The sequence below is a fragment of the Miscanthus floridulus genome, chromosome 18 (genome assembly GCF_019320115.1).
Source record: "Miscanthus floridulus cultivar M001 chromosome 18, ASM1932011v1, whole genome shotgun sequence".
Classification (NCBI taxonomy): domain Eukaryota; kingdom Viridiplantae; phylum Streptophyta; class Magnoliopsida; order Poales; family Poaceae; genus Miscanthus; species Miscanthus floridulus.
In genome coordinates, this window is record NC_089597.1 from 66,122,773 (window position 1) to 66,194,861 (window position 72,089).

The 72,089-nt window shown below is 46.0% G+C and overlaps 2 protein-coding genes across 7 annotated transcripts; both read right to left on the minus strand.

The window, feature by feature from the left end:
- Positions 1-5,115: 5,115 nt before the first annotated feature.
- On the minus strand, positions 5,116-32,337 carry LOC136523113 (protein DETOXIFICATION 16-like). 5 transcript variants are annotated; one of them, XM_066516893.1, is made up of 9 exons: positions 9,441-9,564; positions 9,181-9,273; positions 6,834-7,378; positions 6,663-6,749; positions 6,496-6,552; positions 6,172-6,410; positions 5,918-6,036; positions 5,702-5,788; positions 5,116-5,405 (listed from the first exon to the last, which is right to left on the minus strand). In XM_066516893.1, the coding sequence occupies exons 3-9, from the start codon at positions 7,370-7,372 to the stop codon at positions 5,346-5,348; spliced, it is 1,188 nt and encodes a 395-aa protein (XP_066372990.1). In that variant the 5' UTR covers positions 7,373-7,378; positions 9,181-9,273; positions 9,441-9,564; the 3' UTR covers positions 5,116-5,345. The 5 variants fall into 5 exon arrangements, 4 of the variants coding, with proteins under 4 accessions (XP_066372990.1, XP_066372989.1, XP_066372988.1 ...); XR_010776102.1 differs by lacking the exon at positions 9,181-9,273 and having other exon boundaries at positions 5,702-5,813; positions 9,441-9,868; XM_066516892.1 differs by lacking the exons at positions 9,181-9,273; positions 9,441-9,564 and adding an exon at positions 32,020-32,337.
- A 16,136-nt stretch (positions 32,338-48,473) lies between these two features.
- On the minus strand, positions 48,474-56,756 carry LOC136523114 (protein DETOXIFICATION 16-like). 2 transcript variants are annotated; one of them, XR_010776103.1, is made up of 7 exons: positions 56,295-56,546; positions 50,573-51,117; positions 50,382-50,468; positions 50,221-50,277; positions 49,878-50,116; positions 49,413-49,753; positions 48,474-49,051 (listed from the first exon to the last, which is right to left on the minus strand). XR_010776103.1 is itself a non-coding variant. In XM_066516895.1 (6 exons), the coding sequence occupies exons 1-6, from the start codon at positions 56,541-56,543 to the stop codon at positions 49,611-49,613; spliced, it is 1,320 nt and encodes a 439-aa protein (XP_066372992.1). In that variant the 5' UTR covers positions 56,544-56,756; the 3' UTR covers positions 49,566-49,610. The 2 variants fall into 2 exon arrangements, 1 of the variants encoding a protein (XP_066372992.1); XM_066516895.1 differs by lacking the exon at positions 48,474-49,051 and having other exon boundaries at positions 49,566-49,753; positions 56,295-56,756.
- Between the last annotated feature and the right edge of the window lie 15,333 nt (positions 56,757-72,089).

A 72,089-nucleotide genomic window follows, 5' to 3' on the forward strand; every position in this document is an offset into this window, starting at 1 on the left:
TACGAAAGTAATACATTAGCCAATTACTCACAAGTGACTTTGAGACGTGGTGGTAAGGAAGCAACACATGAGGGCTGAGGTATTTAGTTGGAACCCTAGTGTATGTAAGTTTTATTTTGAGGTTAAAAACTTTTTCCTGACACATTTCCTTGGTGGTTCGAGTCCCCCAAGAAATTAAATATACTTGGCAGCTTTGAGTTTGAACCCTAGTGGCCGTTGGTTTCCTTCTAAGGTTAAATTTTTTTGACACATTTCTTTGGCGGTTTTAGGCCCTCAAGAAATTAGATATACTTGGCGTCTCACTAATTTTCATGACGCTTTATTACTTTTGCCATTGTCCAATTTACTTTGGCGGCTAAACCGCCAAGAAATTTATCCTTAGCACTAGACCGCCAAGGAAATTAAATTTCCCTCACTCTCTATACTTGGCGGCTTTGCTTGACGGTCGCCCCTTAAGAAATATTTTCTTGGTGGGTTTTATATTTTACTTGGCAGTTTTTGTCCTTTACGAAATTTCCATTTCAGTGTTGATAAGAACCCGCTAGGGTTTATGGATGATCTTTCGATGAGAGGCGTGAGACAACTCGATTTGGTGGATGGAGATGACGTTCACGGCCCGACTACAGCCTTCCAAGACTGCGCCTTAGCAACCGATACACCACCTCCAAAGGCCGTCACGATCTTGTGGAGCGCAACAACCAGCCACTAGGGCTCCCGTCCTGCAAGCAATCGAAGAACTAGCAAGAACAACGAAACAAGCGCTGAATTTGCAAGATGAAATTGAAAGCCTCAAACTGAATCTTATTATGAGTGGGGTTCCGAAGACAAGGAGACGGGCAGCCGGATCAGCACGCGCGCCTACAAGCAAGTAGCAAAGGCTAAACTTGATCTAAACAAAACCCAAGTGTTCTTGGTGGTGGCTAAGGGGTATATGACATGTGGAGGACGACCACAAGAGAGTTTGGGTCGTGCTCCAACCCTAGGACGCGTCCCTACTGGACTCTAAACGATACAAGCCCATTAGGCTAACTTAAGGTGGCGCAGCACCCTGGACAGAATAGACCTCTCGGTGATTTTTGGACTGTTGACGCCGCTTCTGAGCAGGTATGAGTGCGAGGTCAGATCCGTATGAAAGTAGACTTTATTAGCTTTCCAACAAGTCCAGAATCACCCCAATCCGACTCTGTATGTAACCGTGGCGACCGTCGCAAGTTGGAGGTATGCTGCAGTCCGAATCCAGCCTACGCGAGTCCTTTTCCCTTTCGGTCTTCTCCTTGATTCCCAATCAAAACAAGAGTGCACGTGTCTCCAAGATCTAAACAGGATAGATAAGAGCTCAAGAAGGAACTCACTTGATGATTAACTTTTCGAGCACGAGCACGAGCACGAGTAATAGGACCAGCAGGTGTCGGCGTGGACGGCGTGGATGTATGATCGGTGTTGATGTCCTCATCATCCTCCCTTTCTTGAATTTGAGTCGTCCTCGACTCAAGCTCATCTTCCTCACCCAAATAAGGCCCAACTTGATACATGGACCATCAGCCCAAAATAGGGTGATGCAGCACCAAAGGCAGAAAAGGTCCCGGTGTTGAAACGATGACTGCAGAAGCATCGGATAAGATATAGCCATGAGTCCAGATCCGTTGGAAAATAGACTTGATAAGCTTTCCAAAAAGTGCTAGAACGTCCCAATCGGTGCCCGTATGAAGTCGTGGTGACCGTCGCAATTTGGGACTATTTTGCAGTCCGAATTCAACTTCCAAAACGTGTTGGACTTAGACTCTTTCTGTCCTTGGAACCAAAGTGACGTGGTGGGCTAGTGGAGGACTTTAGAAATACTTGGATTTGGTCCCCAATCAACTTCATTAACCTTCCATGCTTTCCATATGCAATCAAACCTTCCCTTGATCCATGTAAGTAATTCTGGAAATGAGAATGAACACACATCATGGTGCAGCATCAATTCATCAAATGCATCAATGATAAGCCTCATATAGAATGGTTGCACCTTTGGTATAGAAGTGGTTGGCATGGTCATATTTGAGCCAATGATGTCCTCATCAACAACCATCCAAGGATGCTGCACCTTAGCAACCGATACACCACCTCCAACAGCCGTCGCGATCTTGTGGAACACGATCAACCAAACCACTAGGGTAATTCCTGCAAGCAATCGAGGAACAAGCAAGAACAAGTAGAACAAGCAACTCAATTGCAAATATGGAGATGAAAACCAATCTGAAATCACAAAGTTGGGGTTCTGAATCAAGTAGAACGGATGGTCTAGTCGACACACGCGTCTACAAGGAAGTAGCAATGGCTAAACTTTCAACAAAACAAAACCCAATCTGTTTGTGGCGGCTCTAATCCTTATTAATACCTAGGTGAACGATCAGGGGAGTGTTGGGGTCGTTCTCCAACCCTAGGACACGTCCCTAATGGACCCAACTTGATACATGGACCATCAGCCCAAAATAGGGTGATGCAGCACCAAAGGCAGAAAATGTCCCGGTGTTGAAACGATGACTGCAGAAGCATCGGATAAGATATAGCCATGAGTCCAGATCCGTTGGAAAATAGACTTGATAAGCTTTCTAAAAAGTGCTAGAACGTCCCAATCGGTGCCCGTATGAAGTCGTGGTGACCGTCGCAATTTGGGACTATTTTGCAGTCCGAATTCAACTTCCAAAACGTGTTGGACTTGGACTCTTTCTGTCCTTGGAACCAAAGTGACGTGGTGGCCTAGCGGAGGACTTTAGGAATACTTGGATTTGGTCCCCAATCAACTTCATTAACCTTCCATGCTTTCCATATGCAATCAAACCTTCCCTTGATCCATGTAAGTAATTCTGAAAATGAGAATGAACACACATCATGGTGCAGCATCAATTCATCAAATGCATCAATGATAAGCCTCATATAGAATGGTTGCACCTTTGGTATAGAAGTGGTTGGCATGGTCATATTTGAGCCAATGATGTCCTCATCAGTTGTAGTCAGGCTGTGAACGTCATCTCCATCCCCAAATCGAGTTATCCACCTTCTCTCATCGAAAGATCGGAAACAAACCCTAGCGGGTTCTTATCAAGTGTAGTGTGAAGACCAACCGCCGCCTCGACCGACTGGATCCTTCTCGGTCCCTACCGCCTTTGTTCCAAACCTAATCAACCGAATTTTGACTACCTGCTGCAATGAGGTGCTTGAGTGGGAGGTCCACGACAATGCTGGACCGCTCCGCTCACTGAGCTGAGCACGTCACATGATTGAGGCTTTGGCAGAGCCAATGAAATAAAAATTAGATTGAACTTAGGTTGTTTCTGCTTAAATCACATCCATGTGGACGGCCATGTCATATTCTAGGCATCCCTATGTCTACATTGGACCAGGATAAGATCACTTAAATACATTAGGGAGCTAAATCACATATTACTTTACACGGACCGACCAGGCAATTTACTCAAGATAAGAAAAGTATATGTATTGCATAAAACATCAATTGTATGCCCTCAATTGGCCGTGGCCTTTTATACTTATTAGATGGGTGGACTTATTCTGTTGGGGTTGAAACTCTTACAAAATCAGTGATAAAATTTATGTTGCTATAACTCAACCTATCATCGTGTAATTACGCTTTGGTTAAATTTCTTGTAATAGGTCGATTCCTCCCTTTTGTAAAGGTCTGTGCTTCAGTTAGCTCCTAGCTAACTTCTTGTACTTGGTTCAGTGCATTTTTTATTATAGTAGATATATGCCCGTGCATTGCATGGGCGATATAAATTTTGCCTATGCCTATAACGACGCACATGCTTATAGCTTTCACGAATCTTTAGGCCTAAACAATAACCAACATTGTTTTTTTTTAAAAAAAAACTAACGTTGTTAGTCACGCTTCATCAGAACTGGTACACCTACACTCGCGTCGTCCTCATCCTACACTGAGTTGATGAAAAGCTGATGAATCGCTTGATGATACAATAGAAAATAAGCACCAGAGCGGCAGAGCTGCTAGAAGCTCAGAGGAACAAGGACCTGCTGCTAAGCAACTGCGCTAGATGCACGAATAAATCGACTAAAATTAGAAGCAATACAGTCGAGGAACTAACTAGGGCCAACACTAAAAGAAATAGCACCAAAAGAATCTACTGCTGGTGGCGTACGTGATGAAATTTTTTATCCTGCTCGCCTGGCGTCTGTGTCTCCTTCGGTCGTTCCACTTTTCCCTTCTGCTGGCTGCTGCTCTTGTTATGTAGCGGATGGGCATCAAAATCCGGAACTGCTGCTGCTTGGCAACCTGCTCCTGCACGAGCTCGCCTGCTTCCTCGGCGCCTCCATCTCTTCCCTATCTCGTATTGCTTTAATTCTTGCTCTCTCCCGAGTCCTCCCTCCAGAGAGGAAACTTAGGTTCAGCTCGAAGTTGTTCCCACCGCCAGCGCCCAGTGATGCAACACCCGAGGTTGTTGCATGCTGCCATGGCTCCATCCTCCTCCCTGCTTATCAGCCGAGAAGTCCACCTTTCCCTTCATAGGGTCCATGAGGCAGGCAAGAACACCTCATCGGTGGCGTTCAAGAGGTCAAGAATTCCCGCTTCTCCATGGCTTCCCGGTAATGTCCCTATCCTCCTTCCGTGGCTCCTTCTCCCTTCAGGGAGGTGCAGATCTCTACGGAGCAGCGGTAGGTCCTTCCGACGAAGAGCCGCGCGTCTCTGGCGGAGCAGCGGCAAGTCCTTGCGGACGAAGCGTTGGACCTCGTATCTACGGAGAGAAGTTGGCTGATGAACGATCAGTTTCCTTGTCCAGCATGATTCGTGGATACATACAGGAAGGAAAAGTAAAGGAAGGGGAAGGGGAGGCGTGGTCTACGGGCTTCTTTTTGTGTCGCTTTCGCTGGGTTGGAGGGGGCGACGGGATCACGTAGGACACGGAATTTTACCGGGGAACGAGCGGAGCAATATGGAGGGGCGATGACCATGTGGTATTTACGTCAGGGTGGAACGTCGGGCGCGCACACCAAACTGTCGTTGGACGAAACCCATATGTATTTTTTAGATGGTATATAACAGATTTTGCTAGGGAGCTTTGCTGCACAGTTTTCGGTCAAAAAAACCCGTGCTAAAATACAACTCCAAATTCGGTTTTATAATATCAAACAAAGGATATATACAAGATGCTTCTTTGATGGATTGGCTGCTATAGGGACTAGTGGTTTGATACACTTCGGGTCTAGAGCATGGATATGTTCTTGTGATTCATTGTATGTTGCCATGAAAAACGAAGGTACATGCATCCGGCTTCAAAATTCTACATTACAACTGGTGTAGTTTCATAGCTTGTTTTTTACAAACCTCTTCAAGTTAAGCTATCTGAAGGAATGGAAGAACCGGACACTCTGTTCTTCGTCTTTGCTACCTGCGAATTCAAAGTTACAACCTTATATATATTATATAATTTCCAGGAGCACAGATTATAATGGCGAATGAGCTAGAACCATTATCCATACTATTGTTAAGAAGTAAAACAACATTTCCAGGTCTAGGCATTAGATTAGAGTTGTATACCAGATAGTAACTTCAGTTCTAATAAATATAGAAGCATGGAGTGTAGTACAAAAATTCGAAACGAACAAATTTTAGTATGCACGAACCAAAACGAATGGAAATGTTATCTGTAGAATTTAATATTATAACTGATCTTTGAACACATACCTCTTTATCCCAGTTGGTACACAAGGTGACGATCATGAGTAACAAGAGTTGTACTAAGAGCCCGCAGTTAATGCCCATCCAAAGACCCTACTTGGCAGCAATATGCAACAAACTGAAATCGATCAGTCAAAAACTTAAGGAATTTAAACTCGATCACTCTTGAGGATGCACAGTAAAATTTTGTGGATTCCAACATTCCAGGGAAAAGAAGAGCACCATGCCGCCGAGACTCAAGACGAAACCTAAGAGGTAAGCTGACGGGATGCCGACGATGTAATAGGCGCCAAGGTTAATACAAGCACCAATCTTCTGCCATCCACAGCCTCTAGCCACGCCTGCAATTGCATCAAAACATTATTCGAGAGTGTTTAATTTTCCCTGTTACAGTCCAATTGGAACTGAACAGTTTTCCATGTACTGTATGCAGAAATGCAGTGGCAAAAGTTTTGGTAATTAATCTCTACTGTTACCTGAAAGAACAGTCATGATTCCATCGAAGAATATGGTGACTGCGATGACCAGCATCATCCTGGCCACATAGCTCACCACCTCCTCCACATCGCTGTAGGCGTGGCCCCAGATGTAGCGCACGCAGACCAGGATGAGTCCCACCATCAGTCCTTCCGAGACGGCCAAAAGCAGGACAACACGCACCGCAAGCCGGGCAGCCTGGGGCCGCCCTGCGCCCAGCTCGTTGGAGACGCGAGTGCTGCAGGTTTAGCAATGCATGCATCAAGATGCGCACAGTCAATTGGCATGGCCCATATGCTTTGGTTCATCAGAAGGCTACGTACCTAATGGCGGAGCTAAGACCAAAGGGGATCATCCACACGAAGGCAGAAGTGTTGAGGCTGTAAATTAAAAGACGACCATGAACTGCAGGTTCAGTAAAGTGATATGGCATACAGCAGTAACCAAGAGGAACTGAGGAATAGGAGGACATTGTAACTTCAGTTTCAACCTGATGGATAGGACGGACGTCTCCAGATTGGGATTTGGAAGGAGGCCTGACAGGAGCACAACAAGCTCAAACGACCACATTTCCAAGCTGCAATCACATTTGCACCGTCAGTGCCATGTGTACAACACAAGAGTAGAAGCTGATCGATGCGAACATGTATCGATCGCGTACCAGACCATCAGAGCGGATGGGATCGCGAGCCTGAAGAAGCTCAGCGCATCGCGGAAGGCCTCCGTGGAGAAGCCGGTCCACGTCTCCTTGCACGCGCGGGAAACCCTCACGTACACGGCTAGCACGGCCACGTTCACCCAGTAGGAGATGGCGTTGCTCAGCGCGGCGCCCTTGCTGCCCATCCCTAGCGCGTACACCAGCAGCCAGCAGACGAACACGTGGCAAGCCGCGGCGGCGCCGGCGCTTGCCATCACTGGTTGCACGATGTTCTGCGTTTGCAGGAACCGGACGTGGCACTGCAGCAGGCCGTAGGCGAAGAGCGCCGGGATCATCCACCGGGCATAGGTGCCGGCCTCCGCAGCGATGTCCGCGTCCTGGCCGAACAGGAGAAGGATCTCGCCGGTGTAGAACCAGATGATGGCCAGTGGGACGCTGACCAGGGTGAGCAGCAGCATGGCGCGCTGCTTGTAGATGCCCAGGAGATTGTATCGCCTGCCTCCGTAGGCTTGGCCGCACAGGGTGTCCAAAGCGCTCGCCATGCCAAGCTGGTCAGGACAGGCAAAACTGTGTGGTGATCAACTTGGATCTAGTAGTACGTGAAAACCAAATTGATTTGTAGTTTTCCTTCAGTTTTGGTTGAACAAAAAACATGCCCCAACTTGAACACAATACACTAATTAAGTTGGGTACGCTACTGGAACATATGGAAGGTCATAGGTCGCCAAACACCCACCGCTCCTTCCATGATGTAGAAAAAGCCCTTGATCTGAAACGCTATTGCTTTGTGTGCTTGAGCAGATGTCATGTCTTAAAATTAATTTTCATAAAACATGTTGTAGTAGTAGTACTTTGCCGATGCCCAAAATGCATTAGGCCAATACAAGGAGCCATTTTGGCTGTAGATTGGGCCATTTTGCAATCATTTATTAGTATTTAGATATTCTCATTGAGAAATTAAGAAATAGTGATTGGAGTAGAGTGGACGCACGCTTTGAGAAGAGACTTAATAATTGGGAAGGTAAACATGTTTCTATGGAGGTCATGTGACACTAATAAATTAGAAGCATACCCTGCATGCACGTTGCTGCAGGTATTGCGGTTGATTTAGAATGAAACTAGACCATTTTGCAGTCTGATGATGCATGGGAGACCAGTTGGACCATTTTACCTTTGGTGGCCGGGCGATTCTTGTCTAAATGTAGGGACATTTTTAGAATGTGTAATAGACCTACAAACAAATGAAGTGGCTACCCAAGATAGCCACTCCATCCACTCCTTTAATTTTCTTTGGTTAGCCAAGGGTTCAAGTGCAAACAAGAGATAGGAGATATAGCCATCTCTTAGTCTTTTTCTTCACATGAGTGGGAGGACGTTGGGAGGTAGGCCAATTATAGGTGAATTCATGATTTCCTAATCCTTCAAAAATTCGTGTGGAATTCACCGCTCTTATCTGCTCTTAAATCCCTTGTTTTTCTCGTTTTGTGAAATTTTGTCATTTTCTTGGGTGATTTTTTTAATCTATGTTGGATCTAATTTCCTAGCCATTTCTTGAGTGGTTTTGGATACTTGGAACTTGGTCTCGTCATTGCTTGAAGCCTAGTTAAGCCTAGTTCTCATCTCCCAAGTTCCTCCCTTCGGAAACCCTCATTTCTAGCCTCTTTTTGATGAATTTCTCGAAGATATTTGTGTTGCGGTTTTTGAGATGTTCTTGTGGTGTAAGGTATCAACAATATTTGTGGCGCAATTTTTTGAGATGTTCTTGAATGGTTAATAGGGAGGCAAGCAAAATACAAAAAAAGCCCCACAAGTTCTAAACAAAATTGAAGCACATGTTTGCCTAATATTTCTTCTTTTTATGTTTTTTACGAGTAGTTATTTTATTTTATTTACTAGAGGGAACAGATACTTAACAATATGTTACTAAAAGACGGAGAGTCAGTACTCATCAGTAGGGTGGAATCATTGAGATAGCAACGGACTGATAATAGTATCGGCAATGGCACAAGATGGATTCAATATCAGACAGCAAACCGGAGGACCACTGCAGACAATGATCTCCACTAAAACAATAATTGCAGTCAATCGATGTCACCAGTCTAGAGTCAAACTAAATACGTACTCCCTCCATTCACCATTAGTTAGTTCTTTTCTTTTTCTTTTTTTTCTTTTTTTGTGAACACTACATTAGTTGGTTCATTCATTAATACGTGCTCCCTCTATTCACCATTAGTTAGTTCTGGGCTTGTGAACCAAAAAACGATGACTAAATAGATACCAAGAACTTCATGCGCATGATCTCAAAATCAATTCTGGGCGTATTAAAGGTCAGTTTGGATGGTATCCTCACCTTACCACAACGCACTTATGGCGCGCTAAAAACGCGGCGAACAAATCAGCCGCCAGTGATTTGGCGGAACTTGGCAGAAAAATCAACTGCAAACTGAAGGAAGAAACTCGGCAAGTTACGGACACAATGTAAACAGCTGCCCAAATATTTCTGGCTAGTTATGGCGCGGTTAGGAAACCATCTAAGTTAAAATAAAGCATTTCACTGGGGCATGGAAGTATACGTCACCCAGGTTATTAGTACGTAGATATGTACTTTACCAGCACGCTTAAGCCGGTGACGGTGGCGAAAGAGTTGGCCATGGAGGCGCCGGCGAGGGGGAGCTCGCCGAGGTGGCCCACGTACATGACGGAGACCATCTGGATCACGTTCTGCAGCAGCGCGCCGGCGATCAGCGGCCCCGCTAGCCATAGTTGCTTCTTCACCTCCTCGCACACCCCCAAGTTCTCCCCGGGTTGGACTACGGCGAGGAGAGATTCGTCGACGCCCGCCTTCATCATGGTTGAGCGCGCGGCTCCCTTTTGGATCTCTCGTCTTCTCTGTCTTTATTTACCTCTCAATCTCTGTTAACGTGTTCTGATTTGTGAGAGCGAGAATGAGAGCAGTATGTCACCGCGACACGCAACGAGCATCTTTGGAACTTAGCTGTTCTTTTCGTGTAAATATTCATTTAGACTTACCTTACAGTTTACACAGGTTTGCTGTTACAAATCCAAACTATTATTATTACTAGCAAATGTGCTCGTGCGTTATAATGGAACATATATCTTGTTGTGCAGTTTCCTAAGTAATTTTTGGCTCCGAGATTTATATAACGATCACATCATCTATTTCAATATGTATTGGATCCGATTTCATACTGCCATTGAACGCACAACGCATGTGTTTCTAACTTATATGAGCACGAGTAACGAGTCTATCAAATACAAATCAAGAAAAAATAGAGGCATTTTGAGAAAGAAAAAGACAGATAAAAGAATCCTTTTGTTCCTTAGGGCTTGTTTGGTTCCTTATCAAAACTTGCCACGACAAATGTTAGTTATGCTAAAGTTTTTTAGGTAGTTGTTTGGTTTACCGTCACAACTATATCGCGCTCCATTTTCTTAGTACCATGTCTCACATGTCATAAGCTCATCTTTGTGCCAAAATTTGCCACAATTGTGGTTTTTATTTTGCACGCCACACTTTCTGCGGTAAATACAGTTTGCCCAAGGTTAGACACAGTAAAATATGGCACCAACTAAATAGGCCCTTAATATTAGGCTAGCAAACATACTTGAAATTTACATCTTATGTCATTTATTCTAATACCGTTTGAAATTAGACTACGTACCTTAATTGAATTATACGATATTCTAACTTGTATGAGTATATATGTTATAAGTTCGAGTCATGAATATGACAATAAATCAATTAGAATTCTAATATCTAATTTATTATGTACTACTATTTTTAGTGAACAGATTAGGACTCTTAGGTATGAAACAAAGAAAAGACCAAATTAGACCAAGAAAACAAAACAAAAACAGACAACTGGAACCAATGGAACAACTGAAGAAGGAAAAAACAAAAGCGTACATAACACCAATCGGATGCAAAGCAAGGAAAAAAAAGGTACAGAGGAACACGAACTGGATCAGCAATCAGGCGAGACCGACTCGATCGGCAGGCGCAGAAAAAGAAAAGAAAAAAGAAACCGAGAAACATAATGTCGGGTTTCCTAAATCTGGGGTTCCTAATGGATCCGCTTTCCAGCAAAAAAGCTCGGCTCAGCAGATGACATTACGAACAACGCGCAACTCCTGGGTCGGCCTAGAAACCTAACGACATGCCGGAATAGCGATCAAGTCTCCGACCGGAAGGTCTGACCAAGGAGGGGACGACGCTTGCTTCCGACTCGACCCGTTTTTTCGACCGGGAATACACCGAACCTCTACATACGGCTCTTCTCCAACCGGCGCGGTCGAAGCCGATTGGGAAAGAATCAGGTAGAGCAGATAAGGCAAGGCGCTCAAGTCAACCGCAATACCGAGGTCTGTACCCTGCACACCTGTAGGACAGTACTGTTAGACCATGCCATAAGGGTACTTTACAACCTTTCAGACATGTCAGAACACGAACAATGTTGTGGGCGCCGATATTTGTCCTACAGTATGGTAGGCGCCGACATTTGCCATACCAAAAGAACACGATGGAGCCTACCACATGCATCTGGGCGTCAACAGTATTGTGGGCGCCGACAAACTATCTTGTACCCGATGGCGTGGGCAACAAGACTAAGACACACACGCTCTCTCTCTCTCTCTACTTGTAAAGTCGTCCCATTCGCCTATAAAAGGGGATGCGCTCTCTCCTAAAAAACGGATGATTGATTCCGACTCTCTCTGCTTGGCTCTAGAACTCTAAAGCCACACAGAGCTTATGTTTCAATACTTAGCGCACGGTGGAGCTCCCGTCACTCTTGGCCCTTCAGTCCAGAGTCCGACCGGACCTCTAACACCCTCATCTTATTCCCACTCGTTTGTAACCCCATAGCAAACTTCGAGCACCTGGGCTTAGGAATAAAGTCACCGACCGACTGAAACTGAATGTAGGGCACATTGCCTAAACCAGTATAAACCCTATGTCATTGAGTGCTAGCCACATCCGATCACAACGTACGGCAAAACTATAAATATTTACATGTTGATCACTTTTTGCACCAACAGTTGGCGTCGTCCGTGGGGAAGACGTCGTACGTTCATGCTTTTGGTCATCGGATGGCCCACCTTTCCACCATCTTCGTCATGACGGGCTCAAGCGATACAATTCACTTTGGCTCGCTGGAGTTGGGATGTGGGCTCATGCTTTTGGTCATTGGATGGCCCACCGTTGGGATGTGGGCTCCTCCCGTCTTTGAGCCGTCCTAGACCTTCCTCTTTGGAAGTCTGGACTTCGTCGCCGACCAGCTCAGTGTGCTTTGCCTTCGCAAGAAGGCACTTTTCCCAGCGCCCGTCGGAGGAGGAGCGCCCTCCGTCGGCTCCGGGCCACCCGGCGACCTCAACGATGGGACGTCTGCGCTTCGCTCCGAGCCCACGCTGGGCTCAAACCCCACTGTGAGTAACATATATATTATTCTTTACTCGCTATTTAATATCTTCCGCCGTCTCTCTTTAGGGACCCCGTTGTCCCCACCGTGATCGCCATGCGACCGGTTCCCCTACGGCCTTGCGTCCCCCGTGGACGCGTAGGCACAGGGGCTCTGAAAGATGCTAATGCCACCCCCTCTCACATCCGAATTTGTGGGGATGGCTGCTACGCTCCCGCCTCTTTCCACGGCCTCGTGGATGACAAGGTTGAAAGCGACAGCTCCAGCATCGGCGATGTCGTGGCACCTAGCCACCCTCTGTCCTAGGACTGCGCTATAGCAAATGCTCCGGGATAGCCATCGATGGTAGTAGAGTCTCTACAGACTCACACCCCTCTAGACCCTCGTGCGGAGGCCCTTGCTTGTGCGCAGGAGCACGGCGAAGAGCTACGACAAAGGTGGCAGAGCCAACTGCCACCTATGCCGGCACGCTCCGCGCAGCATGCTGTGCCAAGCACGCGTAACCCGACGAGCGGCGCCCAGGGTCGCGCCCGCTAGATCCAGCGCAACTTCATGGACGGAGGAAATGATCCCCCACAGTTCGCTCGGGCTGGTCAGAACATCGCCGCTGCGGCGATGCTTCTACGTGGCCTTCCCGAGCCTGTCGACCCCAAGGAGCAGGCAGTCCACCGAAACCTCCGGGCACTGGTGAAAACCGCCACCGTTCAACAGGCGGAGAGCTCCGCATCGCGACACCGGCTCACGGACTCTTTCCCCACCGGGGGAATGGGGGCGCACCAGTCGAATCACTTCATCCGCTCACCACTACAGTCGCCGGTCGTGGAATCGGAGGCCACAGCTGCACCATGGCCTGACCCAGTGCCCGCTCCACATTGACCACCTGTGTGTGAATGCCTCGGGCTGAACCAAGATGCTCGCAGCATCATCAATAATCGGCGTCAAGCCTAGCGTGATGATGACGTCCATCGAGCGGTGGTGAGAGCAGATGGCACGGGCCCCGGCCGGACCATCAAAGGGAGCAGGGGAATGCACTTCTAGGCATGGTCATCGACCGGACGACCGAAGTCCTAGCCCGGATGGCCCAGGACCACGGGCCTTTGGCCGTCGCATCCAAAAAGCGTTGTTCCCACAGGCTCGACCACCTACCAACATTGCCAAATGCACCAGGGAAACAAATCCTAGTATATGGCTCGAAGACTTCTGGCTCGCCTGCCTGAGCCAGAGGAGTGGATGATGACCACTTCATCATTCAATACCTCCCCATCTACATGGGGGAGCATGTTCGAGCATGGCTCGAATTCCTCCCACCTGACAGCATTCGTGACTGGGCGGATCTCAAGAGGATCTTCATCAGGAATTCCTAGGGGACGTAAGTCTACCCTAGGAATTCCTAGGACCTCAAGAGCTGCCAGTAGGAGCCCAATGAGTCCCTACGGGATTACATCTGTAGGTTCTCAAAATGATGCAGCTCCTTTCCTGATGTCGTTGACGCGGACGTCATCAGCGCGTTCCTCTCCGGGACACCCTACGAGTCCTTGATCCACAAGCTCGGCTGTCTGAAGCCCCGTACCACTCGTGACCTGCTCGATGTCGCCATGAACCACACCTCTGGTGAGGAGGTGGTCGGAGTGGTCTTTAGTGGAGGTCGGGACAAGTGCAAGGCCAATCGCAAGGACCAAGACGAGGGGTCCTCCACACAAAGGGGCAAAAAGAACAAGAGGGATCGGCGCCGACCGACCAACTCCGCTTTGGTCGCCATGGCCGATTGCGTGGGCAAGCAGCCTCAGCAGGGCCAGCCCGACCACTTCGACAAGCTCATGGAGAGTCCATGCACCAACCACGCCTACCCCATCAAGCACCTCTACAAGGACTACGAACTCCTCAAGCGCTTTCTACGACAGGTTGGCGGACCGAAAGAAGGAAAGGGCAAGGAGGCAATGGCCAAGAAAGGAGGCATGGTGGGCAAGGATGGGAACGGCTTTCCCGATCCTGAGGAATGCCTCATGATCTTCGGGGGATCTGATGCCATCTACTCCAAGCGCCAGCACAAAGTGCGCTACAGAGAGGCATGCATCACCGAAACGGTCGTCCCCTCCTTCCTTAGCTGGTCAGAATCTCCGATCACTTTTGATCAGAGGGACCATCCTTCCCATGTTGCCAAACTAGGTCGCTACCCGCTCATCGTCGACCCCATTGTCCGCAAGACGTGCCTCACCAAGGTGCTAATGGACGGAGGCAGCGGCCTCAACATCCTCTACGTCGACACCCTCGACGCCATGAGCATCCCCCAGTCAGAGCTCTGCCCAGTGAGCTCTCCCTTCCATGGCGTGATCTCGGGAACACAGGCATACCCGCTTCGAATAAAGATTAAATTGGTAGAATAGAATAAAGAAACACCTTGGGTTTGTATAACTAAAACATTTGTTGGAAAATAACGTCTTATTCGGCAACATGGATACGTAGACCAGCGTTAGAGCTATCTCGTTAGCTTGTGAGGCGTGATCGAATTTCTAAGCATTCCGGCTGTCGTTGAGTATTTACATCTATGCATTTACATCAATGCATATCATATAGGTACGATGATGGATCAAGGATCAATTGAAGGATGATTGGGAATCTGAAGATGGTGTAATGGTATTCTCTCCCGAAGATGATGCAATGGGCTTTCTATTCAGGATGATGGTGGATGATCTGACGATGCAGATACTAACTTTTTAATATATATCTTACCCAGGCAAGCCCCGGTGCATAACCCCTACTTTTCTACAGTTTAAATTATATTTGTGCATTAAGTTTTAAGGAGTTGAATGAAACCCACTTGCATATATATATATATATATATATATATATATCCCATGAGTCTTACTAGTATGACAGGATCGTGTAGAATGCAATGCTACAGACTCTGGTAGAAGTCAAGTGATTGCCTGTCACTCACGAGAGATAGGAAATATATTACCGCATTATTATCACTTGGAATATATAAAAATGGTGGAAAAGGAAAATGGTGACCGGGCAGGGATATGGTTTGGGTATTGGTGGGTGTAAGAGATATGGTTTGGGTATTGATGGGTGTAAGAGGTTGTGTCGCCGTGGACGCGGGACATTGCTTGGTTACACTGCTTTCCCTGTCCGTGTTGGTTAAGGACCGGTCGTTGCATAAGGCATCGTGGGCAAGTCATAGATTTATTATCCCGAGCACATACTTGTGTATGGTTGCTTGGAAGACTTGTTGCTCTCTTGTCGTGGGTTCCGGCTCTTTCCTGGACCGACTATCAGGGGTTTTGTTTTGGTGGAGGAGGTCCTTGCACCACACTGAGTCCGGGACTCAGAGGCGGGGGCTTCGAGTCCTAGTTTGGACAGGGACCTAGGACCCCAGGACAGGAGGGTGATGGGTTGGTCCTGCTTGTGCCTTGGGCACAAGCGGGGTGTGTGTTTTCGGGGTACCCAGCTGGGGGCATTGACTCGCGAATCGCCGGGCAATCCGGTATGGCTTGTTTTGTGTCTAGCACCGTAGTAAGAACTGAAAGATGAAAGATGGAATGGAAAAAGGAACTCTGATTGCTTACCACCTGCTTGAAAGTAGCACAGGTGCTTACATAGAATGGTTAGTTAATGAACCAATGCGACTATTAATAAAAATCGAATATAAGGACGCACTCTTAGTAATGCTTTCCTGCAAATGCAATAAACCCACAAGCCAGATAGCCTTGCATATCCTTGGAGTCTTTTCTTTCCTCCTATCGGGTAAGTCTTGCTGAGTACAATTGAGTACTCAGGGTTTTATTCCTCCTGTTGCAGGTGACAGGTAGAGGCTAGAGCTAACCCTTGTGTGTGGATACCTCCTGGTGGGCTCAGCGAGGATTCCTTTACGCTGCGATTGTAGTTTTTATTTACAACTCTCACCAAATGCTTTTATAAATGAAAGTTTCATAATCTATTGTCGTAGTTTATATATCAATACTTCATCATGTCATGTTAGATATTTATTTCCGCTGTAATTCGGATCACTTGTTTATATTCCGCTATTCAATTAAATTGTTTATAACTCTTATAATATGTTCATATTCCGCTATTATAAATGATAAATATTGTACTCTGATGTTACTATGCAAAGTGATGTAAGAAATGGTTAAGAATGATGTAAGCTTTATTCTCTCATTTGTGATCCTGATGGCAAAAATGTGGATTTTCGGGTTCTCCCCTGGGGTGTGCCCGACGGAACCGAGTAATTTAGTGTTCTCCCCTGAGTGCTTAATGTCTAATGGAAGACAAGCACTCCTGAAAGGCATTAGATTAGGCAGGTTCTGCCACAGGTGGTATCAGAGCGCAAATGAGGAAATAAGGCTTCGAAAACCTTTTCTAAAATAAAATTTGACAATAAATTCTTTTCAAAAGTTAGGATATTTGTATGCGAAGTTATATAAGTAGCCCTATTACTATGGTTATGTATCCCTGGATAGATGGCACTCTGCTGACTTAGGTAGGCTTAATCAATTTTTCTGCTAGGTACACTGACTCGAGCATAGTCCGATAGTATCGACTAGTTACTAGGGAGAGAACGATGTGCCAAAAATCTGAGAACAGGTTGCCCTATATGTTGGCAACAGTGAAAGGACGTATAGGACGTGCATTCATGCATATCCTGTTTGTGCATTGTAGTGCCGTATTGCTTGTAGATACGCCATCCATAGGTGTCACAGCGTGTACGTATTGTGCACGACTGACTTGTTCCGGTTCCTAGAGTTAGGTCTGCACTGTGGTTTCGTGTTTCGCGTTCACCGTGGTTCATGCCGATCATGACCCACGTCTCTCCGTACCCTTTTTCTACGCTCTTGTCGGACCCTTGCCCTGCACTCATACTAGTTAGTAATGGCATCGCACGTCGCTCGCCTCGAATGCACGGAATTTTATTGATTCATCGTAGTGATCCCGCGTGGGAACCCTGGTGGACCGCGCTATGACCACTGAATGCTCCACCTTTATAAGCAGAGCCTGACTTAGCTCTTGGTACCACCACTCGGCGCATTTTAGCTCGCTTAGCTTTTCCTTTGAGCCAGCTTTTTGCTCAGCCTTCCTCACCACCACCGCCAGGGATGGTAGGAACCTGGGTTAGTAGTTACTGCCTGAACATTGAGGGTTTTCACTGAATCCTACATGCCACCCTACAAAAGCTCAGAGTCAAAGATCATCCTGCGTATGAGGACTGTGAGTATGAGGAGCATGGCACCGAGCGGTGTGAGGTTACCGTCTACATCGGGAAGAGTGAAGAGTTCCCTAACCTCACTAGAAGCCTAGGAGTGTGACCGCAACCGGGTTTAGCTTCATCGACACCTACCAGGTTATGGCCCGCATAAAGCCTTGCGGTACCTTTGCCAGGTCTATGAAGAGCCCATTGCCCGTACCCCCATGAGGTTCTTTCCACCTTTGGACAAGAATCGAACGGGTATGGAGGGCTCGCATGGAGGCTTTGCAAGGGTGGGATGCGCAAGAAGATAGTCCAACTGTGGTGCACTTGACCACGTACCTGCTTGCTCTAGGATGAGCAGTATGACTAGGCAAGCCTTGGAGCTAAGGGCGTGTGCTTTGGCATGCGCCGAGGAAGCCGAGATCTTCAACCGGATGCTCCAGGTGCAGCTCGTCGAAGCGCATGCCAGTGAGGCTAGCTGCTGAGAGCCGAGAGACTGCCATGTCGGAAAGCTCTGAAGGAGGCTGAAGACTGGCATGTTCATCAGCTGCAGTGTGGCCTATCTTGTCACCGAGAGCCAAGCAGAGGACGCTGGCTGCTGAAGGGCAGGATGCCCCTGATCTTGGAAGGGATCCCTATCCACCCGCCTGAAAGAAGGAGAACCGGTGTTGCAGTGCCGCCAGCACCTCCACCGTCGGAAGTGTCAGAAGAAGAGCCCTTGATTTCTCTCACTCAGCCATTGCCACGAGAAGATGTAGATTAGTTGCATTGGGATGCTGTACCCATAGTAGTAGTGCTTTTTCGTCGCTGTCCTCCGGTATTGTACTCTTGCCGTTGTTGTCAGTCCGTAGTTGTTGAGCTCGTCCGACCATAGGTGAATGCTATGTCATGAATGGGATCCTGAATGCATGTACGTTGTACCCGTATAAGACCGTTGGAATACACATTTTATTTATTTGGCTGGGTTTATTGCGTTCATCTACCGTAAGTTTCATTAGACGTGCTTAAAGTTTTCAAGGGCGATGTTAAGTAGGTTACAAGAGAAGTTGCCATTCAGATATCAGCAAACCAGTCATGGTTGGATGACATTGGACACTGTATCGGCTAATTGTGGATGTCCCAGCAGAACACTTGAATCTCTGTAAAACAAATCCGCCGTTGGATTTGAATTCCTTGTCCCTTGTTGTGAAGGGAAACCTTGTTGTTTGAATCTTTCCTTGCAATACTCCCCTTATTCTGTAGGTCTATGACCCCACCGCCTTCATGGCATGTAAGTTGGTAGTAGTTGCCTGGTTAATAGCTTATGGTGCCAGCAACGACACCGAGGGCTCCCTGTGGAACAGCTGCCACATGGTGATGCTGCTCAGCACGCGCTGGTATCGAGGTTGTTGACCAAGTACCTGTACCAAGTTACACCGCCGCACCGTTTTGTTTCAAAATATATTCCTTGAAAATGTTCAGGTGTTCAAATAGGAAATCCACAACGGGTTGATGCAATAGTGTTCTCTCAAGGTAAGCAAGAGAAGGTAGTTTTGAAGAAAGTATGACATGGTCTCAGTCTATAGGAAAGACGAATGTGGTCGAGTAGTAAGGAAAGTTAGCATCGGGTAGTCGGGAGTGATTGTAAAAGTCTGAGTAGATGTCATGTCCCAAGCCCTGTGTTTAGTTGACCGTGCTAGGCATGCTGGGTTATTTCGCTGCGTGCCCTGCGAACGCTGTCTGTATTGGGCCCTTAGCTCCCTATTCTCATGTGGCCACGGCATCATGCCGCACTCGTCGTCTTTGTGCATTGTGCGTTTCTCCTTTTCCCAGCATCCAGTCGGCTCTCGACTCTCATGCCTCGTCCCCATACCAGACCCCCCCTTCCCCTTTCTCTTTTCTCTTGGAAGCATGATCGTCCGCACGCTTGCCTCGTCGAGCGGACCTCCCCCCTCTCCTCTCCTTTATTTCCCATCCACTCGCTTGTGCAGTGAGCGCACCATGGCCATGTTTATCTCCACAACATGAACCGTCTGTATATTCCATTCACTCTGCCTCCACTTCTGGTGTGTTGCGCCCCACCTCTGTTCGCTGCTATAAAATACCCTTGGTCCTTGCTCTTCTTCTTCATCCCCATTCCTCTAGAATTCGGAGTAGAGCTACGAGCTCCAGTAGTCAGCCGAGGAATTAGGTTTGTCAGTCAGAGATGTTGGTGTAATCTAAGGAGAAGAAAGGATCTTGTTCATCAAAAAAGTTCAAGTTCCCTTGGTTAGTTTGGTCTTAGGGTTCACAATGTTTGAGTTCTGGGAGTCTTATTTTTGGATCTGTTCGTGCTACGCCATGTTTTGGATAATCATTATCTTGTTGTTTCTCCATTGCCCTCGTCTATCTCGACTTCTAGATTAAGTCTCGGTTGTATTATGTTGCTCTTAACCATGTATCCCTAGATCCTTGTGTGGGTTAGTATTCGAAGTCGTGTAATCTTTCATGTAATCCCTGATCTACAAAATGTAATAGCGTTTTCCTCTTCTGGTTCTTGCTTCGAATCTTGGGATGAGATTCTTTTTAAGGGGGGGTTGGTTGTAACACCCTGATGTTACGATCTTATTTAGCACCGTGATTTAGGCCTAAGAAAATTTTTCGAAACGAGTTTCTTGGAATTTTTTTATTTTATTTAAAAGGTACTTGATGTGATAAACGAATCCCGTGTGACTTAGTTTTGTGGACTTAGATAAACACCCAAGTTATATTACTCAGTGCACAAAAATATTTAGGAATGTCGAACGACGATTCTAACGAACGGTTTATTCTGTTAGATTAAGCATGAAAAGCAACTTTTATAAATAAAATAAAATCCATTCATAAATAGAACAATATATATATACTCACGGGTTTATTTTGATAAGCAAGAACTGATGAGAGAGGGAGCGCAGCAGCTTCGTCTATGTTTCCTGGCATACAGCGTACTCGTTGCACGACAATTATTTACCGTCTCGTTCTCGTCGTGGCTCTGCTTTTCTCTGCATTGTAAAGCTTCCCATCCAATCGCATACGAACTGGTCCACTGCATTGGGTGTCTAAAAATGAGCATGTGGTTCGACCCCCCTGTCCACGTTGCGTCCTCTCATGTCCCTATACGCGCGCTGGTGCATGCACTGCCGGCCATGCTGCCCCGTCCCATCATGCCTCCATGTCGGTGCTCTGGCATGTGTACGACGTGTACCTCCTCGTGTTGCTTGCCCGTTCCTTCCTTTTCTACTGTCGTGGAGGAGACACCCCAGCTTCAGTCTACCCAGTTCAGCCTGCTGCTGTTGCTCTGACCTTGCTTGCCTTGCCTGGCTCAACTTGTCTCAGTCTGTCCTCGCATGTCTGTACTGTGTCTCTAGCCGAGCCAAGCACACGATTGACAGCATCCCAGTCCCCTTGGCCTACTCCCCACGCCCTCCTTTTTCCTCTCTGCCACACTAGGCCACAATGCTGCTCTTCCACGTAGTCAGCCGCCTCTCCTTTTTCCTCCCCCGCAGCGCCACTGTTGCCTTTTCCCTTGCGAGCGTGAGCAAGCTCCTTGGTTCGCGCTGGGCCACCATCCATTGGCGCTGCCATTGCCGCGCCGTCCCTACTGCTCCGGCGCCACTCCCTCCTCTGCTTGCCTCGCGCGCGCCCTACCATCAGCCGCCCTACGAGCGCAACATGCTTGTCCCCGCTGCCGCCCGAGCATGCGTCGTCCCTTCCTTTCCCGCTCTAGACCGCGCGCCATGGCCAGCCGCCCACCTCCTGGTTCCCTACTACCTACTGCCTCGCACTGGTCCCGCCATGGCAAGCGCCCGCATGGCCTTGGTCTTCTCTCGACGTCCCTACTTCTTCCTTCCCCGCGAGCAAGCTCTCGACCTGCGCTGGTCCATGCCCTGCAGCCACCCAGAGGCGCCCATGGTCATGCCATGTTGCCGCGCCCTCCTCCTCGGGTGCCCGCAGTACCTTGCCGCCGCCCCTCCCGCGCCGTCTGCGCCAGAACTACCGCTGCCGTCGCCCTGCATCCCTCGCGCATGTGCGCCGCGCCCCTCAGCCCACGCGCGAGCATGCCATGCCGCCCCGGTTTGTCTCGGTCCGTGTGCATGCCGAGTCGCAGCGTCCTCTGTTGTGGTCGTGCCGCCCCATCATCTCCGTCGGCCGGCGTACCGCCTCCCCTGCCGCGGCCGTCTGGTCGCCATGCCACGCTGCCCCACCCGCCCCGCCCCCCTGTGTGGGCCACCTCATCCTGATTGTTGGCGCCCTTGGATGTGGGCTGGTCCCACGCACCCCACAGCCGGTCCCCAGCCATCGCCGTGTGGTTTCCCCGCGTCGAACCGGCCGCGCCGCTATGGCTCCTCTCTGGGTGCTTTGCTTTGGAGGATGAAAAGGGTATAAATCCAAGCTGAAATATTATACAAGGTCTTTATTGCAAAATACATGACTCATATAAATAGTAAACACTAGACTGCTAGTTAGTTTCGAGAAAGCGCATGGTCATTTTTGTGTTTTCACCGGGTTAGTTGGGCTGGCCCGCGCTGGGCTGTCTGCTGCCGTTGCGCTGGGCCAGCTTGTTTAGGCCGCTGGCCGCGCGCCCTGCCTGGGTTTCTGGCCGGCCTGCTCCTACGCGCCCGTGTGGGCCGTCAGCGTTGTTCCGCCATCGCTAGGCTGGCTGGTGCCTGCCCGCCTGGGCTGGCTTGTGCCTCTACGCGTTGGGCCGGCCTGCCGCCGCCCGCGCTCGCCGCACGCCATCTGCTCTCGGCAGTTGGGCCACCGCTCGTGCCTGTGCTGGGCTAGTCTACCATTGCTGCCTAGGCCACGTGCGCCTATGAGCCGCCCGCCGTCTGTGCGCCCATGGGTCATCCGCCGCCCGCGCGCCGTTGGGCCGACCTGGCGCTGGCCCTTTTAGTTTTTAAGAGCAATTATTAATTTAGCTTCGTAAATAAACTTGTAGAATTCATAGTAAATCATAGAAAAATCATAAAAAGGCGAAATTAGTTTTGTTAGTCTTCTAAAATCATGATCTACCTGTTAGTATATTTTGTTCACATAGTTTGATAATATTCTTGGAAGCTATATAATTAATTTAAGGTACTTAATATTGTAAAAATATAAACTTGTAGGAATTATTGTGATAAATGGGTAATAGTGTTGAAGATGAAATTGGTACAGTAGGCTCCTAGGAATATTAGGTACTCATTGTAATTTTTGTAGCACCAGAATAATTAGTTTACTAGAGTAGTTAATGATGCCCTATTTTAAATAAAGATTAAATTGGTAGAATAGAATAAAGAAACACCTTGGGTTTGTATAACTAAAACATTTGTTGAAAAATAACACCTTATTCGGCAACATGGATACATAGACCAGTGTTAGAGCTATCTCGTTAGGTTGTGAGGCGTGATCGGATTTCTAAGCATTCTGGCTGTCGTTGATTATTTACATCTATGCATTTGCATCAATGCATATCATATAGGTACAATGATGGATCAAGGATCAATTGAAGGATTATTGGAAATCCAAAGATGGTGTAATGGTATTCTCTCTAGAAGATGATGCAATAGGCTTTCTATTCAGATGATGGTGGATGATCTGACGATGCAGATACTAACTTTTTAATATATATCTTACACAGGCAAGCCCCGATGCATAACCCCTACTTTTCTGCAGTTTAAATTATATTTGTGTATTAAGTTTTAAGGAGTTGAATGAAACCCACTTTCATATATATATCTTTATCCCATGAGTCTAACTAGTATGACAGGATCATGTAGAATGCTATGCTACAAGACTCCGGTAGAAGTCGAGTGATTGCCTGTCACTCGCGAGAGATAGGAAATATATTACCGCAATATTATCACTTGGAATATATAAAAATGGTGGAAAAGGAAAATGGTGACCGGGCAGGGATATGGTTTGGGTATTGGTGGGTGTAAGAGGTTGTGTCACCTTGGACGCGGGGCATGGCTTGGTTACAGTGTTTTCCCTGTCCGTATCGGTTAAGGACCGGTCGTTGCATAAAGCATCGTGGGCAAGTCATAGATTTATTATCCCGAGCACATACTTGTGTATGGGTGCTTGGAAGACTTGTTGCTCTCTTGTCATGGGTTCCAGCTCTTTCCTGACCGACTATCAGGGTTTTGTTTTGGTGGAGGAGGTCCTTGCACCGCCTTGAGTCCGGGACTCAGAGGCAGGGGCTTGGAATCCCAGTTTGGATGGGGACCTAGGACCCCAGGACAGGAGGGTGATGGGTTGGTCATGCTTGTGCCTTGGGCACAAGCGGGGCTTGTGTTTTTGGGATACCTAGCTGGGGCATTGATTCGTGAATCACCGGGCAATCTGGTATGGCTTGTTTTGTGTCTAGCACTGTTGTAAGAATTGAAAGATGAAAGATGGAATGGAAAAAGGAACTCTGATTGCTTACCACCTGCTTGAAAGTAGCACAAGTGCTTACATAGAATGGTTAGTTAATGAACCAATGCGGCTATTAATAAAAATCAAATATAAGGATGCACTCTTAGTAATGCTTCCTGCAAATGCAATAAACCCACAAGCTAGATAGCCTTGCATATCCTTAGAGTCTTTTATTTCCTCCTGTCGGGTAAGTCTTGCTGAGTACAATTGAGTACTCAGGGTTTTATTCCCCCTGTTACAGGTGACAGGTGGATGCTAGAGCTAACCCTTGTGTGTGGATACCTCCTGGTGGGCTCAGCGAGGATTCCTTTACGCTGCGATCGTAGTTTTTATTTACAACTCTCACCAAATGCTTTTATAAATGAAAGTTTCATAATCTGTTGTTGTAGTTTATCTATCAATACTTCATCATGTCATGTTAGATATTTATTTCCGCTGTAATTCGGATCACTTGTTTATATTCCGCTGTTCAATTAAATTGTTTATAACTCTGATAATATGTTCATATTCTGCTATTATAAATGATAAATATTGTACTCTGATGTTACATGCAAAGTGATGTAAGAAATGGTTAAGAATGATGTAAGCTTTATTATCTCATTTGTGACCCTGATGGCAAAAATGTGGATTTTCGGGTTCTCCCCTGGGGTGTGCCCGACGAAACCGAGTAATTTAGTGTTCTCCCCTGAGTGCTTTGTGTCTAATGGAAGACAAGTACTCCTGGAAGGCATTAGATTAGGTAGTTCTGCCACAGGCGATGCCTAGTCCCGGCAATCCCTTGCCACTATCAAATAAGTACAGGTTAGTCGTGCTCAAAAAACTCAACTGTGAGATCAAAAAACAACATAGATGCACACCTAGACGAAAGCGGCAGGGCCCTAAAGCCCCGACCCGCTTGCGATGAGCCCGCTAGGCAAGGACCGCTCACGAGTCACGACCCGTGCCCCCTAACATCAACTGAGGGAGGTGCCGACCCAGCCGGTTCTCGATTGGCCCACGAGTAGCCACCACCGGGTCATGGCGCACCCACCGAGGCAACCAACTAGGCATCTCCCCATTGTTGGTCGTGCGCATGCACCGACCCTAAACATGCGGGGGTACGAGCATGCTCCTTCGACCGGCCGGCGTGCCCCAACAACTTGGAGCAAGAGGGGCGAAGCCAGCGATTCCTCCAAAGGGTGCGGCGACCGAGCCCACTTCACCTCTCGCTCAACGGCGGTGTCCGAGCTCGCGGCATGCTTCCTTGATGCGGGAACGTCACCGTGCCTCTCTGAATCCCACCCACTGCCAATGGGTGCAGCTGCAGGGCATGACACTCCTCTGAGGTCACGACGATGCCCCTGTCTCCGTCATCCTCAGAGGTGGTCACATCGCCACCCATCTCCATGGGTTCCTCCGACTCAGGCTTCGCCTCCACGTCGCTCCGGTTTTCATCGGCCCACACCCGTCAGGCGATCTCCTTCTCGTGCCTCCTCCAGGCCTTCTCAGCTCTCTTCATCTTTTTAGCAACTGCTGCCTCTTTTAGAGTGGCTTGCCGAGCTGCGCCCTCTAGCCCCCTCAGAAGATGTGGACGGGACTTGTAACCCGCGAGTCCCTACAAAACGGATGACTCGAAGTCAAAATACAGGAGAGCAAAAGGGAAAAGGACACGGAATAAGAAGAGGGGAGCGTACCAGATTGGACAGCTTCCTAGCATGGAGAGGTTCGGGCTTTCCTTCGAGGGACTCTTGGGGCCTCAGTTGTAGCACCCGGTCGAGTCGGCTCTAGACTTCGTCCTTCTCCAACTCCTCCAGCGACGCGCGGTCAGGGTCTGTTGGTCTAGAGTACATCCACATCGGCCGCCTCCTCTCTGCCAGTGGGGCGACTCGACGGTGGAAGAAGGTGTGGAACACCCGCACCCCATCAAGGTCGTGCTACACCAGCTTCTGGAGCTCCGCCTCGATGACCTCCAACTTGTTCTACCGGCTAGATGGACCCCATGACCAGCTCTCCCGCCTCTCCGGCCTTCTTCTAGTGAACAGTGGGAATAATGCCTCTACTGGGTTCCTGATGTAGTACCACTCCCCATGCCACCCTCAATTGGAGTCATAGGGGAGTACGCAGGGTAGGAGCCCGACGGCCTTGGCTTCTTCTACAAGGCGAAGCCCCCAACCGGTGTGGTCCTAGGCGGCTTCCCCTCCGACAAGGCTTGCCCGGTGAAGATCCACTGGAAGAGGTCCACGTGCGGCTCCATCCCGAGGAAGGCCTCACAGACAGTGACAAAGCCGGCAACGTGCAGCACCCTAGTCGGATTGAGGTGCTGTAGCTCTAGGCCCCACTCATTGAGGAGCCCGCGCAAGAACCAGTGCGTGGGATATCCTAGCCCACACTCGTGGAAGGCAAGGAAGGAAACAACCTCGTCGCCCCAAGGTCGCGGAACGACTTCCCCTGCTGCAGGAGCCCTCCAGCGCACCACCTTCTTTGGCGGGAGCAGCCCCTTCTCGGTGAAGGCAGCCAGCACCGCCTCATCTATGTTGGATGGCCTCCAGTTCAACATCACACTCTGGATTCATGAATAGATCCGTCAGTTCTCCTCTCCCTCGCTTTACCCTCTTTCTCCTAGGAACCGTCACGGCACACGAATGTGCTTGGAAAGAAGTAAGAAGGAGGAGAGGTGTTAGGTGGAGAAAGGCAAAGGAATGGGACGAAAACCATCTCTCTTCCCCTATTTAAGGAGGAGAAGCAGCAGTTGGAGAAAGGCGAAGGAATGGGGTGAAAAACCCTCTCCCTTCCCCTATTTATTGTGGATAGGCATGTGGTGTGATGCGTCCTGACTGATGGGACGCGCCCTACCCAATGAAATGATGCCTGGTTAAACGGGACATGGCCTAGGCATGGCCCACCACTACCGCATGCAAACGGCCCTCCGCCTTCCCAGGCAGGACTTGGAAGGGCCCAACAACGGGATCTCCATCTAAGGAGAGACCAACAGGCTTCCTAAGTGGATCGGATGGCTCAGGCGAATGCCAAAAGATAGGTAAGGAGCAGAGGGATTCCCCATGCGGGCTACGCAAACTCCGTCATGAATGATGGATACGGATCCCATTCGGACATATCCGATAAGAGCTCCTCAAACCCATCACTCGACCCATCAAGGTAACTTTACCAAACCTTCTTACTTTATTTTCTGATGCATGATCATTCATTCATCCTTTCTCATACACGCATTCACACATTCATTCATGCAATCATTCATTCATCCCATACATCCAAAGCATTGCATATGCAATTGATGCATCACAACGCTTTGTGTTGCATCACGAAGCGGTAGTCGTCTCATTCGACATGAGCGACGACCGACCGGGGTTCGAAGGCCGGCCCGCGAAGGGCTTGAGGCCATCTCGCATCAAACAGAGTTAGGGGAGAAAACGTAGATGAGCCCCAGCGGCCCTCGCCCGATCTACTCGAAAGCAGACAAGGTCATCTCAACCTTCTTGTTCGATCGTAACCTCGAGCCATGCCCACAGAATCTCCAATGAGGGGAGGCCAGCAGGCCACCTGAGTCAGTCTCCAGAATGACCTGGGCATCTACCGGGATGTGGGTTAAGGAGCAGTGGAATGCCACATGAGGGCTATACCGACCCTGTTATGAATGATGAACCCGAATTCCGCTCGAACATGCCCGTTAGTGAGCCCACCGAGCGCGTCACTCAAGCCATCGACGCAAGCGATGTTAGCTCAGCCCCTTTGATTGAGGAAACCACGGACGGGGTAACGCACAGAACTAGACCAATCCCTACCAACCCCAACAGGGCTCAGGGGCTTGGGTCGCCTGACACTGACTCGGGAAACCAACTGACTACGTAGGTCGTGGGTGGGACAAACATGGGCGAACACCCTGACTAGTAGAAACACAAAAGTCTACGGCCCTAGGAAAAAATACCAAGATACTCAGCCTCCAACCGACTCACCAGTTGGACGCAGGCTTGGGGGCTACACCCACCAGGTGCGCTCGCACGCACCCGCTGGCAAAATGAAAAATCCTCCAGACGATTCTACCCGAATCACTCGGGGGCTCGGGGGGCTCCTATCGGGTTCATAAACACGGGGTCCCTAATGGGCCTGCTTCCTAGCAAAAAGCTCGACCAGCAGACGGCATTACGAACAACACGCAACTCTTGGGCCGGCCTAGATACTTAACGATAGGCCGGAATAGTGATCCAGTCTCTGACCTCGAGGGCCTGGCCAAGGAGGGGACGACGTTCGCTTCCGACTCCGACCCGCCTTCTGACTGGAAGGCCTGGCCAAGAAGGGGACGGTGCTCGCTTTCGACTTTGACCCACCTTCTGACCGGAAGGCCTGGCCAAGGAGGGGACGATGCTCGCTTCTGACTCTGACCTGCTTTTCCAACCGGAAATACATCGAACCTCTACATACGTCTCTTCTCCGACCGGCACGGTCAGAGTCGATTGGGAACGACCAAACGGGGATGCCTGCTCGGTAAAGACCCAAGAATCAGGTGAAGCAGATAAGGCAAGGCGCTCAAGTCAACCACAATACCAAGGACCATACCCTGCACACTGTAGGACAGTACTGTCAAGCCATGCTAGAAGGGTGCTTTACAACCTTTTCAGATATGTCAGAACACAAAGAGTATTGTGGGCGCCGACATTTGTCCTATAGTATGGTAGGCGCTGACATTTGCCATACTAGAAGAACACGATGGAGCCTGCCACATGCATCTGGGCGTCAATAGTATTGTGGGCACCGACAAACTGTCTTGTACCTGACGGCGTGGGCAACAAGACTAAGACACACACATGCTCTCTCTCTCTACTTGTAAAGCCGTCCCCTTCGCCTATAAAAGGGGATGCGCTCTCTCCTAAAAAACGAACAATTGATTCTGACTCTCTCTGCTTGGCTCTAGAACTCTAAAACCACATAGAGCATACGTTCCAATACTTAGCGCATGTTGGAGCTCCCGTCACTCTTGGCCCTTCAGTCCAGAGTCCGACCGGACCTCTAACATCCCCCATCTTATTCCCACTCGTTTGTAACCCCATAGCAAACTTCGAGCACCTGGACTCAGGAATAAAGTCAACGACCGACTGAAACTGGACGTAAGGCACGTTACCTAAACCAGTATAAACCCTATGTCATTGAGTGCTAGGCCACATCCGATCACAACGTATAGCAAAACTACAAATATTTACGTGTTGGTCACTTTTCGCACCGGCACATAAACTCAATTGGAAACGTACAAAACATTAAAGTTGACAGATGAATGCGGGATAAAAAAAACATAAAAATAGAAAAGAAAAACAAATCAAGATATGTCTAATTTCAATTTTTCTATTTTTCTATTTAGATTAGGATTTCTATTCGGGTTACTCAGGATCAAAAGAATCTATTTGGATTAGAATTTAGCTATCTATCTAGGTTATAAAATAGGAGAGTCATAGAAAGGCAAACACAGATAAGTTTCACATTCACGAAGTTAGTTAAGGAAGGACCAAACCAAAAAAGAGGTGGAAATTTTACCTCTTTATTATTAGGTATAGATATAGACATAGATACAAGTACTAGCAACTCATGTGGCACATAAGGAGTTGTAGTTGCCTAATTGGTGGGTTTAGTACCATATTGGAAGTTTAGGACATGAGGGCCAACTTATAATCTTTGTCGCTCCAAACGTAGCACCTCTAGGTTAGCCTTTTACCCGAAGCAAGCACAAAAATGTAAGAGGGGTGCTACGCATCTGCAGGCCCGTTTCATGTGAGGAGTTGGCCATATATGCAGTTTGTGGGACGCGGGGTGTTACACTTCTCGTCTGTGAAATATCTAGCCACCTAGGGCTCATATATGATATGATATCACCTGACTATAAGTGAGACTTCACTGCCATACTAGAATGATGGTATGTCTACACTAATGTTCTAGTTGTAGCAATCGTATCTCTCTCACCATAAAAAGGCCCTAGACAAAACCCCACCTGACTAAGTGAGATTTCACTTCACCACCATTTAACCGGACTTGGACGTGGGATGTTACACTTCGTCTCTATGAAATATCTAGCCCACTTCGTCTATGTGAAATATCTAGCCACATATGGGTCATATGATATGATATCACCTGACTAAGTGAGACTTCACCGCCATGCCAGAACGATGGCATGTCTACACCAATGTTCCAGTTGTAGCAGTCGTATCTCTCTTGCCATAAAAAGGCCCTGGACGAAACCCCACTTGCCTGAGTGAGATTTGACTTCACCGCCATTTAACCTGACTCACTTGTTCCTGTAATGAGAGCATGATCATACATGATTCCCTTTTGGTTCTCACTCAAACCATATTTCTTGGTGTTGTCAACAAACTTTACCACTTCTTCCATGAAAGAGTGTACTAGCCTTGATGTATTGTACATTCATTGTGATCTTTCCATGGTAACTTTGAAAATTAAAAATATATAATAGAAATGTCAGTATATGAATCTTATACTGATATATGGTCGATAACTTGTATGTACAAGACAATAGATAAATTGATTTGTCAGAAAAATACATGTCATTATGGAGCTATGTCACAAATTAGAAAGGGGAATTATGAAATGCATAACTAGTAAAAATAATACTCTCTTGCCACCCTCATCCAAGATGTCTACTCCAACACTGAGGTTGTTCCCCGGTCCCTTTAGTCAATTAACAACCTAACAACCTAATTAGAGTGTATAGCAATGCACATCTTAACTGTGGTTCACCTTTTTCTTGTGTTGCAGAAACTAGGGTAATGTACAGTGGAGCTGACCAATTTGGACATATCTGGGTTGCAAGAAGAGCTTGCATGTTTCATTATGGACCAAGTCATGAGTCTGGATGGAGAGCATTTCCTCATCTAATCAAGGTGCTAATGTTCCTCACTTTAATGCCGGTTTCATTGTGGACGATTTGATGTTTGTTTGTGTTCTCATAAACATGTTGTGGTTGGATTTGTTGTATGCATTTATGTCTCAGTAGTGATGTATGTTTGGATACTCTCTCTCTCTCTCTCTCTCTCTCTCTCTCTCTATATATATATATATATATATATATATATATATATATATATATATATATATATATATATATATATATATATATATATATATATATATATATGTTGATGGCGATGTAAGCCAAATACTATTTGTTTTATTATTACAGTGCCAACACCGGCAGTAATGGACAAGACATTACTACCGGAACAAACTTAACAACGGTGGTGATGCTGCTCTCAGCACCGCCGGATGGAACACTGACCAGCTGTTCTGGTACCTACATCACCGCCGATTGATACGGCCGACCAACGTAGTCGCAACCATCACCGTCAGATGGTACACCCCTATGGCGTTGATGTCTCCATCATCACCGCCAGATGATACGCGGTCCTGCTTTGATGTCTTCACCGTCACCGCCGGATGGTATGCTCGTTTAGCGTTGATGTCTACATCAGCACCGCTGGATGGTTAGCCGGACCGGCATTGATGTCTACGTGAGTCATTGTTTGGGTGTGTTGGAGCATACGGAAATTAAGAATGCTTTATCTTAAACAATTAATTTCGTTGAATTGGTGCTTGTTTGCAATATGTTTGCGATCGCCAAAATGACCAATTAAAAAAATTCAAGGAACATATTTATTTATCTATCTCTAATGTTAAAGTTAGAGTAGACCTGTTAGTCATATTCTACTTTCCACAATGCCCTCGTGCACCTTTCTTTTCTATCCATAACATGTGTTCATATGAATTAGAATAGCATGCGTCTAGCCACAGTACAAAATCTGATTTGAATCCATATTACAACAGATGAGACGATTATTGCGTAAATCTTTGAGTTGTCAGTCGTTCGAATAATCATGCAACAAGTTGTATGTTGCGTTACAGCACACGAATATATTTGCTACTAAATATTTAAAGAGGATGAAGAATAATTTTCACGAAGATCAAGTACCCCTCTCGCTAGAAGATGGAATCCTAGAGTAAAATTTGTGGAACGATTTGGATCATAAATGGATTATTTAGTATCATGGAAACGATGGAATTTCCGTCGTGGAAACTAATTAATTTCAAATACTGCAACGCGTATATAGATTAGCCACATAACTGAGGCAAATACCATCGACGTCAGGAAGGTCATCTGGAAGGTACATACCAGCAGGCTGAAGCCGGTGACGGTGGCGAAGGAGTTTGCCCTGGAGGCGCCAGCGAGTGGTAGCTCACCGAGGTGGCCGACGTACATGACGGAGATCATCTGGATCACGTACCGCAAAAGCCCTCCGGCAATCATCGGCCCTGCCAGCCATAGCTGCTTCTTCACCTCCTCTCGCACGTCCAGATTCTCCTTGGATCGTCCAGCAGCGAGGAGAGCTTCCTCACTGTCACTCCTCGCCATCGCTAAGCATCAGTTTTCGTTCGCCTTCTTGCTCTCTATTTCCTGGTATTTATTTTCGGATGAGAGTGCTCGATTCTTTTCAGGACCAGTAGGAACATAAATCATAAATGGCCGAAAAGTTTGCTCCTCAGTGTTCCTGGATCTTTCACTGGATGCTAACCCTGTAGGCTACTGGCTGTAACTATACTGCTTTATGCTGTACTCCCTTCATACTAAAAAAAATGAGGTCGTTTTTGTAAAAGGCCTGGGTCAAACATTGTGAATATAAATCATGAATAACTTTTAAGTTGTTGAGTTTAGAAATGTGAAAACTAGATGTATACAAAAATTTACATATATCACTTTTTGACAAATATATTTATAAAAATAAGTAGTTAAAGTTATGCTTTGAAGACCGTGTCGCTGTCCAAAACGACTTCATTTTTTAGTATGGAGGGAGTCACCATCTACATATACTCCCTCCATACAGAGTGCTGATGCCGGGCCACGCCTTGAAATTGGTCTCCTCTTTTCACCTCGGCGAAAAGGCAGGCCAGAAAATGAGGGTCGTTCAAGCCCAGTAAATGGCCAAGCTCCCATTTCGCACCGGCGAGGTGGGCAGTGCAGCTGGGATCAGCGTGGAAACGGAGCGAGCTGTTCGCTCGGACGAATAGATGCTAGTAATGTCTGGTTGTGTTGTAGGTTTTCGTCAATGGAAGGAGTTGCCCTGTTCCCGCGCTGTCGACACTTTCTGCCAATCCGGGGCCCGCTCGGTCGGCCAGAAGGGCGACAAGGCGCGGGGCTGGTCGGCTCTCCCTGAGCAGGCGTTACCCGGGGAGGGCGTGAGCCTCGTTTGGCGAGCAAGCCCATGGCTGCCGTGAATATTCTCAGGATATTGTAGTAGTTGTGAGGGCATTGATGTCCCGCAAAAAACGTATGGGCATGTATAAATAGCCCCCAGCCGGGTAATGTAAGGGCATGTACAAATCGCTTGTGCTTCGCGTTTTGTTTTCGCTACCTTTAGGGTATGATTTCGCTTAAGTGACAACCAGTGTTCGAAGGCTTCCAGCCTAGAACAACATTGGCGCCCACCGTGGTTGTTGCTTGAGCTTATCATGCCACTCAAAAAGGATAAAGCGAAGAAGGCACCGGCGGACAAGGCAGAAGCATCCAAGGCTTTCGAAGCCGCGGGGACAGCCGCACGAGATGAAGCAGCAGCATCAGAACCACCAGCCCCTCAGGCGGTGGGAGACAGCATGGCGCCTCCCCTCGGTCAGGAGGAAACGCCCGAAGGAGTGGTTCAAGAAGTCCAGCTCAATCAAGACGGAAACGAAGTGCCGGAAGAAGACGAGGACGGCGAGATCACCGAACAAGCAAGAAACCTGAAGACGTTGAGTCAATATCAGCAGGACATCCTCAGACTCCAGAATGAAAAGGAGCAGCTGCTCAGGCAAGCCGCTGCCCGTAACAGAGCTGAACAGACGCATAGAGTAATCAGGGAAGCCAAAATCTAGAGGGACAGATTGGCGAGAGAGATTCAAGGACTATAGGGAGCAGGGGCAGGAGGTGCCATTCGCGCTGGCGGAAACATTGTAATACCAGGCGATAACCTTCTGGATGAAGATGAAGGCGCATATGACCCCGCTTCACCATTATCGAGAGAACTTCAGTTGTATCCGTGGCAGCTGGTAAAAAACCTCACATTCCGGTTTTCGACGGAAGGATAAACCCAAGGAAGTTCCTCGCGAGTTATGAAACCGCGATAACATCAGCTGGGGGAGACACCCAAATTCTCGCAAAATCGCTCATAATGGCAGTTGAGGACATTGCGCATGATTGGTACACTTCGCTGAAGCCATTATCCATCAAGTCGTGGGGTCAAGTCTGAGCGGAACTGGTATCCACTTTCAGGGGTATCACCCGGGAACGAAAACAACGAGAGATCTCCTAAATTGCATACAGCGAGATGATGAATCCTAGTCAGAGTTCCTCGAAAGGTTCATACAGACCAAAGCGCAGGTGCCGAACGCGCCAGAGGCCGTGGAAGGGTTGGCCATAGGCCAGTGTGCGGCTCATTTCGCCAGGAATTACCCTACTTCAGTAAGGGAGCTGTTCGAGGCAATACGCGTGGTCAGACAATGACTTGAAGAAGCGAAAGGCAACACGAAACTCATGGAGGCAAGCTGGCAAAGCACCCAGACCACCGCCAACCCCGGGCCAGCGAAACGCAAGACTACTCCGTGCAATTAACAATTTGCAAGAGCAGTCAAAGCATAACCCGGTGGAACAAGGTACTCATGGGCCGCCGCCTAACCAACAATACAGAAGTTTGATCAGTCTCCACGCGGTGGGCGAGGAGGACGAGGTCCCCGTGGCAGACGTGAAGGCAGAGGAAGGGGAAGAACCCAGAGGGTACCCTATTGCGTCGTTTGTGGCGAGAATGCATGTCATTTTATAAAAGATTGCAAATACAACAAAATGGCCAGAGAACTTAAGGAGAAAGATGAAGCAGTGAAACATCAAATCACGTGTTCCATAATACTGGCCGCGAAATGGTAAACAACCAGGGAAACGGCAACCACTATATGTCAACAAGCAGTGGTTGTTTTCAACATCCCAACTTTTCGCACGGATACGGCCAACAGCCGTACATCTAGCAGTTGCTACCGTTCCTAGTGTGCTAGCATTTCGCCCACCACCCAGGGCAGTCAGCCGTTGCATCCTCACCAGCTCAACAAGAGCACCAACACTCAAGCCAGCCTCAGTCCACAAAACAAGAAAATACTCAGGAGCACCGAGTCGTAAATAATAGCTTACCATCGCAAGGCCACATCTTGGCAATCACGGGCGGATCAAACCAAGAGCATGAGAACAATAGAGCCAGAAGAGAATTCGAAAGGAGAGTGCACACCGTCTCGCCAAGGGTACCGCTCAACAGGCCGGCTTGGTCTATGGTGACAATCACCTTTGAGAAAAATGATTTTCAAGTACGGGATTTCCCACACACAGACGCTTTTGTAGCAACAGCGAATATTGTTGGGTTCACTGTGCACAACATCCCCATAGACAACAGAAGCTCCACCGACATCTTATTCATCAAGCCTTTCGAGCAGATGAACCTTGAAAAGCGGACGTTGGAATCAGCCGGAAACTCACTATTCGGTTTCTGTGGGAAAAAAATAGACGCTTTGGGGAAGAAGGCAATTCCGGTCTCCTTCACAGAAGGCAATAAGGTCAGCATAGAAACGATAACTTTCGACCTAGTAAACATAGATTACCCATATACCACCATTTTCGGCAGAGGAGTTCTGAACAAGTTCGAAATCGTGATAAAGCAAAGCTATTTGTGCATGAAGATGTCATCCCCTTTCGGCATAATTGCGGTACACAGAGATCAAGCCACATCCAGGCGAATAGAGGGCAAGCCAATCCCAGGATACAACCTTGTAAATGAAGTTTCCAAAAAAATAGCCCAAGTAGGAAGCAAACAGTGAGAACAAAGTTGAAACAAGGGCAGAAGCAGCCAAAGACACTCAGAAGGCCCCATTGTCAAAACTAGTGCCAGAAAAATGTGTGCACGTAGGCTCTGACCTTGCAGACGACGAGAAAGACACACTGCTAGTTTTTCTCCATGAAAATCAGGATGTATTCGCCTGGTCGGCAAGAGACCTGCAAGGCGTCAGTCGCAATCTCGCACAACACAACCTGAATGTGACAAAAGGGGTGAAACCCAGGAAGCAAAAGCTAAGGAAGATGTCCACAGAGAGAGCGGAAGCAGCGAAAGCAGAAGTACAGAGATTACTCGACGCCGGCATCATCAGGCCGGTTCAGTATCCGAAATGGCTAGCCAACATTGTAATGGTCAGAAACAAAAGCGGGAAATAACGAATGTGTGTCGATTTCACCGATTTGAACAAGTGTTCCCCAAAAGATCCATACCTGCTCCCAAGAATTGATAAGTTAGTTGATATCGTCGTAGGGTGCGAGGTGATGAGTCCGCTAGACTGCTTCTCCGAGTACCACCAAATCTGGCTAAACCCGAATGACGAGGAGAAAACAAGTTTCATCGCCCTAGGAGGAACCTATTGTTACAGGCGAATGCCCGAAGGACTATGAAACGCAGGCCCTACCTTTTCCAGAATGGTAGATGGGGTCTTCGACAAGTAGAAAGGCAAGAAACTCATAGCATATGTTGACGACATCATCGTCAAGAGCGATAAGGAGACCCATATTCAGGACCTCCAGGAAACATTCGAGAACCTAAGAAAGGCCGGCCTCAAGTTGAACCCAGATAAATGCATATTCGGCATCAAGAAAGGCAAATTGCTTGGTTGCTTGGTATCCGCAAGACGCATAGAGGCAAGTCCCGAAAAGATAGAGGCGATAGTAAATATGAAGCCACCCGCAAGTAGAAACCAGGTTCAAAAGCTCATTGGTAGGCTAGCAGCACTCAACAGGTTCATCTCGAGGTCGGCCAAAAGGGATTTACCATTTTTCAGAACGTTGCGAAGCTCAGACCATTTCGAATGGGGCCCCGAGCAGCAGCAAGCTTTCGACGACCTAAAGAAATACTTGACAAAATTAACAACACTGTCCAAACCTTCGCCATCAGCAACTCTATTGCTGTATCAGGTGGCATCACCCACAACTATTAGCACGGTGTTGGTCGAAGAGAAAGAACACGAAAACAAGATGAAGCAATTCCCAATATATTTCGTGTCAGAGGCCTTGACAAGAGCGAAGCTTAACTACTCCAAACTAGAGAAAATTGCATACACAGTGGTCATAGCATCTAGAAAACTGAAACATTACTTCCAAGCCCATCGCATCAAAGTCCTATCAATGCAACCGCTGGAGGCATTATTTCACAATAGCAAAGCTATTGGAAGAATCGGGAAATGGGCCACAGAGCTGAATGAGTTCATAGTTGATTTCAAACATAGATCTGCTATCAAATCCCAGGTGCTCGCAGATTTCATCGCATATTGGACACCAGCAGCTTACGACACTACATTGCAATTTGAAGAGCCAATTTGGATTGTGCATTGCGACGGGGCATGGGACATGAATGGTGTAGGAATAGCAGCAATTTTAGCACCGCCAAAGGGCCCAAAACTTCGTTATGTAGCAAGGCTGGAATTTCTCACAACCAACAACATAGCCGAATATGAAGCAGTGCTCCTCGGGCTGCAAAAGCTCAGAGCTCTAGGAGTCAGGAGGTGTATAGTCAAATGAGACTCGCAAGTAATAGTGGGACATGTTGAGAAAGAGTTTACCATGAAGGAACCCAAGTTGGTCAAATATTTGGCTACAGTAAGAAGAATGGAGAAGCACTTCGCCGGTTTCTCTTTTCGCCACATCCCAAGAAGCAAAAACGTTGAAGCCGATGAGCCAGTTGCGCAGAGTTCACCAATGCCAACAGATGTATTTTATCAAGAGCTAACGGTCAAAGCCATACGAGAAGAGGAAGAGCAGCCTCGCACGGTGCACGTTATCGCAAGTATGGATTGGAGGTCACCTATATTCGCCTACCTCAACGGAACTTATGAGCCTCAGAGCAAGCACGAGACGGATAGAATGAACTCCAGGATGAGGCAATACTCTATCATAGCAGGAGAGTTGTACAAGAGCGGAATAGTCATGCCAATGCTAAAGTGCTTAAGCAGGCAGCAAGGAATCGAATTGCTAAGCGAAATGCAAGTAGGAATGTGCATAAACCACAGGGGGACATGAAATCTCTCATAGAGCGATGAGACAGGGATTCTACTAGCCGACAACAGTAGAAGACGCCAAGGATCTGGTCCGTAGTTGTGAAAATTGCTAGATGTTCGCCAAGAAGTAGAGAGCCCCAGCTAACCTCACAAAATCAATCATCCCGATGTGGCCACTATAGAGATGGGGAGTCGATATTGTAAGACCATTGCCGACGGTGCCTGGAAATCTACGTTTCGCTGCAGTAGCCTTGGAATATTTCACTAAGTGGATCGAAGCCAAAGCACTGGCACAAATCACCTAGGGTACATTAATCAGTTTCATATGGCAAAGGATTATCTACCGCTTCGGAGTTCCATCCTTTATCACAGTAGACAATGGCAAGCAGTTCAATTGCGCAGAGTTCAGAAGTTTTTGCAGTGAATTGGGGTTCAAACTAGCATTCGCCTCCGTGAATCATCCAGAGAACAACAGAGCAGTCGAAAGGGCAAATGATCTAATTTTTAGTGCAGTATCGAAAGTGTTGTTCGATATGCCAAAAGGAAAATGGGCGTAGGAATTGGTCACATCAGTTTGGGGTCACAACATCTCGCACACCAGAACTACAGGGTTCACTCCATTTCGTCTCTTGTATGGCGAAGAAGCCATCACACCAGAAGAGCTCAAGTTAGGATCCTTTCGCACAGAAATTGCAGCAACCACTCCGATACAGCAGTATGTGGAGCTCAAAGGAGCAGAAAACGCCAGGCTACAAGCCACGTCAAACATCGATAAATATCATGAAGAAACAAAGACCTGGAGAGACAAGAAAGTATTGCAAAAGAACATCAATCCGGGGGACATGGTGCTGATTCATCATCCTAACAAGCAAGGCAAGCTATAGTCACAATGGTACGGGCTGTTCATAGTGGCGAACATGATCAAGCTAGGAGTCTATAGGCTATTCAACGAAGGACTCAAAACAAGTCACACATGGAACGCAGACAATCTGCGACGCTTCTATGCATAACATTTTCGCCCTTTGAGGATTGTATTTTTTCTTTTTCAGTCATGTAAACATTAAACAAGGATTCATGCTCTTTTTCCTCATAGGGGAAGCCTTTGTGGAAAGGCGTGAGATTTTTTAATGAGGTGATCCTTTGTACCTTTTCAAAAATTAAATCAAACTTTTCCCCGCATAAGGTATAAAAAGCAAGACATCGAAACAAAACCTGGCCTCGGCAGGTTATGAATATCGACGATGGGCAGCCCCAATATAGGTTGTGCCATTCCGCGCTCATGCAAAACGTCACGACCGAAAACTCTGCAACCCAAAGCAAGCCTACAGGCTATAACAACCTCTCGCTTCACTAAAAAGGAGTGAGCGAAAAGGAAAAGGCCGATAAGCCTCAACAGCGCTACGTCACACAAAAAAGGAGTGTGTACGGGAGCAAAAAGCTGAATAGGCTCTAAAATAACCCGCACCACCACAAAGGAGTGGTGGTAGACAGGGAAGGCTCAAGAGCCGCAAAGTTGCGTACAACATAAAAATCAACTCTCTCGCACGAGAGGACCTGCCTGTATTATCACAGAAAGCGCTAGCACCAACCGCAAGATACACCCACACGTTCGAAGCATGCACTTCAAAGGATGACCAAAGTTAAGAACAGTACCTACCACTAGCAGTAAATACCGCCACCAACCTCAACAACCAAAACTAATAGCAATGGGGCCTCAAGAACCCTATAAATAAGACGCTCAAGCCCCCCAAGACACCATACCAAGTATCAATCTAGAGCATAGCAATAGGGTAAGCAGCCACGCTCTTCAGGAGCAGCCACACCAGCGTGTGAGAGGCATTCGCATATGTCAGTTTCAAGTAGGTTTGAGAGTGTGTCAGGGACTTCAGCTAACGCCGGACATGCGAGGTCTCACATATGGGACGAAAGGTTATATAAGCACAAAGAGAGAATATGCAAAATTTAGATGTTGCGAGAAAACACGTAAAGATCAGGCCGCATACTGTCCAAAAGGAGCATGCGTCATGTATTCGCCTAGCACGGAGCTGAAAGATGAGGCAACAGGATGTGGCCGCAAAACAGCAACAAGCGTGCATAGAGGGATGTTGCAAGAAAAAATGTAGCATCCCCTCGTCACATGGAATCGCGAGGCGAGGCCATATACCTGCACGAGACAGGATTCTTGCCGCAGCTCTGCGCTAGTAAGCACAACACCACCGCGCCGCACATCAACTTAGCCAATTCGCCTTGCAATAGTGCTGATTCGCTGAGGTGAAATAACCAAACCAGCTAGATGTTGCGAGCCAAGAAGCAGAAGGAAAGATACATATTGTGCATATCTGCCAATACACTTAGCGACAAAACAGTTGTAAAAACAGCAAACCAAAAAGAAAAATCAAAGGTATCGAGCTAACGAATGTACCACCCCTATCCCCTGCCCTAAAATGTTGGGGGGATGGCATCTTTCTCTTCGCCTAAACGACATGCCAAGGGGCTAGCAAAGAAGTCACCTCGAGTATCTTGTGTCTTCATTTATCCCCTCGCCCTAAAGTGTTGGGGGGACGACGTCTTTCTCTTCGAAGCGTTGGGGGGACGACGTCTTTCTCTTTGCCTAAATGACATGCCGAGGGGCTAGCAAAGAAGTCACCTCAAGTATTTCGTGTCTTTGTCTATCCCCTCACCCTAAAGCGTTGGGGGACAACGTTTTTCTTTTCGCCTATGCGATATGCCGAGGGGCTAGCAAAGGAGCTGCTCGAGTATTACCCGCCCATTTTATCCCCCTCACCGTAAAAGGTTGGTACAATGACGCTCTTCTTTTTGCCAAAAATGGTACGACGAGGGGTCATAACAGACATCACAAGCATCTTTCAGTTTTCACGCTTCCTTCGCCCTAAAAGTCGCCACGACGGCTTTACTTCCGCCTTAAACTGCATCGAGGGAACATCACAACCAAAATGCAAAAGTAGAAGAAATCAACCTACAAAACAATATTCACATAATAGAACAACACAAACTACACGAATGATCTGTATTACACAAAGCATCGCACATCATTTCTACTCTTCGCCCGCAAAGGGGCAAAGATAAAAATTGTACCTACGATTCTCCAAGTCTAATGTCATCTCTTCGACTGGCTCCTCCTTAGGATCTCTTAGTCCAGACGTCGAGGGCTCCCCGCGTTCTTGCTTAGATTGCTCATGGTGGGCTCTTCGCCCTCCTAAAACAGCCGAGTCGAATTCCGAATAGAAGAATCTATTAAGAAATTCTTCCCTTCTAAGAAAGCGGCGAAAGTGGGATCTCAAAAATCTAGTCATACAGGACCCCAAAAACTTTTCGCGGTGGCAAAACCAAGACGCACCTCCAACATAAAAGCCATTGCAGTTAATCATAAGTGGATACACATCCATAGGTTGCGCAGGCTCCTCGTCCGGAACCTACGCACCGAAACCACAAGAGTTTAAGCTGTCTACAAACATCCAAATGAACATTGTTCTCCAAAAGATACAAACATCAACTCCTAGTTATCTACCCCATCTTGAGCCACATTTTCTTTAGGAGTGCCAGTGTTGTCGTCGTCTGGGTTCTCAGTGGCTGGGGTAGAAGAAGCTTTTGTATCGCCTAAGCCACTCCCCGCCGCACCTCCCCACGCATTCTGCTCAGCGATGTACTTCTTCACCTTTTCCTTGATCTCTGTGCACTCCTCGACAACTACACAACGCACGAAAAAATGTAAGGACCTATCTAGGCTCCATGCCGCAAAAAAAACAAAGCAAAAATCCGGAAGCGAGCGAAAATGAAAGCAAACCTTGCTGCGGCTCATAGCAGCCCTAAGAAGGGCGAGATCCATGCCCCCGGGGTGCCAGAAGCCTTCAAAGAATCTTTGCCCAGCCTCATGAGCACGGCTAGGGGTGTTCCAGTAATGCGGAGGGTCCTTCATCTCGAATTTCTCAAGGTGATCGCATCCGCACTCCTCCAAAGCTTGAGCGAAAGCACTGGAGGGAAACAAAAGAGGCATACTCTCGCCCAACAGTCATATGACCGTTCATGATGGCCAGCTCATTCGCTAGCCACTCCATGAACTCAATAATAGGGGCGTCGCGAGGAGCCTCCAACTCCTCGCCCACGCTCTCGATGAGGCCCTGGTATATGTTAGCGGCCTTCTGAGCGCAGGCGATGACCTTGTTGTGTTCGTCGCGCTTCGTTTTCTGGTAGTCCCTAAAGTCATGGCGCATCTTTTCGATCCGCTCCTCCACAGTCCTGCAAGTAGATTTGTTCTCTTCAGCCAGTCTCTTGTCCGCCTCCAGCTCCTGCTCAAGGGTGTGAATCCTTTCATCCTTGGCTGCAAGATCTCTCTCTAGGCCCTCGCGAAAGGCCTGCCCCTGGTGTTGGAGCCCATGAGCCAGCAGCATGGCCTGCGAAAATAAAAAAACAATCCATTCAGTCATAGCAAGTATGAAAAGAGACCAATTGAACGAATACCAGAAAATAGCAGAAACTTACACTAGCAGCATGAAAGTTCACCGCCTCAATAAGAGACGCATTCGCGGCCTTCAAAAGGTCCCTCTCCACCTCGGGAGCCGAGAATGACCTGGCACACACGTCGGTGAAGCTAGCGCTGCTTGGGACCGGAAGCAGGCCAACGGTGTGATAATCCACATTGGCGATAACATGCGAAGATGACGCGGACCCTAAAGAACGAGCAATTCGGTAAGACTCTGGATCCTGAGTAAACTCACATTTCGCCATAATCTTTGAGCTGGGAATTTAGCCGCAGCTCCCCATGACTGAACAATCGCCCGCGGACTAAGTTGTCACTCAGACGAATGTACTCCGCATAAAATCTAGACTTACCATGCAGTTGAGAGCCTGAAGGATCAGGAGAGGTCACAGGAGTAGGAACCGGACGAGCAGAACCAGGATCTTCGGCAGACGTTGGCCTTGCCTTTTTCGTAGCAAGCTCCTTCGGGGGGTCGTTGGCCTTCCACGAACTCTTCTTTGTCTTCTTAGTAGAAAGATCACCGACGGACATAGTATCCGCTAGGCCAAAAGCGTCGTGCACGTCGACAACCTTGGCCTTACCAGCAACACCAGCCATCTTGTTATAACCCGAAGTAGCCTGATATATCAGAAAAAATCATTCAAATTGGTGAACAAGCAGGCCAGGAGTGAAGCAAAAAACGAAATTTAAAAAAAAATAACAACAACGAAAAAATACACGACAAAAATCACAAGTACTACCATTTCGGTCCAGACTTGTCCAAATCGCCGAGTCTGCCCGATCACGATCTTTTTGCTATTTCCCACCTTTCCGGCGATCTCCCTCCCAATCCGCACATCGGCAGCCTCTGCAGACGAGCGTCCTCGGCCACCAAGCTTTCGCTTGCAGGACTCCATATGGCAGCAGTCCTTGTCCCACATCCGGCAGTTGCCTTCCGCGCTCTGCCCTTTGCCTTCGAGCACCGCGACCGCGACCATGAGGCTCATCGTTTTAAGCCGGGAGGCTGGTCGAAGGATCTGACTGTTCAGTATAATAGAGACCATAGCTTTGAAAATGTGATTCAACCGTTTCTTTCCAGGTAAGGATTGGCATCGGCCCTTGTGTTCCCTACCGCCATAAAACCCAATGATATCTTCGGCCTTATGCTCAACCAAATTTACAAAACTGAAATCCGTGGTGAAGGCCTCCGTCGGTGCTACAGCAAGACGAGGGAAGACATATCTGTCCCGTCGCTGAATGTTAGAAAACCGAGTCTCACTACTCAGCGGAGGACTCTCCAAAGCTATCCATTCCTCCACTAAATCCCAGCTAATTTGCTAATGAGATGTCAAAGCAAAGGCATCATCGGCTTCACTATCACGGGGCGTATCACCCAGGATCTCCGCCAAGCGAAAACCTTCCATGGGGGTCATCTCGGAGACAAGCGTGTGTGCTTTCGGCAGCCACTCTCCAATGCCACAGCAACATCTTCGTTGGAACACACGCGGTGATAGAACCAGTAGTCGGTCCAGCGTGGCCACTTGTTGCGAGAAGCTGGAACAATCTATACTGTGCCCTTAGTCTTTTTTGGAATAAAATTGTAGGACCCGAAATGAGCAACCATCTCCATCTTCGTCCAGTTGTTCGTCACCACCTTCTTGTGAAAAAAAGTCTCGTAATAACGAGCGAAGGTATTCACGCTCAGAGCGCATCTGGACATTTTTAGCGCCATAGCAAACACGCTCATCCGCGCAAAAGCGTTCGGAGTCAAGTGATGGATCTGCAGATTAAAGCGATGTAGAACTTCGCCAACGAAGTCCTCACAAGGAAACCTCAACCTAGCTTTGAAGAAATCACATAATACAACCGCCTCATAGGGCTCTAGGTGAGGAACCTCTTCTCGCCCAGGGGCACGGCACAGCCCGCGAAGAGTAGACTTCAGAAGCCCTTGTTCGACGTATTTGTCGAGTTCCGCTTCAGTAACGTGGGACCGACCAATCCGATAAGTAATAGGGGTCAAGTCAGGCTGCCCTTTCATGGCGGCTGGCACTAGTCCAGTTGTTTCGCCTTCCTCTCCCTCCACAATCTCGACATCAATCTCAGTCTCTTCATCAACCTCAACACGCGAAGGACCTGGTTTATTTCCGACGCCAGGCACCAAGTTATCGCCCTGGGTATTCGGCAATGTCTCCATTTTTTTAGACGTGCTCTGCGAAGCAGTGCGAGATTCTGAGCTAGAACCGTCGGATGAGCTCCTGTTGGACGAGTTGGCGCTAGGCGATGACTCACTCGACATCTATCCAAGTGAATTCCATACGAAAACCCAAAATTAGGAAAAAGTAAATATACGAATACAGCAACACACTAAAGCAGCACAGACGCGAGAGCAGTAAAGAATAAACAAAGAGGCAAAAACAAACTCAAACATGCAAAAAGCTCGGCGAAGGCTGGAGTCATGGCAAGGAGAATGATCACACTAAGCCCCGAGCGAACAGAAATGAGTGAAGACTCCAATTGGGAACTGAAGGTCTGACGAGCGCGCATGGCTCTCTCGGCCCGGGGGGTTTTATATAAGCACCCACTGGGCGTGGCGCGTGAACCGAGGAAATGACGCAACGCATCGCCTGGCCACCACGGTGGTTCGAGTTTCGAGAAATAGTTACGCGGCGCGACAACCGAAAAACTGTTGCATAACCTAAAAAAATGGTCCAGATCTCCATCCTTCATTGGGGATGGCGTTTGGGCATCAATCCACTAACTTCACAAGGCAATTGCGCTCAGAGCAAGAAGATGCGTCGCGCATTGCCGAGGGGCTACTATTGGGGGCAGACCCCACCTTTGGTCACCCCATGAGGCCCATCCGCCGCCCCTCTTCGTTCGCCAGGAATGCACGCGGGCAAAATGGCGGGCGCCGAGAACGTAATCGACCGGTGTCTGACCGATTGTATGACATTTCGCCTAGGCGAATAGACGGCCATGGCACAGAGTGCTGATGCCGGGCCGCACCTTGAAATTGGTCTCCTCTTTTCGCCTCAGCGAAAAGGTAGGCTAGGAATTGAGGGTCGTTCAAGCCTAGTAAATGGCCAAGCTCCCATTTCGCACTGGCGAGGTGGGCAGTGCAGCTGGGATCAGCGTGGAAACGGGGCAAGCTATTCGCTCGGACGAATAGATGCTGGTAATATGTCTGGTTGTGTTGCAGGTTTTCGTCAATGGAAGGAGTTGCCCTGTTCCCGCGCTGCCGACACTTTCTGCCCTGTCCGGACAGAAGGGCGACAAGGCGCGGGGCTGGTTGGCTCTCCCTGTGCCGGCGTTACCCGAGGAGGTTGTGAGTCCTCGTTTGGCGAGCAAGCCCACAGCTGCCGAGAATATTCTCAGGATATTGTAGTAGTTGTGAGGGCATTGCTTGTCCCGCAAAAAGCTACGAGCATGTATAAATAGCCCCTAGCCAGATAATGTAAGGTCAGGAACAAGTGAAATAGAATGAGTCTGCTTGTTTCGCTTGTGCTTCGCATGTTTTGTTTTCGCTACCTTTAGGGTTTGATTTCGCTTAAGCGACAACCAGTGTTCGAAGGCTTCTGGCCTAGAACAACACTGATTGAGCAGACCAAACAGGCCCTAAAAAGCATGGCACTACCACATGAATGGCCACAGTGCTAGCACCGGCACAGGACACTAGAGTAAGGTTGTGACTAAGCCGGCAAGCCGATTCATATCGCCCGGTCCAGGCACGACACGACTAATAGGCTGGTACTATGCCAGCCCGATTCGTTTTCAATCCTAGATATAAATTAGAAACCACCACCCTCACACGCCGAATTTCCAGCGCCACCATCTCCTCCTTTCTGATACTGCTCCGATCATCCACACACCCTTCCACAGACCTTCCTGATCCGGCAATTTATCCTGCTCTGCTTGACCTCACACCCCTCACTGATCCGGTGATCCACCCTACACCGCTCCCCCTCCCTCCACTCCCCTTTCCGTCCACCCCATCCCATGGCTCCCTCTTTGGTCATCCCCTCCACTACCTAAGTGGACGGGAGACATTCTCAGCCTCTCTCAGTTGCGGCTATGACACGTAGCAACGATGATGGTAGCGTCACTACGTAGAATGTGATTTGTAGGGGCGGCTCTAGAGGCTCTGTAGGTGCGGTTTGCTCAGCCGCCTCTACGTAAGGGTCTCTACAAATCATGCATTTGCCCAGCCCCTACTAAATCGATTTGTAAGGGACGGCTAGGATATTGAGCCGTCCCTTACAAATCAATTTTCAGAAATCACGAAAAAAGGGGCAAAAGAATAGCAATTTTTTTTAATCTGAGGAGGTCCCCCACCAGGCAGCCACACCACCCACTCTATCAGAGTAGCATTTTTTTCATGATTTCTACACACTTTGTGTCAGGGCGGGATTCGAACCCGCAACCTCTTCCCTCGCGCGTAAACTCCTCTACCACTACACCTCACATTCACTTGTGTCTATAATCCATTTCGGTTCTCCATATATTATACAAAACTGAGCATAAATTGATTGTTTGAGGCCCTAAACTAATTCAAATGAAAAAAGTTGTCAACTATAAAGTTTTATAACTTTTCGAGATCTACAACTTTCATTTTGGTAGTTTCTCCATCCGAGGTCACTTATAAAATTTGAATTTTAAATTTGAGAAATTTGAACGTAGTTTTCCATGACAAGATGATTTCAAATGAGAAAGTTATCAACTACAAAGTTTCATAACTTTTCAAGATCTACAACTTTCATTTTTACTGTTTATCCATCCGAGGTCATTTAAAAAATTCAAATTTTAATTTTTTGGAAATTCAAACGTAGTTTTCCTTGACAAGATGATTTCAAATTAAAAAGTTGTCAACTACAAAGTTTTATAACTTTTCGAGATCTACAACTTTCATTTTTGTTGTTTCTCCATCCGAGGTTGTTTACAAAATTTAAATTTTAGTGCTTAATTTTATATACTCGGCGTCTATTTGTAGGGGCGGTTTAATATTGAGCCACCCCTACAAATCCGATTTGTAGGGACGGCTAGATATAAAGCCGTCCCTACAAATCGGTCGATTTGTAGGGGCGGCTGATAACACCGGCCGCCCCTATAAATCCATTTGTAGGGGCGGTTCATTTGGCAACCATTTGTAGGGGCGGCTCAATATGGAGCTGCCCCTACAAAGAAAGATAGGCGTGGTCACAAATCGTTTTTGTAGTAGTGCGTAGCGCAGCTACATGGTGCAGGAACTACAGCAACAACCGTTGCGTGGCGGCGATGGCAATGGCGTCGCTACGCAAGAAGTGACGGTGGCTCCTATAGAGGTGGGGCTAGCACAGGCCCATTGGGTCGCCTTGCTTGTCGTGACGGCACGGCAAGGGTAAGAGGCCGTAGGGCCATGACTAGGCCAAAATGTCGGGCACAGCACGGCGGACGAATAAGGCTATGTTTAGTTTGTGAAATGAAAATATTTGGATATCATATCGGATATTTCGAGAATGTCAGAAGAGATTTTCGAATACTAATAAAAAAACTAATTACATAGCTCGTCTGGAAACTGTGAGACGAATTTATTAAGCCTAATTAATCTATCATTAGCGCATGTTAGTTACTGTAGTACGTATGGCTAATCATGGACTAATTAGTCTTAAAACATTCGTCTCGCGATTTCCAACCAAACTGTGCAATTAGTTTTTTTTTCGTCTATATTTAATACTCCATGTATGTGCCATAAGATTCGATATGATAGTTTAGGGTGAAAATTTTTAGGAACTAAACCAGGCCTAAGACATAGTGCCTCCATTTCACCATCTATACTTCTATATATTCCTGTCTATAAGACTATAACAGCATCACATAAGAAGTCTGCATCCAGTTATTTAACAGCCTTTCAATCAATAGGTGGCACCGATTATAACGTCGGTGGTAGAAATGATAGCCAAGCATGATTAGTGACCTTAAGTAATAGCATGTCTTTTTCATTCCACTGAAAAAACTGGTCATGGGACTACCCACGTTTTGTTGGATGCGGCCATTTGGAGGACAACGGTGGCATATATTCCTAAATTCATGTACTATACGCTATTGCATAAGAGCAGGTACCATAATTGGTTTATTGCCAAGCAAATGCTAACGTGGAGGAGAGAAGGGAGGAGAGAGAGGAGAGTTTGGTTCTCATGCAAGCACTAAGCTGGGCACGGATACATATGCAGTAGTGGGTCCACGCACTAAGTGAATATAAGGAGAATTAGGAAAGAGAAGGTGGGGCATGGGATAAAACTAACAATAAAAAAAGTTTCTTATAGACCAATAAGAGACTATTGTTGTATAGCTTGGCTATTGCAACTTGGCTAATAGCCAAACACTTTGCCTTATTATTGGCCTTGCTCTAAGCAGCTTTCCATGTCCCTGCTTCTGCTTTAATACGTTGCATGAATCAAGGGACGCATTTATGTATCAAAATCCAGATTGCAAGTGGCAATGCTAATCATGCAGTACTGGTGTAAGTGGTATAGGCGTTTCCAAGTTCGTTTGCAGTTGGCTTCACCACCAGTGGATATGATAGCACTTCATTTCACGTTTCGGATGCGGGAGAGGAAGAACTGAACACTCTGTTCTTAGCCTTTGTTGCCTATGGATTCAAAGGTTCAAAGTGAGATTTTCTGTACAAAGTTCTCAGTCATAAACGAACATCAACTTATATAATAAGAAAGTTTGTAACCCTTATTTTGTAAATATACCAAAATATAAGCAGTGAATGAATTTGATATGTACATACTGCACCCATTATATGATGATATAAAAGGTGAAGCCAAATTTCCACTTTGAGGCATTAGAGTTGTATACTAAATAAGTAGTAATCTATAACAGCAGTTTCAAATATGATGAAACATGGGATTGTAGTATCTAATTGTGCAATTTGCAGGACCAATTCTTTGGTCAGAGAGTCAATAAATGGTGGGAGACAGAATAGATGTATGTGCGTACTCTACCTCGCTATCCCAGTTGGTACAGAGTGTGATGATCATGAGCAGAAGGACCTGTACCATGAGGCCACATATGATGCCCTAACCAAAGCCCCTGTTTGTCAGTGAGACAAACGAACGACATCAGTCAAGAGAGTACGTACTGGAACACTGAGAAACACTCGCCGTGTAAAAAAAATTTGGGGATAGTAATAATAGTTTCATTCAGGAGAAGCTGGAAACCGCACCGTCCCACCGACACTGCAGGACGAAAGCAAAGAGGTACGCAGACGGGATGCCCACGATGTAGTAGGCGCCAAGGTTAATGCAGGCACCGATCTTCTGCCATCCACAGCCTCTAGCCACACCTACAATCGCATCGAAAGAGAACGAACGCAATTTTGTGGTCTGTTTGGAATGCACGAATTTGGTAGAAAATCCATAACAGTTGAATTTCTGAAAGGTGTAAGGAAAGTAGCTCAAACACTGCACCTGAAAGAACGCACTGGATCCCATCGAAGAAGTTGGAGACTGCAATGACCAGCATCATCTTTGCCACGTATGTGACGACCTCCTCGACGTTGCTGTAGGCATGCCCCCAGACGTAGCGCACGCACACCAGGATGAGACCCACGGCCAGCCCTTCGGAGACAGCCAATATGACGACGACACGCACCGCAAGACGGGCGGCTTGAGGCCGCCCTGCACCCAGCTCATTGGACACGCGAGTGCTGCACCATGATCAGGTCAAGTCATCAGCACCCAAACAAGCAATGAGCAGCAGAGCTTATATTAGGTGATGATCATGGCTTGATTTGGTTCAGAAGGTTAGTACCTGATAGCAGAGCCAAGCCCAAAGGGGATCATCCACACGATGGTAGCAGTGTTAAGGCTGTAAATAAAAGATGCCGTTTATTTTCATTTATGTTCAGCAATGAGGAGCCATTCGCATAAATAAACCTTGGCTTGGAACAATCAGTAACTTCAAATTGCAACCTGATCGATAGCACGGAGGTCTCCAATTTTGGGTTGGGAAGAAGGCCCGAGAGGAGCACAATGAGTTCAAACGACCACATTTCCAAGCTGCAATGCAAAGCAACCGGTGTCCCTCATCCTCGTCAATGTGGCATGGCAAATAGTGCGATAATTAGTCGCTCAGAAACTTCATTAAAACATGAATGACGTACCAGACCATTAGAGCCGACGGGATCGCGAGCCTGAAGAAGCTGAGCGCGTCACGGAAGGCCTCCGTGGAGAAGCCGGTCCACGTCTCCTTGCACGCGCTGGAAACCCTCACGTACACAGCCAGTATCGCCACATTGACCCAGTAGGAGACGGCGTTGCTCAGCGCGGCGCCCTTGCTGCCCATCCCGAGAGTGAACACCATCACCCAGCACACCACCAGGTGGAACGCGGCCGTCGCGCCGGCGCTCGCCATCACGGGCAGCACGATGTTCTGCGTCTGCAAGAACCGGACGTGGCACTGCAGCAGGCCGTAGGCGAAGAGCAACGGGATCATCCACCGGGCATACGTGCCGGCCTCCGCGGCGATGTCCGCGTCCTGGCCGAACAGGAGGAGGATCTCGCCGGTGTAGAACCAGACGACAGCCAGAGGGACGCTGACGACAGTGAGAAGGAACATGGCGCGCTGCTTGTAGATGCCCAGGAGATAGTACTGCCTGGCGCCGAATGCTTGGCCGCACAGCGTGTCTAGCGCGCTTGCCATTCCCAGCTGCATGCTCAAAGAGAGGCAGAGCAATCAATTATTGCATATATTAAAAAAAACTGCATGGGTAGTAGAAACACACTTAGTTAATTAAGAAATGATTTACTCAGATACTGAGAGAGTATGTGCTAGCTAGTACTTACTGTAGGTTGTTGGAAGGTGATATCAGCTAATCACGAGATTAATCATGAGATTAAGTTAATGTTTAGTTTTAGTCCACCTGTCAGGTCCGTATCCAACTAGATAAGCTTTGCCGTGATCAGCGGCAACCCTAAGTCATCTAGGGTGTGGCCCCCAAGCCCACAGTCAAGGTTCTAAGTCTCACTATCTGCCGCTATCTCTAGATATAGTTGTAGGCAGAGGAGAAAGCTATTTGCTTATATGTACAATTTAGCTGCTTTTAGCCAATATAGTCCGATTTAGCCTGCTATTAGCTATTTAAGAAGCGTGATCGCTAAATGTCTTAGCCCTGCTATTTAGAACATGACCGCAGTGCTATATATGTGAGGGGTGATGCCCCGTGCATCACGACCACGTGAAACACAACACCAAACTGGTCGACGGAGTACTGGATGGCTTTGGAAGGTTCACACCACGTGCAAAGCAAACTCGGTGGCGTCCAAAAGGTCACCACTACTCAGTGTCTTCTCCAGTTCATGGACAGAGGGCATCTAAGACCTCAGCGTCATTAGCACCACCACAGACATGTGCATCACCACTCGAGGCTCCTATGACTACGCCCAACTCCTTTTTTTTAAGTGTCATCGGGGGAATAATCCCCCACTTGAATAGTATCGATATATCATTATTTGCCTTATTTTTTAGGGAACGAGACAAAACCCTTTCATCTGGTTAATTTTTGAAAACTGAACTAAAACCATACAATAGCCCCACCAGTGCAAGGGCGAGCTTGTTGCATATCCACTAATAAGAAAAAAACAACAACAGATACCCCAGCACAACGATGAACGGTGGCACAACCACAAAACACTAGTAAGAAGAGGAAAAACTGCAACACCAAGGCATAGGAGCTCTTCGACGATGCCTCCAGGAAGGTGAATGACACGAGAATGTAATCATCATCAGCCAAGTAGGAGCTTAGCAAGGCTTTCACCTGAGTCTTGTGCCGAGGAGAACTACAATTAGCCAGGAGGTAGCAAGAGGTTCTTCAGCGACGCCTTCAAGAAGGCAGTTTCACCCAATGATGTCCCTCATCACTGGCCCAACCGAGAGCTAAGTTGAGCTTTTGCCCAGAACCCTCGCAAGTGCTCTCTCAGACGAGGCAACAAATTGCATTGTCGCGTTGTCAAGACTCCAGCCACCATGCTGTCACCGCCACCGTGGGCACAGGCATGGTCGACACCGTCGTACTGCCGAGTCAATGCTCTGCTCTACCCAACAGGAGGCACAGCGGGAGGGCGCCTGCGAACACACGCCCCACCATTGGCTTGCCCACAGCCAAACCACGTGCACAACGCACGCACATGTAGAAGAACACTGCACTGCTGCCAGAGCAGCATCTGTGCCTAGAGTTCAAGAGGACAGCAGTGGTTCCACCAGATCTGGACGAGAGGTTGCCGAATCCAGCAAAGAGATGCCCATAGTCACGCGGCCCCGCCGTCAGCATGCCTGCGGCCAAACCATGCCAGGGCCCCTTCACACGTAGATGAAGAAGAGACATCGCACCATAGAGCAGCACCACCAGATCTACCCATGAGGCCGACGAATCTAGCCGAGCAGACGCCCATGCAGGGGCTCCTCCACTCTAAAGCACCGCAATGGAGAGGTCACACCAGGGGGAACTTGCACGAGCATGTGTCCGCATTTCGTTGTGGAGCACCGCGCTGGGGATTTTGTCGGCCAGGGGGCCGGCCGCCGCCGCGCCGGATGGGTGCCCTGGGGGCCAAATCCGCCCCACCGGTCGTCGAAGAGTGACGATGAGTGAGCCCCCCATAGGCGAGGAGGGTTCCACGCCCCCGCCGGTAAAGCACAGTGCCGACGGGTCAACACATGAGAGCTCCGCGACAGGGGTGGGGGCAGCACCAAGAAACATCCTGGCCGGGGGCGGGGGGTGGGCGGTCGCTAGCCGCCACCACACCTAGGAATGAGGAGGGCTCGGGGATGCACCCGCGTTGGGTCCGAAGCGCCACGCAGGGTGGAGGGTGCCGGCCGCTGTGCCGCTCTGGGGCCCTAGGGGACAAGAGGGTGCAACCACAATGAGTCGTTGTGCGCTACGTCGAGAGGGGGGAGCCTGCCGGTGCTGCACCACACAGGCCGGGGGGCACTAGATCCAGGCTCAGGGGCTCAAATGCACCCCGTCGACCGCTTGGTGACGCCGCAAATGAAATGGAAGGAACGGGAGACAAAGGATTTGAGGGGGCACTAGGGTAGGAGGAAGGAGGGTTGACTGTGGACGGGGCTTGTTTTTAGGGTCCGCCGCGTGTCACCGTTGCCGCACGCTGGAGGGCAGCAACAGCGGCCGAGGAGGTGGCTCAAGGGGAGGGGGACTAGCGGCGCCGGTGAGCGCACCTGAGTCTCCGTTGACGGGGATCAAGGGGGTGACGACCGCCTTTTTCCGTCCCAACTCTGGTTTTTCACTCATGTATTCCGTATTATGTAAAATTGTGTGGTCATGAACTCATGATGCTATTCTAAGATCTAAGATCCTGTGTTCGTGTATTAGTACTTCATGTTTATGCTTGGATTAACTTTAATATAGGTCTGTGACCATAGGCAAAAAGAACAAATACAGCTCACAAATTAAAACAAATTCATCTACATGGCGGACATGCTAGCCATACTAATTGCTAGAGAAAAGGAAGCAGGTCAGGTAGAAAGGGTTATTCCTCATCTTATTTAAGATGCCATGTCTATTCTCCAGTACGCGGATGACGTGGTGATTTTTATGAGCCATGATGTTGAGAAGGCGGTAAATATGAAACTGGTACTTAGTACCTTCGAGCAACTATCGGGGCTTAAAATAAACTTTCACAAAAGTGAAATCTTTTGTTTTGGTAAAGCAAAAGAGCATGAGGTGTTTTATTTGCAGCTGTTTGGTTGTCATATTGGGAAATACCCCTTTCGTTATCTTGGCATACCTATGCACACCAGAAAACTAAGCAATAAAGACTGGCAAATAATTGAGAACAGAATTGGAAAAAGGCTTAGTGGGTGGAAAGGGAAAATGCTTTCGACAGGAGGCCGGTTAGTTTTAATAAACTCGGTAATCTCTAGTCTACCGATGTTTATGATGTCGTTTTCGAACTCCCAAGAGGAGTGCTAAAAAAATTGACTGTTTCAGATCGAGATTCTATTGGTAAAATGACCAACACAAACGCAAATATAGATTAGTTAAATGGGAAATTTTGTGTCAACCAAAAATTCAAGGTGGCCTAGGAATATAGAATATGGACATACAAAACAAATGTTTGTTGAGTAAATGGCTTTTTAAATTGTTAAATGAAGATGGCATGTGGCAGGAACTTTTGAGGAATAAATATATCAAAGATAAGACTGTAGGGAGTTGCGTCAAAAAAACAACACTCCCATTTCTGAAAAAGGTTGATGAATGTTAAAGGCACTTTTATGGGTTTCGGTTCTTTCAAGGTGAAAGACTGGGTAGACACTTGGTTGGGTAACCGGCCACTAAAGGATAAATTTCCCCGTGTTGTTCAATATTGTGAGAAGAAAACAAGATTATGTGGCAAAAGTACTTAGCTCAACCCCACTGAACATTTCTTTTCGTCGGAATTTAGTGGGTTGGAACCTAAGGGATTGGCATAGAATCGTTGCCTCTTTACATGATGTGAACCTATAGGGGATAGGGATGCTTTTGTTTGGGCTCTACATTCACAGGAATTTTTTCCGTCAAATCTATATATGCTGCGTTGGTTAACAATGGGCTTAGAGTGTCACATGACATATGGCAAATTAAAATCCCTACAATAATAAAAATATTTTTGTGGTACCTAAAAAAAGGTGTGACTTTAACTAAAGACAACATTGCTTGATGAAATTGGAATGGTGATTCAAGGTGTAGCTTTTGTCACTCACCAGAAAGTATTCCGCACCTTTTTTTTTTGATTGTTTCTATGCCAAATTCTTGTGGCGTGTTGTACATTTAATGTTTGGGATATCGCCTCCCCAGAGTATAGATGACTTGTTTAACAGGTGGTCAAAGACAAGTGGTAACAAACATAATTCATTGTTGTTGACTGCAGCATCAGCTTTGTGTTGGGCAGTTTGGATAACGAGAAACGAGGTGGTTTTTGACAAATGTAGACCAAAATCTTTTTTGTAGGTTTTTTTCAGGGGAATCCACTGGCTTTGTCAATGGGCAAGACTGCAGCAGTGTGATGATCAACGGGACCAGCTGATCCTAGCAGGGCATCATCTAGAGACGTCGGCCTTGCATTTTTTTTTTCCAAAGGATGGTTGTCAAATAGGTCTATTGGTCTCGTTTAGTCAAAAACTTTACTTTGTGCATTTGTATGGGTGGCTGTAAGATGGAGTTCTTTACAGCTCGTATGCTAACCTACGAGCCGAACCTTGTAATAATTAGTCTGATTCTACCTGGTGGTAGAGGAAGCCAGGTATGAACTATCATTTATCTAAAAAAAATCTACAATACCAGATGGGGAAAGGACCAGAAGACGACATAGGAAATATTGGTGTCACGTGTTAAAACTTGTCTGCCACCAAGAAAGGTCTCACTGGGCCACACATGAAGTTCCACGAAAAAATATAAACCGAGAGAAAAGAACTGATACTAATATTATACTATACAGAAAGAACAATGCAAGTTCTCCTCGCTAGAAGACGGCGTCGAAGAGTCAAAAAGAGAAATGATTTTGATGGCGACTGGAGGATTTAATATTCGTGGCTCGGTAGTCGCTGATCTTTCCTCCCCATCAGAGAGGAGGTTGTTGCAATTGCAAGAGGGATGAAATGTAGTACAGCAACTGGGAAACACACTGTAGCCTAGACACCGACACTTGAGAAAATAAAAGCTCGTGGGTAGTGACAGCAAAACCAACTGATTCTGAGAGTGGCCAAGAAGGACACCATGCAAGTGATTCGATCGTCTTATGCGTAGCAAATTACTAGTACTAGTACTCAGAACAGGCCATTCGGCGTGGAAGTGAGCTTGGTGAGTAGAGTAGGAGTTGGTAGTATGTGGTTACCAGCAGGCTGAGGCCGGTGACGGTGGCGAAGGAGTTGGCCATGGAGGCGCCGGCGAGGGGCAGCTCCCCAAGGTGTCCCACGTACATGACGGAGATCATCGGGATCACGTTCTGCAGCAGCGCGCCGGCGATCATGGGCCCAGCCAGCCATAGCTGCTTCTTCAGCTCCTCGCGCACGCTCAGGATCTCCTCCTCCTCGGGCTCGCCCGCTGCGAGGAGCGCTTCCTCGACTGCTGGCCTCTTCGCCATGACTATCTCTATCTATCTATGCGCCGCCAGCCGCTGAGCCGGCCTTGCCTTGGCTTGGCTTGTTGGCCTAGCTGCTGCTGCTGCTGCTGCTTCTCTTCCCCTCCCCTGCCTCTGCCTGACTGCCTCTGTTATTGTGTTTCATCTGTCAACAGTCAACACGTCCACTTTGTTTGTGCTTGTGCCCTGACATTTCCAGATTTACGGGACATATATACGACTGTAAGATCGCACAGAGTGGAATGGGTACTACTGGACGTCAGCTTATTACAAGAAACTAAAAATCCAATTTCCGATGGGATATTCTGTCCCTGTTTTATCAACTAAAAACAGAAACAACTTCACTTTCTGGTTATGTCGTGCCTTATCTTCTTTCTCTTGCTGTATTTGTACCCCGAGAAAAAAAAGTTACAAGCTGCGTCTAAGTTTTTTTTTTTCGCCATGAGAAAAAATTGAAGCAAAGATCAAACAGTGTCGTGAGATGGGATGGGGATGCCCAAGCAAGCGGTTCACTTTCCACACGGCTCTTGTATTCCTGACAAGAGCTCCAATACAAATATGCAATGATTCCAACAGGCAGAGGCAGCTGCAGCTCCAAGTTTTGCTGCAGCGTCGTCACTCGTCAGAGAGGGTAGAGGCGGGCAGTCAACGGTCAACACAACGCAACGCAACAGGCAGCAGGAGCAGTAAACGTTTGATCGGCAACGTAATGGTGAATGATCCCAGACACATTAGTTCTTTAGTGGTAGGAGTAGTATATTAGTAATATCTCTCACTGCACGGCGTCGACTTTTGATCTGCACGGTGGATCATTCGGGTCCGACTCCGAGGGGTACACTATTTGACCTGACATGTAAATCCCGTTGCCTTACAGAGTACAGACACAAGTGCTTGGCGCTGATCTGGTCCACTTTCAAAATATTTATTATTGATTATATTATTAGTTCGAAAACATAAAATCATATCACCTGGTTTATTTTGAAAAAGGGGTTTTAATATATCTATTTATACTTCCTCATTCCCGAAAAAAAATGTAAATCTCATTTCCCGGGATGTCAAAGATAGTGTATCATTAGATTAATCACGAAATATATTATCATAATAAACCTAATTGGAGATCTAAAATTAGATAATATCTTCTATAAACTTAGTCAAACTTAAGATTCTTTCACTCCTCGTGAAGAGAGATTAAATTCTTTTTGGGACGGAGAGTAAAAAATAGTACATATTATTAACTGGGAGACGTTTATTAAATATATCAAAATGTGAAGAGACCGCTAACTAGTGGACAAGTAAAAGTTGATTGGAGGTTGGAGTTGAAACGGATCGAATATATCAAGATAGTACATATTTCAAAATAAATTCCCATATGAATTTAAATATTCTCAAATACAAATAAAATTGGATCCTTCCAATCTTAATTCCAATATCACACACCTTCAATGGTAATTTTACTCTTAATTTTAAAATTTGTGTTTTTGCCCCTGTTATTTCAACTCGAAGGCAAACTTTCTCCCGATTCTTTTAAGTCATTGTAATAGTGTTAATTCTAAGATGCAATGATTGTTTTGCCCTTGTGGATTTGCTCCCACTTTTGTTGATCTTTTTAGTTTTACCCCTTTTTGGCCTCAAGATTTAAACATTATTTTGTACATATTTAACAAGGATTTTAGTAACAAAATTTGACACAATTTGCTAATATATTTTAAATATATGCAAACTTTTGACAAAAATTATGGCATACACAATTCATTATCACACAATTTGGATTTGATCATGAAACCATAATTGACAACCATAACATAGTAACATGTCCATATCACATTAACACATCTAGTAGTGAGGTTCTTTTAAAAGAAAGAACGTGGAGTAGAGCTCGCCAGTATATGTAACCTCATCCTAAAATTCGCTCCCACAGGGCCGGGAGTCGAACCCAAGACCTGAGGACTGTAGTAGAGCCACCTAACCAACTCAACTAGATGTCCGTTAGCAACTAGTAGTGAGTTTTGACATCTCTAGTGCCAAATATTATGTTCAACCATCAAAATTTACACACTAGCAAGCCGCACAATAGTTCCTCCTCTTGTGCTGCCTTATACATTTTCTATGTTCTACTACCAATACCCTTCTTCAAGTTATTTAAAAATCAAGTCCAACTTTCCTTCGATTTGGCCTCAGACACTCCATATGCCATGGGAACAACCAATTATGGCCATCCATTTCTAAATCTAAAGAATATTGTATTTATGGAAAAGCATATCATGACTAATATTGTGAGCAAATAGAGAATCATGTTTTCGTGTTATTAAAAAATTTAAAAACAATATTTCGGTGATATATTACATTAATATTTAATGGAATGTCGAGTTAGATGAATTAAAATATAACCTTATTAATATCCATATCCCTTTCATTCCAAATTGTAAGTCATTCTGTCTCTTCTAGATGCATAGATCTTGCTGTGCACCTAGATATATATTATGTCTAGATAAATAATAAGAGTTATGTATCTAGAAAATCTTGAACAACTTACAATTTGGAATGGAGGGAGTATCAATTTATATAATTTTAAAAATTATATTATTTATTACCATTATATAGTGAACAAGATAGTGCTTATTTTGGGGACATAGTAAGACGGATGGATCAGTCTTGGTTCTATATTTGTTAGTGGGATAGAACTATTCTTGTTTTTCTTTGGTTAAAGTCATATCAAAAGTGGGATGAGGTAGTGTGAACCGAAAGTTCCTCAATTGTTTAGAATCTTTGGCCTCGTTCGGCTGGTCTGAAATTTGGCTTGTTCGGCTTCTTTTTCAGACAGAATAGTATTTTTCTCTCACAACATTTCAGCCAGAACAGTGTTTTCAGCCAGTTTCAACCAAGTTTCAGACCAGCGAACGGGGAGGAGTCAAGTCCTCGACACGGATGTTCACATGTTGCTAATCTTATTATGGGATTTAACGATACTATTTAGCGCTAGGTGATGTGCCCTGTGCCCATCAACTGTGAGACATTTGTAGTGACTTTAGCGGTATGAATAGTTCAGTACCTAGTGGCTTAGTCTATTCGAGGTGCTCACTAGGTAAGGTATTCATGCACACGTTTAAAGGAGTGAGAGTACATGTATGTGTGTATCTAAGCATATGCATTTGTACTATACTTTGCAGCAAAACTGAGATGACACACCGAACAAGTGATCTCAACATGTCATCATCTTTTCCTTATCTTTTCCATCCATTGCATCACTAAAAACAATCCTTTGATCGCTTCTCTCCATCCATCAAACCAAATCGACATGTCCATCATTTGGGATATCATTGTCCATGTTGAGCACTAACCATGCCTCAGCTATCCCATCAAGATCTGCCTACACCCCCCCCCCCCCCCCCCCTTGACCTCCATCTATCCCTCTCATCTTCTCCCTACGTGACATGCTAACCCCACCTAGGACCGCGTCACCCTCATCTTGTCCAAATCAAGATCGCCCTCATCCATGCTACATCGACCCATGCCAGCCCTACCAAGTTCACTCGTGTCTTCATTCTCTTCTCCATGCACACCCACTACCAGTGCTCGCCTCCTATTTTCCACACTCATGCTAAGGAGTTAGTGTGTGTCCCAAGTGGGACAGATACGTCCTAGATCTAGTGGGTTTATTCTCTAATGTGATCGTTTCATTCCTGATGTCTGCAAACCAAACAACAGCACAAATTGGATCGTGTTCTTGTCAACACTATACTAAACATTACTACCCACCAACAAGCTCTGCTGATTTTTTTGGTCCTTGGCTTCAACAAGTTGATGGCAACTTGCGTTCTCAAGTTTATGTGGGAGCAAGCACAATCATTTGGTCTATTTGGTTGAGTCAAAATGATTTGGTTTTTGACAAAAAGATATTATCTTCTTATTTACATGTTGTTTTCAGGGCTACACATTGGACACGCTCTAGGTCCATCTTATAAAAGGACCACAACTGACCAACATTTAAGTGGGCAAGTTGTATCCTGGAGATAGTAGCAATGGAGATCTTCGCCAAACATGGGTGACCGCTTTCGAGTAGACTTATTGCATAGTTTATTTCTACTTCTTGCCAGAGACTTGTTTTGAATTAAACTTTGATTGAGTGCATAATTTATGCAGAGATGGGAATAAAACTTCCCTTTTCTAAAAAAATAATGTCTCAGCCAAAGCACCGGTATTTATATCCAATATCAAGTTATACAAATAAAAAGATTAAACTTAATATCACAATCTATTTCCCTACTTTGTTGTATTTGTCTCTCTTGCTTATGGATAACAAGAAGTTTGTCTATTAGGTGACACATTTTCTTTGGATACGGATATCATCCACACCCGTTGAGCTTTTTACTTTCCACATCCATAGCCACACTAGAAAAGCGAATTTAGATATTTTTGTATACATTTCTCAATCGTACACGGATGTTCGAAATGTGAGATAGGATAATGTGGTTTTTTTTCACAACTAGTTTCCATCCTTGATCGAAGGGGAGGGAGTTTGGTCACTATTCGCTCAAGAGGAGCAAACACGTAGCGTCGCCTACACATAGGAAGCGATGGGTTGTTCTTTTCTTCTCTTTTGTCAATGTTTTAGAGCCTAAATGAATTTTGGGCCTGACTGATTGAACCCACCCACAAACCTCTCGTCTGGTGGGCTGGCTTATTATTGGCCCATATAGCTTGTTGAACTTCGATCGAAATATGTATAACGATTGCAACATTATAAAGTTACATGTCTAGACAGTTGTATTTTAAATGTTCTACTGTTTGTTTGTGATCAATTTTTGTGTGTTCAGTCCGTACGAAAATAGAAAACATGAGAGAAAAATAAAGAATATATAACATGGAATGTTTCAAGAGACATAGATGAACAATTTTGATGTACTATACAGTAAGAAAAATTTGAAATATAACAGAAACCAGCTAAGAAAGGCTACAATAAAAGAACCCAATTAAGTTAGCATGGCAATAAATTTGTATTATGTAATATTATGAGTAAAAAAATCACCTCTTCGAAGAACTGCATTTTTACCTTAAAACAATTGTACCAAAAAATTAAAAAAAACAACAATCGGTAAAAAGAAAATAAAAATAAACAATTACAAACTTGGAAAAAGGTTTTCCATACAACACTCACCGTACAAAAAGGTAAACAAAGTACAGAATAGAATGAACTATGAAGGGAGACAAGAGATGTTAGTACAGTACAGTAGTATTATATATATATATTTTTGAAAAGTTTATAGGAGTATTATATATATTATTCGGAAAAAAACAAGAGATGCTATTAATGGCGCACGTGGTTCCTTGTGTTACTGCTGCCTGCCAACGGAGACGAAGGAGATGGCTAGCGTATTTTACCGTCCACTTGGGCCGGGATTTGTTCGGTTTGCATAAAATACACACAGGCAGATGCAAGAATTTAAATCATCCCAACGCCACGCAGGTCGCATAAACAAACACCGGCGAGCAGAGACGAGTGGGACCAGCAGACCATGGCATCATGCCATGCTGATGACCTGTCCTTACCCCCTGATTGCGAGCTTCAAAAACATTCAGTTCAGACCAATCGTAGTAGAAACAAATTAAAGATGAAGAAGCCGTTCGAGTTACTATTTGTAAGTTGAAACAACTGTTGCTACACAAAGACTACTCATCATGCAATCTCGGTAGTAAAAACTCGTCACTGCTGCTTGTCAAAAAGTACCAAGTGCACTCGATACTTTTGAGCATACCTTGGGGTGTTTGGCCCTGTTACATGGGATGTTTGATACTAATTTAGAGTATTAAATATAGACTAATTATAAAACTAACTGCACAGATTGAGACTAATTTATGAGACGAATCTATTAAGCCTAGTTAGTCCATGATTTGACAATGCGGTGCTACAGTAAATATATGCTAATGATGGATTAATTATGCTTAATAGATTCATCTCGTAAATTAGTCTCCGTCTGTGTAATTAGTTTTATAATTAACTCATATTTAGTCCTTCTAATTAGCATCTAAATGTCCGATGTGACAGGGACTAAACTTTAGTCTCTGAAACCAACACCCCCTTATTTGTACTAGTCGTCATCGCGCGCGCCGGGCAAATAAACGGGAAATCAAATGGTATAGGTAAGCATAGCAAGTACTGGTAAACGCAGCGCAGTGGTACAAATTGTACTTATATGGATGGATGTCATGAAGCCGGCAATCTTTCGAGTTGGAATGTTAGGGTAGTGTTACTGACATATTACAACAGCTCACGCCATATGTCCAGCGACAGGTTATAGCCTGGCATAGAGTCTGGTACAGTGCAGTTAGCAGCAGGTAGGATTCGTAGTTTTATAACATTAGATAGTGGGATTCTAGATTATACAAGAATGCTGACGATGAGGTTCAAAAGCGCCCAGATTGCATGCCGGTATAGTAACTTAGGCAGCCAAGTTTTGAACCGGCGTTGTAATTACCACTGTACATTGTGTTGAAGATGAGCTTGGCTGTAGGCGTTGTGACGGCCATGTACAAGGCGATGCACCAAGGGGTTTGACAAGCTGCACAAAATATCATATAGGTTGAGGTGATAATAGCAGTGTTGAAGAAGGTGATTTTAAAAACTATGGCAGTATGTATCTAAAAACCTGTATCATTTTTTCTGATTGCCTGATGATGATTTGCGTCCACCAGACTTGGCATGTGGTTTGGTATCCTGAGCTCTTGGCCTGCAAGCAGAGCATATTTATTATTGTTGAGAAGTTGCATAGAAGGATTATATGCTCATGTTGTAACTTATCACTTTAAATAGTTTTGCAAAAAACGTGAATCTCTGATTTATAGTTAGTGTTTAATACCTTTTTGCTGGGTTGTCTAGGTGGTCCTCTGGATGCTGTTCCTGTGTACCCTTATTATGTCCGATGATCTGGATGTCTATGTTGAGTTCCTGAGAGGTCTCATGATCAGGTTCAGTGAAGGTTGTTTGATCCTATAGGAAAAGTACGTGATTGACAGAGGTCGCGGAGCATAGTTAACATGAAGTCTGTATTCACATTTGTTATGCGTGGGAATGCAGGTCTAGCATCAGTATGTGCGGTGTACAGTTTAGGGGGGGAAAAGATATGATTTGTGGGTACAAAGAGGACAAACCTCCTCATGAGTAGATTGATCCTCAAATAGCTTCCTCTTTGCAGGTTTCTTTTCAATATGGGTCGACGACTTTGCCAGGCTGGGAAATATAGCATGAGAAATTACGAGTCGGCAAGTAATGTTTGATTAATTAATCAGTGGTAAGTGTGAGCTGTAGTACTTTAAATATAGCAGGCATGTATAATATTCAAAGGCAGTAGTGCACATCAGACCAATATAGAACAGTGGGCCAGTGATATAAGATCATTCGAAGCAATATTAACTGTGATGATGAAATAAACACAATTACATAATACTACTACTTTCATGTCACCAAAAGAAAAGGACGGTTGTATATACAAGGATTTAAATTTATCAATGTGCATCGACCTGATGGTTTCATGTCGTGTTATCGATGATTCGCACGACGATCTTACACTACCAAGGTCAGTAGCTTACTAATGTCCCAGTAGTAAGAAAAATCTGTAGTAATCTAATTTTTAGTGACTTACTGAGTGTAATAGGAAGATAGCAAGAACAATTTGTTTTCATATATTCTGAGCGCGCTAATTTTGACAGCATAGCGTAAAATAGGTAACTCATGGGGAAAAAACAGCACACAGTTAGATATTTCTGACAATGAAAGTGGTAAAGTAATTAGTAATTGAGTTAGGAAATGGCAAGTCATGACCATTGTGACAGTAAGGCTGACACAAGAAAGAGGTCTAGATGTCTTGGTTGAATTTCACAAAACTTTTAAAGGTATGAACACTAATTCCCAGAGATACCATACATGAAGCATCCTTCAGAAGGTCAGATCAAACCATCTCGTGGACTATATAAACCATCTATCATTCAAGCTATCTTGTGCGGCCATTGTTAAACAGTGGGCAAGTTTAGAAACGGATCTAAAAGTGCAGCAAAGTAGGAAAGGAGATACTTACATTCTAAATAGTAGCCATTGTTAAATAGCCATTGCGCGCGCCGGCAATGTAGGAAAGGAGATACTTACATTCTAAAGACCACACGGGTCTTACAGAGAAATGTTAAATTTGCCAGTGCCTAATCCTATTGAGAAAACCATAGCACTTCATCAATTTCGTGCAGCGATATTAATTCTCGTAGAAATTTTACTCACACATATGCATGTCATAGGAACTTTAATGATTTCAGCATATATATATTAGTGTTAGCCACCTTGTGAGCTGATAATAGATAAAAAAAATTGAAGCTCCACAGCTTGATAACCTGATGGTAATTGACTCAGCGAGCAAATTGCAATCCAAAGCTATGATATTCACAAAATATATCACGGTATTGCGCCAAAATGGCAAGCGACATGATGAGCATTAATTGTGACCAATTTTAGCCTTCTTACAACAATAGAAGCTAAGCAAACAAAACAGCTACCAGCACCAACAAAATCCAAACACATAACGCCATTAACAAGGCAATCACTTGACACCTCTAAAAAAAAGCTGTCAACTTGATTGGAAGAGAAAATGGACTTATCCCTAATTTCAAAAGGTAGAGAAAACTACTAGAGCTCTTCTTTTCATGTTCTTTTTAAAGTTCAAAGTGATCCATAGAGGCTTACTTGCACCCAATCAAAGAATTCATTTGGAGTTTTTTTAAATGGCAAACTTGTTGCTAAAAATCGCAGTGGAAGACTCTTCAATATGAACACCTGGGGAAGCAAAGAAAACGATCAGTTTACTCCAGTAGTCCAGTCACCCAGCCAATGTAGACACACACCACAAGATTTCTTTGATCCAATCAGAGACATTCCACTTAAGCAGCACAGCCATCATTATAAAATAAAAAGCACAGCCATAACCATTAAGCTAAGTATCGAATGGAAAATACAGACCTAACGACATAAAAAATAAAACATGTAAAATGAAATGGAAAACTAAATAAGCTTAGCATGGAAGTCAGAATGACTCACCCCAGCATATGAAACAAATTTAGGGATTTTAGTCATATTTTTCGGGCCCTCATAGTATACACATGCACCAATGAAGATCAATTTCGAGACTTGTGAAACCAAGCTTAAATTAGCTAATTGGAATATAAAACTCTCAAACTTGTAAGATTTGTCTTGTATGAAGGCTTGTGGCATAGTAGTCAAAGTTCACATAAAAGGAAGCACTACAGATACCTCAGTTTAATCTCTTGTATTACTCTGTAGTCTGCAGTTTAAAGAAATATAGACAACAAAACTATTTCGAGCATGTACCGCCTCTGGGTAGTTGACTGAAGAATCAACGGCAACAGCAGCACCAAGGCTGGGCCCAACTAACACCATAGGGCTTTTGATGTATGATTTCCAGAAATACACATACAAGATAAGTTGTAAGGGTCACATCACTGTAACTAAGAAAATAGCATATCAATGTAAACATTAGATAGTAGCGTCGGTTCACGACAACTCGACAAGAACTGGCTGGTCTTAATTGGCTGAACTATTAGGCATAGGGAGGAGCGGTGGGTGTGGTGTTCATACTCTGTGGTACGTTGCCTTTTAATGAAAAATGATAAGCAGCTCTCCTAGGTGTTCGAGAAAAAAATACAAAAGTGAAAAATAAACTAAAAACTATTGTAGCAACTTAGGAGGAAGTTGTGTATTTTATAACATGCCTGGCAAGGTCGGTGGTTCAATTATTCTCATGCTAATTAAGTTGTTACTCTCATGCTAAGCAAGCTGTTGAAATCAGGTACTATAATACTCTAATGTTATAAGCAAGTTATTCAAATCAGCTACTATCAGTACTTGAGTAGCATTCTAGCGTTTGCCATATTATAATGCTCTAATGCTATAAGCAAGTTGTTCAAATCAGCTACTATCAGCACTTGAGTAGCATCCTAGCATTTGCCATATTAGAATCAAGAAATTAGGTCATCACAAGGAAAAGTACACACAATGTGGCAATTAGCAAAAGGTATAGATAAGCGAAAGATGACGAACAGGGAGAGCAGCGGCGCTGGGTACCGGAGATGGTGTGTAAGCGATAACCCTAGCGCTCCCACGCGCGTCGCTGTCGACGACCGAGGCTAACGGAGGGGCCCAGAAGGCGACGAATCTGGCCAACCAGGCGACAGATCCGGCCACCCAGCAGGCGGATCTTGCGGAGACGGGGAGGGCTCACGGTGGATCCGGCTGGTCGCCGTAGATCCACCGCCTCCGTTGCCTGCGCGAGGTCGAGGCCGTGCTCCAAGCCCAGATCGCCCACCGGGAGGGGCCCCACAAGCGCCCTGTAGCACCCGGTTTTAAAGACAAAACCAGATACACACTATATGTGAGCCCAGGAAGTCAAATCTCACATATAGCCACAAATAAGGTAATATCAAAAGACAATACTTATTATATAACGTATTAGTAAAAGAAAAGTACCCTCAGAGTATAGACAGCGGAAAGTTGACTCCGATCTTCTGGTGAAGACTCTAAATTCACAGGGACGACTAACTGGTTAACCACAAGCCTAACTCCTCCAAACCAGCAATCTGGTACCCATCCAGGATTTTTATCCAATGTATAGAAAAATAAAGCAAGCATAAGTACATGTCGTACTTAACAATTATATCATGGGGTTCATGAGGCTCAAAAGGGCTGACACTGGTTTAACTGCGATTAGCTTTAATAGATTATCTTTTTAAGCAGTTGGGTAGCAAAGAATTTATCATTCCCTTAAACACATGATCATGTAAACATGAATAATGTATAGCATAAACAGTTGATCATTAGTACCATTCATTATCCATTAGTGATCATCTCTATTCCATAAGGGTCCAAGGCCGCTCGTGTCCGTGAGCACGGCTGTTATAACAGTTTTATACTCTGCAGAGTTTGTACATGTTCACTGTGAGTTGTGATTTACCCTTTCGCCCGAGGTAGCTATTCTCTTGACCCACTTCCAAGGAAGGTCGGCAGGGTTCACTTAAAGCCTTTCAAAAGAATCTGTCTAACAAGTTAGGGCCGCCAGGCGTATATGGCCCATCTCTAGGAGCGGCACGCGTGGGCATCGCAGCATGGTACACACTTTCCAGCAGCAAAGGAAACATACCCTGCGCCTCAAAGGTAACCACTAACAAGCTAGAAAAGATCCTCATACTGAGCTAAAGCTAGAGCCATATGGCCCTCACGGCTGTACTATAAGTCCCGGATGATCGCTTACAGATAAGTCCTTAGGGAGAAAAATCTGAAGCATATAAACACTCCAGCCCCCTGTTTCCATGTTACTAAAAAGTCATGTTTTAATGTTTATTGCATATATCATTAGTCAAGTTACAAGATCATGGTTTCGATTAAGCACTAGCAAAAACTATCCAATGCAATATCCCAAAGGTATCAAGGTACAAGTTATCAAATATCTAGGATATCCTATTTGGCAACAAGGGAGACACATGCAATATGAATTAAGTGTTTAAATGTGAATAGGTAACAAGGATAATCCCATGCTATACTTGCCTTAACTTGCTTTTCCCCCAAAGCAATATGCTCAAAAGCTTTTAGTATTCCACTTTCAATCTTCTGTTTCCAATTCTCAGCTTCTAGTCTTCAGAGAACTGCTTCTTAATCACCACATAAACCTCACCAATTGACTGAACCATATATCACCACACAAACATCCATACATGGCATACAAACAAGAATATATGAGAACAGTACACCAACCAATAAAATAAGCAAAACGACGCATCGCTACGAATACACAAACGCAAAAGACACGCTATACGCGATTCAACGAAAAAGCGACTAACGAAGCAATGGAAAATAAAACCTATCCAGTTAACTTATTTTAACGGTAGAAACACATGTAAATATTCTCATTAATCAACTTGATTTATTACTTAAGAAAGAGCGTAGTATATAACCTATATTGACTTTATATTCCGAAAATGATGCAAATGATAGTATTAATACAATTAACTTTTTAACTGCCAAAACACATTTGAGTAATATGAGAACCACTAACGCCACTGTGTAGAACACACTGAACAAAAGTAACACGACAAGAACGGCTCGATGCTACGGTTATGAGAACGCAAGAGACACTAAGAAAGGAACTACGGTTAAAAGAAAACTACTATCAAAAGATTTATATTATACTATAAAAGAAACAACTACGAGCTTGTTTTAGGTTAGCTAAGAAAACTATACGAGCAATATTGATTTAGATTAATTACAACACATTTAGTTTTTAAAGTCGAGTTAAAGCTAATCATGTATTATTTATAAATGTTATCGCATAATTTATTAAACAAATTAAACTTTACCTTCGCAAAGGAATTAAGCATGTGACATCATCTACTCGTACTTATCACATATGTATCTTGTTCAGCTAATCAAATTATATTCTAGAAACACTTTTAAGTTAACAATTAATTATATTAACTTTTAGGTATAAATTATCAAAGTTAAGCACCTATATTGCTTTTAATTCCAAATTAGTGTGCAAATATACTAATCAATTTAATATTTAGCTATATATGGAAAAACATGTCACATGAAAAACATTGCCCCTAACATATAGTTCACGTCAGCATGAACCAAACGCAACTTAAACGGTGCAAAACGGAATTAGAACTTAAATTGTTTTTAATTAAAAAGTTATTGAATAATCCTTAATTAAATTAATATTTAACTTATAAATTTCCAAGACGTGAGACATGTTAAACATCGCTGCTAACACGTAACACACACTGTGATGAAACTCGCGCAATCGAATCGAAATCAAAAACCTAAATTGACTTTAATTAATCAACGATTAATTAATTATAGGCACAATTAATATTTTAATAAAATAAATTCATAAACATGTGATATGAAAACTAATAACTCTACTGCATAGATCTCGACGACACGAAACTAACGCAACTGGAATGAACTGAAACGGAATTAAAACGAATACACTATGATTATTTAACGACCGGTGGCGAACTCGTAAATACCTCATCTTCAACCTTGGATCGTCATCACCAATAGAACGTACAGAACAACGATGGTCATAGGAGGCTGCTGCAACGTGCACGCCAAAGAGGAGGGGCCTCAGCTGGGCAGCGCGGCAGCGACGGCGACGGCGAGAGAAGGAGAAAAAATTAATTTACTACACGAGGGCTCCCCATATGGTAGTTTTGGTGTGCTTTGCCCAAGGGGTGGTAGATATATATAGGGAGAAAAACTCCCCACATCTACATCAACTAGCAATATGGTACTAACTGATGTTGCACCCTCCACATTTACTAATGGGCCTAAATAAACATTAAAGCCCATTAGTAAATAAATGCATGGACCTTTAGGATTTATTAGGATTATTGCACATGGGCTTTGAGTATTGGAAAAAATTAGAGATTTATTATTTTTAGAATTAATTAATTTCGTGGATAAAATAATTTTAGAAAAGTCAAGAATTGATATTTAAGCCACGAAAAATACTCCGAGACCTCCAAAAATTTGGGGAAAATTCTCAGAGACACTTTGGAATATGATGAACCCAAATAAAGTATTTGGAGCTCATAAAGAGATTGTTGGGAACTTGAAACATAAAGATTAAGGTGGAGGAGGTAGGAATTAAATTCCAGAAAGAAGCTGGAAAATTCCTAGAGATAGATATTCGTCTCCTAAACGTATAAAAACACACATTTTGCACATAGAAACACGATATGCGACCGGTATGAATGCAACAAACATGTTTCTACCTTATGATAGATTTTAAATTAATGAAAAATTTTATTTTCCTATGTTTTCATGAGCACAAAAATTCACAAATAAATCATTTTAATCCTATTTTCAAAAGAGGCAAATTTTGGGATGCTACACGGCCGCTCCAGATGTACCGCCGAGGTTGCTAACGTGACCTCCCCGTCATCATGCACGGCCACCACGGAGGTTCCTCCGCCGCCAGAGGCCACCGGCGCGTCAGGGCCTCCGCTGGTTAGGCGCGTGGCCGTGGGGACGACTGGCGATGGAGGGGTGAAACCCTAGTCCGCGCGACCCACTGGCTTGCGTTGCGAGGAGGAAGTGGCGTGGTGGTGTTGTTAGTGGAGGAGGAGGAGGAGGAGAAGGAGGAGGGACGCCGCTGCCGCACGGAGGTCAGCCCACCACTGAGGTCATCCCACGCGTTCTCCTAAGCCGCGTCGCGAGTGGGGAGCGAGGGAGGGAGGGAGAGAGAGCGAGAGAGCAGAGAGGAGGAGGGTGTCGGTGTCGGTGTCGATGCGAACCGCCGAGGGTTTTGTAGCGGGCTCGGGTACTGTAGAGAGTGGTGGGGAGAGCAAGGGCCGTCGATCGGAAGATCGGACGGGCCGGGGAAATCGGGGCGACGTGGACACCCTGAGGAGCGGCCGAACCTCCCTGACAACTCGACAAGAACTGGCTAGTATTAATTGGCTGAACTGTTAGGCATGGGGAGGAGCGGTGGGTGTGGTGTTCATACTCTGTGGTACGTTGCCTTTTAATGAAAAATGATAAGCAACTCTCCTAGGTGTTCGAGAAAAAAAATACAAAAGTGGAAAATAAACTAAAAACTATTGTAGCAACTCAGGAGAAAGTTGTGTATTTTATAACATGCCTGGCAAGGTCGGTGGTTCAGTTATTCTCATGCTAATTAAGTTGTTACTCTCATGCTAAGCAAGCTGTTGAAATCAGGTACTATAATACTCTAATATTATAAGCAAGTTATTCAAATCAGCTACTATCAGTACTTGAGTAGCATTCTAGCGTTTGCCATATTATAATGCTCTAATGCTATAAGCAAGTTGTTCAAATCAGCTACTATCAGCACTTGAGTAGCATCCTAGCGTTTGCCATATTAGAATCAGGAAATTAGGTCATCACAAGGAAAAGTACACACAATGTGGCAATTAGCAAAAGGTATAGATAAGCGAAAGATGACGAACAAGGAGAGCAGCAGCGCTGGGTACCAGAGATGGCGTGTAAGCGGTAACCCTAGCGCTCCCGCGCGCGTCGCTGTCGACGACCGAGGCTGACGGAGGGGCCCAGAAGGCGACGGGTCCGGCCAACCAGGCGACAGATCTGGCCACCCAGCAGGCGGATCTTGCGGAGACGGGGAGGGCTCGCGGTGGATCTGGCTAGTCACGGCAGATCCACCGCCTCTGTTGCCTGCGCGAGGTTGAGGCCGTGCTCTAGGCCCAGATCGCCCACTGGGAGGGGCCCCGCGAGCGGCCGCTCCAGATGTACCACCGAGGTTGCTGACGTGACCTCCCCGTCGTCATGCACGCCCACCACGGAGGTTCCTCCGCCGCCAGAGGCCTCCGGCACGTCAGGGCCTCCACTGGCTGGCCGCGCGGCCGTGGGGACGACCGGCGACGGAGGGGTGAAACCCTAGTCTGCGCGACCCGCTGGCTTGCGTCGTGAGGAGGAAGTGGCGTGGTGGTGTTGTTGGTGGAGGAGAAGGAGGGGGAGGA

Bases quoted from the DNA above. Each gene is read 5' to 3' on its own strand.
- LOC136523114 (XM_066516895.1), bottom strand. From the start codon at position 56,543: ATGGCGAAGAGGCCAGCAGTCGAGGAAGCGCTCCTCGCAGCGGGCGAG. The intron at 50,117-50,220 runs GTACTAACCTTC...ATCATGGTGCAG, and splicing joins GGGCTTGGCTCTGCTATCAG to CACTCGCGTGTCCAATGAGC. The intron at 49,754-49,877 runs GTGCAGTGTTTG...ATGCGATTGTAG, and splicing joins GATCCAGTGCGTTCTTTCAG to GTGTGGCTAGAGGCTGTGGA.
- LOC136523113 (XM_066516892.1), bottom strand. From the start codon at position 32,259: ATGGCGAGGAGTGACAGTGAGGAAGCTCTCCTCGCTGCTGGACGATCC. The intron at 6,037-6,171 runs GTAACAGTAGAG...ATGCAATTGCAG, and splicing joins AATCATGACTGTTCTTTCAG to GCGTGGCTAGAGGCTGTGGA. The intron at 5,789-5,917 runs GTGCTCTTCTTT...GCTGCCAAGTAG, and splicing joins TCTTGAGTCTCGGCGGCATG to GGTCTTTGGATGGGCATTAA.